Source organism: Perognathus longimembris, chromosome 13, assembly GCF_023159225.1.
Source record: "Perognathus longimembris pacificus isolate PPM17 chromosome 13, ASM2315922v1, whole genome shotgun sequence".
Lineage (NCBI taxonomy): Eukaryota > Metazoa > Chordata > Mammalia > Rodentia > Heteromyidae > Perognathus > Perognathus longimembris.
Genome location: NC_063173.1, coordinates 14102636 through 14172111, shown reverse-complemented (window position 1 = coordinate 14172111; position 69476 = coordinate 14102636). Strand labels below are relative to the sequence as shown.

The following is a 69476-nucleotide window of genomic DNA, read 5'->3' as shown; positions in this document are numbered from 1 at the left end:
CATTTCAAGATAGATTATTTTTGAATTACACAACTATTCCAGAATCTGGTAAAAACAGTGAAGACATTGAATTCAAATTATGAATGACTAGTGTGAATTTCATAGATGGTTCCAGGACAAATCCGATAAAGAAATAGAATGCACACAATGTTTGTCAAAAATTTATTTAAAAAGTATTAAGAAATGAGTTAGCTAATATTGATGTATTAAAATGAGATAATATTCACTAGCAATGTGGCTTAGTGGCGGAGTGACTACACAGCATTCATGAGGCCCTGGGTTCAATTCCTTGATACCACACAGAAAGTCAATCCAAAAATTAAATAAATAAATCAATTGGGATAATAATCAAAGAATATTTATCCAACAGACATCATACCTGACTGTGCAGTTATGTAGCCATCTTTTTAATTTAGAAAGGAATAGTAAACATATAATTGTCTTTTCTTCTTGAATGACCTTATAATGATAATATTTATTGAAGTTACAGAAAACAATTTTACAGAGTTTTATGTGGATTTACAAGGAAAGGGACTTATTAAAATAAAATGTTACGGGCTGGGGTTATGGCCTAGTGGCAAGAGTGCTTGTCTCGCATACATGAGGCCCTGGGTTCAATTCCCCAGCACCACATATATAGAAAACGGCCAGAAGTGGCGCTGTGGCTCAAGTGGCAGAGTGCTAGCCTTGAGCAAAAAGAAGCCAGGGACAGTGCTCAGGCCCTGAGTCCAAGCCCCAGGACTGGCCAAGAAAAGAAAAAAGAAAAAATAAATAAAATAAAATGTTACTTCAGTAAAGAATATAGGTAGATAGATAGGCAGTTGTACAAAAACAACATGCATTACATGTGACCAACACCATTTTGAATCAGTTCCACTCACTTCAAGACCAAAGTAAAGATATCCAAAGCTACCTTATAACACTGGTATTTATAATGAGTCTTCATGATAGGATAAAAATATTAAATGATTATTAGTTTTGAAATAAAAATCTGTTTTATGGCAATAGGCATAAACGAAAGACATTTAATATTTCTGGGAAGAACTACCACGTGATAATAAAGAATTACAAATTAAATTTAACATGTATTTCGCAAAAAAAAAAACCACAACAACTAGAAAAGCAATTCAAGGTAATGGGAGGGTAAAACAAACTTCAGAAAGAGTGGTTTGATGAGGAGGAAGTGATGACTGACAATGTATTGTCCAATTTTCCTTTACATCGAATAGAGAAAAGTGTAATTCATGGGGCAAAGATAGTTTGAGGAAGGAGGTAGAGTTTTCTTAGGATTTTAAGCTGAGAACAGCAGGAAAAGGCTACAAAGAAATAGGAATTTATGAGTACACATGTAATGATTCAGAGGATGAGATGTGTAATCTTATTAGTTGGATAGTGAAGGATGTGTTCCTAGTTCATTAGCATTGTTTCTGTGATGTGATTATCCAATCACTATTTCCTCCATCTCTTCTCTAATAATTTGCCTTAAAAGACTTCTTTTTAAGGTGATTCATTTCTTGAGTTTTACTCTCACATTCAAAGAAGTCAAGATTAAGTACTTTATCTTTTATCTTATCCTGTATTCAGAGAATAATAGTTATTTTTACTTTTCTATAGTTGGATAAAGTATTTCTCCAGACTGTATCTCTTCAGACTTTTTGTTTTGGAAGGCCCTCTTGAAAAGAACTGTGTAATTCATGAGTCTATAAAAAAGCAATTTGTCTGGATCAGGCTAGGAGAGATGTGGTTGTTAAGTACTTTGTTTCCAAATTAAAAAGCGCTAACACATGTCATAGCAGAAGATCACAATAGCCAATAGCTATGCCCTTATGAACACATAAGATGATGCTAAGTGAAATGAACTCCACATTATGGCAACAAGTGTTATATCATTGTTGTAATTATTTTCAACGTGCCATGTGAAACCATAGCTTTTTTGTTGTTTCTCTCATTTTCCCTTACGGTGGTTGTACCCCTGCTATCACTGTATCACATCTGAGTACCCTGGATACTGTATATACGTGTGTTAGAACTAGGGAAGGGAAAGGGAATATCAAAATCGAGAGAGAAAGGATAAAAAGACAAATGACTCCAAAATCAATACTTAGAAAACCATTTGGTGAAAACCACTGTACAACTCATAGGAGGAGAGGGAAAGGGGGAGAGGGAGGGGGGAAATGAGGGAGGAGGTAACAAGTTGAACAAGAAATGCACTCACTGTCTTACATATGAAACTGTAACCCCTCTGTACTTCATTTTGACAATAAAGGGGAAATTCTTTTTTAATTTAAAAAACCCAAACTTGAATTTCACATACATGTATCATAGACATAGACAGCATAATGAAATCTGAATAATGTGGATAGTAACAACACATATTTCGAAAAACATCAACTAGTTTTGAAACCAGACCTCCTAGATGCTGTGTGAAAACAGTAAAAGAGCATATGAGCGCATGGTCCCCCCCCCCCCATTGAAATCATTGCTTTGGAGAAGTGACTTCAATTCTCCGTTTGCACATTCATGGATCTTTAGAGTCACAATTAAACTATTTCCTTCACTGTGGTCTCATGAAGACACTTCACGAAAATGAATCTACCAACATCATTTCCTCTGTGGAGCTTTTAGACGTCAAATGACTCTGAGTAAAGAGCTTACAAAAATATCTCCCCTGTGATCCCTTCCTGTGAATCCTTCTTGCTCTTCTTCACTTCCCTCCACTACCCTATTCGTCCCCTCTCCTGACAAATGTGCCTTTCAGACACTGTGGGACTTGGTGTTTTTAATACCTGAAAGGATCCTTAGGACACAGTCTCTTATTTGCTTGGTTTTTACCCCATAGACAATTGGGTTCATAGTGGGAGGTAAGAGCAGGTAAAGATTAGCCACAATAATATGACAAGATGGAGGGATTACATGGCTTCCAAAGCGGTTAAAAAAGAAACAGAAGAAGGCTGGACTGTAGGAAAAGACAATGGCACTGATGTGGGCAGTGCAGGTGCTGAAGGCCTTCTGCCGGGCGTCTGCTGAGGACAGGTTGATCACTGCTCGGAGGATCATGGTGTAGGAGATGGCAATGCACAAGATGTCAAAACCCCCAATCAAGAAAGCTGCTATCAGACCATAAATAATATTAGCCTTGATATTTCCACAGGATAGTTTAGCCACAGAGAGCTGGTCACAGTATGTATGGTGTATGATATTGCCTCTGCAGTAGGGTAGCCTTTTGGTGAGGAAAACCAAGGGAATAATGAGAAACACTGCTCTCAGGAAAGTAGCAAGTCCAGCTTTCACGATGACTGGGTTGGTGAGGATGGTCGCGTAGCGCAGAGGGTAGCAGATGGCCACATAGCGGTCCAGCGCCATCAGCATGAGCACCCCCGACTCCATGGCTGTGAATGTATGGATGAAAAACAGCTGGACCAGGCATTCCTTAAAGCTAATTTCCTTAAGCTGGAACCAGAAGATGCAGAGAGTTTTAGGGATTGTGGAAGTGCACATGACAAGATCAGTAAGAGAAAGCATGGCCAGGAAGTAATACATAGACCTGTGCAGCGAGTCCTCAAAGCAGATGAGGTAGAGGAGCCCGCAGTTCCCAGCCACAGCTACCACGTACATGGAGCAGAATGGGATGGAAATCCAGATGTGCATGTCTTCCAGCCCCGGGATCCCATTCAGAATGAAAGAGGCTGGTGTCACCTGCGTCTGATTCAGCAGCGCCATGATTAGGTCGGTCAAGATTTTTATTGGTGAGAGGTTTTCGTTTTTGTTTTTTGTTTGTTTGTTTGTTTGTTTACTTGTTTGGGGTTTTGAGGTTCCCAAACTAGGAAAACAGAAAAAGAAGAAAAAATTTATTTGTGGTCTGTTTCTCTGTCTCTCTGTCTCTCTGTCTCTGTCTCTCTTTCTGTCTCTCTCTCTCTCTCTCTCTCTCTCTCTCTCTCTCTGTCTATCTGTCTCTCTCCTTTCTCTCTTGGTTTAGTAGACCTCAGTATTAAAGTATACTTCAAATACCATGTAATGTTTATTTAAGAATGGTTCAATGTAATGTATTGAGTATTAATTTATTAGTTTGCAATTCATTTAACATATATCTGTTATAAGATCCATCACTATTATTTTGAAACCAAAAGTATGGAGATACGGCCTTCATAAAATGGATAGTAACATGTAATTGGGTTATGAAACGTTTTGTTCTATTTTGTAGATGTTCATAACTTGAAGAGGAGAAGTGAGGGAGAATCTAGTCAAGAATTCAATGTATGTCTTACAAAATTCAGAAAAGTGGAGGAAAGAGTGGGTTGGGAAGAATGTGTGAGGAGGTTGAAAGGGGTGAACTGATCAAGATGCACTGTGTTAATAAACTGCTTTGTTAAATGGCAGTTCCTTTGTGTAACTACTAAAAGATAATAATAAAATTGTTCACAACATTACATTAACAGTTGAGTATTTTCTTAAAAGATCACCTCCACAATGACCAAAATGTTTGGGATGCAACTATTAATATTCTAACTTTTTACATCTATATGTTAAAAGGATTTAAAAAAATTAACAGTTACCATTTCTTGTGAATCTAATAACTATTCATGTATAATACAGTTACTATATTTATGATTTATTGACATTATTTCCATAAGTCACATATTTTAATGACTTCTTTTTATGACTTTTTGGCTGGCTTAGTTGAAGTGCATTTTTCAGAACTCTCACATAAACAAGCAATCTAGAATTTGAATGGTTTACCCAGGCTTTTGGTTTTGATACTTTGCTTTCTGTTGTCAACCAGGCTGGCCTTAACATGGCAATTCTTCTATTTCTGTGTCTCAAATAGGCTGACGAGTGACCACACCAGACCTAATGTTTTCTGCATTTTATTTTTAATTGTTTTCAAAGGTTTTTGAAATGTCTGCTCACTTTTATGATCAATTCATATCTGAGAGGCTTAGAAAGCTGATTAGAAATTTTAGATAAGATTATGCTGCTGGTTGGGCCCAATGGCACAATTTTATGAAGCCAGCGTAACACCACTGTCATCTACTAACTCCAAAGAGTGTCTCCCAGATGAATATTAGAGCCAATCTATCTATATGGTGTGAATGCTCACTAATAGCATACCCAGAGAGGCGAGTGGTACACATCTTACTGATTTGTTTACTTCAACAGAAGCAGTGTCTATGGAGAGAGGCCAATTTGGGGCAGAATTCTTGAGGCCAGGCAGCACACAGACTAACTCTGATATAGTTATTCAAAGTCAGGGGCTTCTCATTCTGACCTCACTCTCTCTCATAGTCACAGTCAGGCAAAGTAAACGTGCCCAGCGAGAGTGCCCCAGGCCACATACCAGCATTTCTTTTCTTGTTGCTTTTTTAAAGTAGTGGTAAAGGATTGCAATTCAACAAGTCAGTTTAGGAGGATAATGCGTCTTTTCAAATTACATTTTCATTTTCTTTAAGTAGGTGTATGAAGGCATTACCATTCAACAAGTCAGCTTATGAATACTATGCATCTTCATTGATGTCACTCACCCCTTTTGTCGTTTCTCCCTATCCATCCTAGCTCTACCCCTCCCCTCAATTTTCTTAATTTTGTAGGACACACACACATTGAATTTTCTGACTGTCTTTCCCCTTTTTCCTCTTTATTTGTATATAATGTATCTTGATCAATGTCATCATTCTTCCCTCATCTTTCCTAATCGCCTGCTTACCTTCAAGTCACATGGTTCCATGTTGACATATGTACATTGAATATAATGAATATATTTTTCTGCTCTTGTCTCTCTGGTTATACTCCTTCCCCTTGATCCCCCTTTAACAAAATATGTTTCAGCTTCCTGATATTCATTTTGTTAACTGTTTGTTGGTTTCTTAGAGGAATTACATGCTTGGAATCTTCCGAGTCATTCTTTAGTCAATTTGGTTGCAACTATATTCATATAACCCTGAGTATGTTTTCATGCATGTTTATAATTTAGATCTAACTTCCACATATGAGGAAAAATGTGTCATTTGTCTCTCTCACTTAGCACATTTTTTCTATGTCCATCCATTTCCTTGGAAATATAAAATTTCAAATTATTATATTCCTTCCATTATCCCATCATTTTGGAGAATATTGGGTGCCTCAATAAACATCTCAAGTAATTACTTTTAAGAAATAAACTTTGGGTGAAAAATAAATGATGATATCTCAGTAAGGTGAGAGGCTTCACATCAATAGAGACCTGTTAGTTTTAATGTTCATAGATCTTTTCTCAGGCACATTCAATTATCCAAGGAGAAATCATTATCCTGGATAGAAAACCCCTGGATTCTGGTGTACCTGCACATGAGTAATTAAAAAAAAAATCTGTGGGGGCTGGGAATATAGCCTAGTGGCAAGAGTGCTTGCCTCATATACATGAAGCCCTGGGTTCGATTCCCCAGCACCACATATATAGAAAACGGCCAGAAGTGGTGCTGTGGCTCAAGTGGCAGAGTGCTAGCCTTGAGCAAAAAGAAGCCAGGGACAGTGCTCAGGCCCTGAGTTCAAGGCCCAGGACTAGCAAAAAAAAAAAAAAATGTGTGGACAACACGTTTGGATTTAACTCTGCATTTTTTAGGATGACTCACATTTGGCCTTGGTCACACCTGACCCAAACACACTCATAACATTTGTTGAAGTGATTTCTCTCACTTAGTCTAAGTGGTTAGCTATCATTGTTCAGACTGTGAGATGAATCAAAGATACTAGGTTGTTCCTTAGGTAGATACTCTACCAACATCTCTGTTTTACCTTTATATGTTTTCACTGGAGTCTAGCAGACTTACTAATGGAAACCTTAGATGTTTTTCATCTACATTTTCATAACAGTGCTCTTCAAAATACATTCCTGGGTAGTTGCAATTAGAGCTTATGAGAAACAGTTTCTCGGGAGGCTAGACAATTGCTCTTAGAACAGAAGCATGGTTGTGGACTTGCTGAATAAGCACAGGCAGGTGGTGAATTTCTTCCTGCTGCTCTTTTATTATCTATTCATATCACAACAGTGTTTGGGTATGTATTACCAGTACAATGATATTACAGTCACATCTCTCCTTGTGTCCAGTTTCCTTCAACAAACAGTCTTAAACTTCATCTACTTCAGGAAGAATTACCTTTTCTTGGCCACTATTGTGGTTATCTATGTACTAAGTTTATGAAGTAAATTTATTTATGCAGTCTACCTTGCCTTGCATCTTAATATTAACATATTATAACTCATGATAGTCTGAGAATGCTTGTAAATCTTTAAAAGATAATTTAGAGTCAGATGTTTTTTCTATTTGTATTGTTGAAATATAATAAGTCCCTTTGTTAAGTGAAAACAGAATAAATACTTTCAGATAGATGGTCAGATTCAAGAATGAATGTATCATAGGTTATGCTTGATTTTAAGAATTGTTAATCTATTTTATAATACTCTTACTTGAAAAGCATAAACAGAGTCACCAGAAGAGACAAAAATATATCTATTATATAAATCATCAGAAAACTTCTTTCCAAAGCCATCATGAAATTGAAAAAAAAAATAAGAGAATGAATAAGGAAATCACTTTTCAAGTAAACAGATTTTTAGGAATTGAATAAATACTATGTCATAAATCAGAGATATAAGATTAATTTTTTGCACTACAGAAATAAAAGAGAGAAAATGCTCTGTTAAGGTCACTTTGGGGAAAAAATTTAAAAGATTAATATAGTGCTATTTAAGTTAATATGTCTGGTTGTTTCATGTCTGGATAGAGAAGTTTCTCCACAAAACATATCATTAAACTGAGGAAATTAACTCCTATTATTTGGTAAGGAAAGAAAGATGTGTTAAATTAGTAATATTAGTGCAGAAATAGTATTGCTTGTGAAGTATATCTAAGATATTGTCTTGGGTCTACTCTCCACTGATAAACAGAGTTTTCTCATTTGGTCATCATTAAGGTTAATTTTCTACCCTTAACATGAAAGTAAGGTCCTTAGAGCAGGTATTGCTATAAAAGTGAAACACAACCACAATTAAGTATTTGTAGAAATGAGCTGAGAACAGCTGTTCTCTTCTGAGAATCAAGGGTAGGACCAGTGAGCAGTAAGAGGCAGCAACATTCTGACGTGAGTGAGAGTGTTCTAAGGCCATTTTTCTAGTTCTTGTCTTTCATCATGACAGAATCAGTTATGTCTATTTTGTTTGGGAAATCACATGACTATCCACAATCCTCATGAAAAATTAAACTGAATGATATAGTCTAAAAATCAGTTTTAAAAATGTTTTCCAAGGAAACCCAATTTTTTTAAAAAAAAATTGTGGGGCTGGGAGTGTGGCTTAGCAGTAGAGTGCTTGCCGAGCATGCATGAAGCCCTGGGTTCGATTCCTCAACACCACATACACAGAAAAAGCCCAAAGTGGCACTGTGACTCAAGTGGTAGAGTGATAGCTTTGAGCAAAAAGAAGCCAGGGACAGTGCTCAGGTCCTGAGTTCAAGCCCCAGGACTGGTACACAGAAAAATAAAATAGTGTCTTCAGGCATGCTGAGTGGAGTCACATCTGTATTTCTGGGAATAACTCCGTCAATTCGCATGTAATCAAAACCCTATGTCTGCTAGGTCTTACTACCTTAGGAAAGATTGTGCCACTACTCACCCACATCTTTGTATTCCTATCAATAGCTGGTTCTTGGCAGAAAAACGCAGAGATGAAAGCAATCTGGTCCAGGTATTCAGATTGTCCTCTTGGAAACTATCACAATCTTACAACTTATGTGCACACATGCCTGTCCACTCTTAAAGAAAGAGCTTCATAACCATTATTGAGCTGAGCCTTTAAAGGATATTCTGAGCTTTATGTCCCAAGGGTGTATTTCAGGTTACAAACCCAGGTGCTGCTGTGGGTGAAGAACGCCATGGGAGTGGGGCATACGTAAACAAGGCTACCACTGCGTATGTGCGCTCCTCTCAGGCTGAGGGGCTTGCACGCCTTCTGTGCACATGGGCATCAAAATGAGCACAATCATCTTTAATGAACATTAGGGATCTTGACATGCATTGCAGAGTTGTATTTCCTTTAGCAGAAGGTTGTATGACAAGTAAGTTAAAAGCTCTTAAGTACAGAATATATTTCCAGACTCACAAACACACATTTGCATGCCCTTTTAGATATTCTTCATACATGTCTACTTAAATTGCATCAGTGAATTCTTAGTACTCACCAGCAACCAAGTGAAAAGCATCAGATAGCAACCAAGTGAAAAGCATCAGATAACACAGCATTTGATTCTGATGCTATTTTCTTTCTTTTTTTTTTTTGGCCAGTCCTGGGCCTTGGACTCAGGGCCTGAGCACTGTCCCTGGCTTCTTCCCGCTCAAGGCTAGCACTCTGCCACTTGAGCCACAGCGCCGCTTCTGGCCGTTTTCTGTATATGTGGTGCTGGGGAATCGAACCTAGGGCCTCGTGTATCCAAGGCAGGCACTCTTGCCACTAGGCTATATCCTCAGCCCCTCTGATGCTATTTTCAAGTGCGTTTAATGATAAGTATTATAATGTTGTAGGAATCCACCTATAGTTTGTATTTATTATGTAGGTATAGAAAATCCTAAATAATGGCATATCAATACTTGTGACAATAATGATGGTGGTCAGTGTAATGTGAAGATAGTTATTGATCTAGATGTGGTGCCCATGTTTGAAATCATATGTACTCCAGAGACAGGAATTGGTAAGATTTAGATTTTAAGACAAGCAGGACAAAATTTTGTCAAGACTCTATTTCAACCAATGAGATTTGAGGAGAATGGTACCCAATTTGCAGGCTAGCTGCTCAGGAAGAACGAATGGGAGGATCGTAACCATTACCAATCTGGACCCAAAAGAGAGACATTATTTGAAAACTAACCAAGTAAAAATATGTTTGGTATATGAGTCATAGTTAGACCACGTGCCTGACAGGTACAAGATCCTGAGTTCTAACTCAGCACCACAAATATTATTGATCTTATTTTGTTTTTTGCCAGTCCTGGGGCTTGAACTCAGGGCCTGGTCACTGTCCCAGGCTTCTTTTTTCTCAAGTCTAACACTCTACCACTTGAGCCTCAGAGCTACTTCTGGCTTCTTCTGTTTATGTGGTGCTGAGGAATTGAACCCAGGACAGGGTTTCATGCATGCAAGGCAAGCACTCTACCACTAAGATATATTCCCAGCCCCTTAACTTCATATTTTTTTCCTTAGATAATATAAGAATGCTTATTTTTAAAATTAATTTGGGAAAAATAAAGTTCAAAAAACAATTAATGATCTGTGTTAATAAACAAAATTTTACCAATGTTTATTCAAGTCCTTTGTCTATTTAATGAGAGATGGCGTATTAAAAATCAAGTAGGAAGGGAAAGAATAAAATTCAGTTTACTTCATACTCCATACATAATTGGCTTAGTTGATGAAACATTAATACAAAACAACTATAACTATTTTCTCCATTATTACTTCACAAAAGTATTACAATATTAGATACGATGATTTATTTATTTTTTATTACACTCACAATGGGAGATGGGCAAAACAGAGTGGTATTGATCACTTTTGCTACATTCTTTGAGAACATACTATTTTTCTTATATCTTTTTCTTGACCATGTGCTTTGTAGGGCCCTCTTGAAGAAAACAGAGTATTTGATTACTCTGTTGCAAAACAGTTATGTGAGACAAACCTGGTAGGAGAAAACTTTGCCTCCTAATAATTCGTTGTAAAATGCTAAAGACTTAGAGCTCTGGCTACGCATGAGTGCAAAGGATTCAGTATGTACATTTCTTCAGGAGAAAGTCTTAGTTGAAAATGGCTGCTTTGTTGATTGTTTTTACTAATGATGAAAATATACAACATGTATTTCCAGGAGAGACTAACATCTGGCTAATAACTTGTAAACTGCCACCTCTGTCTAGGAACAGGACATAAGTCATGAACTTTCACTTTCTTTTTCATTAGGTTTTGTTAAAGGAAACATGGAGTGCTTACGAGACCAGCTCTTCCCAGGAGGCAGAGTGTGAGAAATTCATGGATCTATTACTTTACTTCTCTTCCTTGGGAGTGTTCGTTCATATGCTGTGGGTTTTGCCATCCTTGGAGCCTGAAAGGATCCTCACGACACAGTCTCGTATTTGCTTGGTTTTCACTCCATAGACAACAGGGTTCATGGTGGGAGGCAGAAGCACGTAAATATTGGCCATTATGATGTGGCAAGAAGGAGGGATTGTGTGGCCACCAAAGCGATGAGAAAAGAACGAAAAGAAAGCTGGACTGTAGGAAAAAACAATGGCACAGATGTGGGCAGTGCAGGTGCTGAAGGCCTTCTGCCGGGCGTCTGCTGAGGACAGGTTGATCACTGCCCGCAGGATCATTGTGTAGGAGACAGTGATGCACAGAATGTCAAAGCCTCCGATAAGGAGGGCCACCATCAAACCATAGATAGCATTGACTTTGACATTGCCACAGGATAATTTGGCTACAGACATATGATCACAATAAGTATGAAGAATAATATTGCCTCTACAATAGGGCAGGCGCTTGGTGAGGAAAGTGAATGGAATAATGAGTAACACACCTCTCAGAAAGGTGACAAACCCAACCTTTGCAATGACAGGATTGGTGAGGATGGTAGAGTAGCGCAGAGGGTAGCAGATGGCCACATAGCGGTCCAGCGCCATCAGCATGAGCACCCCGGATTCCATCCCTGTGAAAGTATGAACGAAGAACATCTGGACCAGGCATTCATTCAATCTAATTTCCTTTAGATGAAACCAGAAGATGCAGAGGGCTTTGGGAATTGTACTAGAGCACATGACAATGTCAGTTAAAGAAAGCATAGCTAAGAAGTAGTACATGGGCCTGTGCAGGACGTCCTCATAGCGGATGAGGTAGAGGAGTCCACAATTTCCTACCATAGCCACCACGTACATGGAGCAGAATGGGAAGGAAATCCAGATGTGCATGTCTTCCAGCCCTGGAATCCCATTCAGAATAAATGAAGTGGGAGTCAGATCTGTTTTATTCTGTATTAGCATGATCAGAGTAGAATGGTCATGAAATGGTTTCAAGGTCATATGTAGGTCATAAGCAGGATGAAGCTAATATGGCCATGCAAGGAATGGCTTGTCATGGATGTAAATTTCCTAAAAATAAAAGACAAGAGAAAATATAAATTACAGTTACTGTCACTGTTCATTCCCACTTTTTTTTTTCTGGACCTGGGGCTTGAACTCAGGGCCCAGGTGCTGTCCCTGACTATCTTTTGCTCAAGGCTTAGCATGCAACCACTTGAGCCACAGCACCACTTCCAGTTTTTCTTTCTTTCTTTTCTTTTTATCAGAGATAAGGGTCTCATGGACTTTTCTACCTAGATTGACTTTGAACCACGATCCTCAGATCTCAGCCTCCTGAGTAGCTGGGATTACAGACGTGAGCCACCAGAATCTGGCTCACTCCAACTTTTTAAAAATCTGACCTTCACAATTGAGTAAATCTATACATTATATAGATGAGGCTTCCTTATATATGGGTGGTGAAACTTTATGCCTCTCTTTCTTTTTCTTTTTTTCTTTTTTTTTTTTTTTGGCCAGTCCTGGGCCTTGGACTCAGGGCCTGAGCACTGTCCCTGGCTTCTTTCCGCTCAAGGCTAGCACTCTGCCACTTGAGCCACAGCGCCGCTTCTGGCCGTTTTCTGTATATGTGGTGCTGGGGAATCGAACCTAGGGCCTCGTGTATCCGAGGCAGGCACTCTTGCCACTAGGCTATATCCCCAGCCCTCTTTATTTTTCTTGTGATTCTGACAATATAAGTGTATGACAAATATAAGTGTATGGCATAGAATGTGTTTCTGCTTCATTGATATTATTCTACTAATAATTTTCACATTTCATATGTTTTTGGAATACTTTTGTGAGAACCAGGGTATCACATGTGGTAAGTAGACATTGAATTATGCAACCATATTTTGGGTTTATTTTCTTTTGAGACAATATCTTACTATCTATTTAGGTTGGCCGTACTATTACAATCTTCCTGCTTCTGCCTCCTAAGGAGCTAAAATTACAAGTGGATGCTAACAGACATGGGAATTTCTGTATTTTATATTGAAACAAAAAGTATCTCCGAAGTACTTTAACATGAGTAATAATCTCAGATGACTAATTCATACCTTCGAATCCTAGAAAGCTAATTGGAAATGTTGCGTGATGAATGAATCATGACCATGATAGTGTTTGTTTAGGGTTCATAGATTTCCGCTCACCCTCCCTCAGGAGTCTTCTAGTTTTCAGAAAGAAATCATTGTCCCAGAGCACTGTGTGATTCTCTGGTTTTCTGTTTTCTTGGTGTGATAGGAAGGTAATTAACTTCTGCAATTTCTAGGATGGTTCACATTTCACTTTGGTCACACCTGACACATACACCCTGGCTGTCTTTGTTGAAGCTTCTTCTCTTACTCATCCTAAGTGGTTCGTGGTCATTGTTCACCTGTGGGGTGAGATGAAGGCATCCGGTTGTTCGTTAGGCAGATACTTGGCCACCATCTTTGTTTTGTCTTTACCTGATTTCATTGGAAGATGGCAGACATGGTACTGAAAATAACAGCTGTTTTTCAATTTGCATACTCCTAATAGTGCTCCTCAAAAAGACCTTCCTGGGTCATTACAGAATTCTAACTCAACTTTTGGGGGCCTGTGAGAAAAAGTTTCTCAGGAGGATAGACAATTGCTCTGACAACAAAACCAGGGTTGTAGCTTGCTGGATGGAAAAAACTGACAAAAATCTCTTCTTTCTGCTACCTTATGAACTATTCACATCAGAATGGTACCTTAGAGCAGGGATTTTGTAGGCCTACCTAGTACCCTATATTCAGCCTCTACCAATAAAATAGTTTTAAACTTCACCACTTCAGGAAGAATTAACTTTCTTGGTGTCATGCAGACTACAAATGATGTTACTATTGTAGGTACCAATGTAAATAAATTTATGTAAATAAACTTAAATGTTTAAATAAATTAAAATTTTCAAATAGAAATAATTAATAAACATTAATTTAATAAAATAAAATTTAAAATAAATATATAAAATAAAAAATTAAATAAAAATGTAAACAAATTTATGTAAATAAGTGCATTGATAGAATCAATCTTTTCTTGCATTTTAACATTAGGGTGGTATATAATTCTTATGATATTCTGGGATCTCTCATACATTTTCAAAATTGAGTTTGGAGCACATTTTCTTTTCTGTTTATAATGATATGTAAGTCAAAGTTAAATGGAAAGAAATACTTTGGATGGATAGTCAGATTAATGAATGACTGAATCACATTTTATGCTTGACTTTAGACATTGTTAATGTATAAGATAGTACTCTTGCCTGTAAAGCAAAAATGGAACCACAAGAAAAACAAAACTGTAGTACCTAATTCATAAATTACCAGAAAAACATAAATATTTCCAAAGCTTATCTTTAATTGCATGAAACAGAAAAATCCAAAAAAGCTGAAAAAATATGTACTAGGAAGATCATAAATGTTGACTTTAGAAATAAACTATTTGAACAACACTATGTATTGAACATAATTCAGTGATTTAAAAAAAACAATGAATGGCAAAGCAATTAAAAAGGGGGAATAAGAAGGAAAATCATCTCCCAAGTAGACAGTGTTCAAGTGAAGAACAGCATGTAACAACATATCAAGCATGCCATAAATTACTACAGAAATAAGAGGAAGAACATGCTGTATCAAGACTGCCTTTGAGAAGCAATTTTATAAAGGCTTAATATAACATTTTAAGCCAATGTACCTAATTTTTTCCCTCTGTATTTGGTGAGTTTTCTTCACAATATCTATCAGAAAACTGAAATAATTTTGTTCCTTCCTTTGTAGATGCACAGATTTTTGCAATAGAACAATGGCATCAATACCCAATGTTTCTTTGTGTCAGATTGGGAAATATGTATTTCATTTTTATACATTGCTATAGATATTTTAAATTACTTTCACAAATATTTTAAAGAGAAACAAAAGTTATAATAACTTATATATGTATGTGACTATATATGCATGTATATATTTGTATATGCCAATACAAAGTTTCATAATTGATTTTTAGGAAATATAATGAAGTACAAAATTAATTTATTATAAACATTAGTTTAGATAGATGAACTTTTCATAGTTGATAAGAAAGGGCTAACAGTATTTTTCCTTAATAGACCTAAATAATCAACCATCAATAATCAATCTTAAATCCATTGTCCTACAATCAAAGCAAATTAGGAAATCAAGAAACACATAGTTATCCATAAGTCAAAACTAGAACATGTATTTCTGAGAAAACCTGTGCTGTATTCTGAAGACTAGCTTTACTCTGTATAAGATAAAAATGCTACTTTAGGTGCCTTGTGATTCTTGTAGGTACCACTGTAGTCACTAAAACTGATTTAAATTTTACACCAGTTTTTGATGTTCTGTACATGCACAAATCTGTCAATAAGAGAGCCACGTTGATATCAAAGCAATACAATATTTAACACAAAACAGTTTGATTTTTTTCCTACCAAAATGAATTTCAAATTATTTCAATGCTGCATAATGTATTTCTTCTTGGAAGGAAATGAATCCTTGTGAGTCAGTGGCGATGGACAGATGTGTTAAAATAGTAACTTCAGTGCAGAAATATCATTGCTTAGGTACAACTCAAATATCAACTGATGCCTATTCTCCCTTATTAATATCATAGATAGCAGGTTTATTTTTCTCACTAATCATCTTTAAGATCAATTTCTGCTTGTCACATGAAATTGGAGGTTTCCAATTAAGTGTTGCTTATCTAAATGGGTGAAACACATCCACAATTAAGAACAACGGCATGCAGTTACCTTTTGTTTCTTTTGTCCCGCCCCCCCCTTTGGTTTGCCTCCTGTTGTCACTGTTTTTTATTTCAGTACTCTATGCTTTTTGTATTGTGTATAAGTTTAACTGATTTGGAGATGGGAAGGGGAATCACAGAAATGGTGAGACAAAGGACCAAAGGTGAACCAATGCAACAGTGATACTCACAAGATATTATGTTGGAAATGAACTTTACAACTTGGGGGGAAAGGACAGCAGGAAGGGGGTTACAATGTTCAACAAGAATTGTACTCATTTCCTTACATAACTGAAATCCCTCTGTACATCCTCTTTACAATAAAAATAAAAAAGAACTACTGCCTCTTCTGAGAGTCAAGGGAAGGACCAGGGAGAGGCAACAGTGTTCTGATGAATGACAGACTGTTCTAAGGCCATTCTCCTACTTCATATTGTCAGGGGTGACTTATATCTGCTTTACATCATGGCAGACTCTGTTATGTCCTTTTGGTTTGGAGAACGATATGTTCATTGTTCTTAGGAAACATCAAATCAAATCATAGTCTGAAAATTTGTCTTAAAAATATGTTCCAAGGAATCCCTGTTTTTTAGAACATTTCCACTTTCAACCCTGCTGAATGAATACAAGTCTTTATTTCTGAGAATAACTGTCAAGTCACATGTAATCAAAAAGCACTCCCCAGTATCTCTTACTGCCTTAGAAACCTTCATGTCTCTACCCCTCTGCACCTTTGTATTCCCACGAATACCTGGTTTCCTGGCAAAGAAACAAAGATGAAAGCAATCTGGTCCAGATGTACAAATCTTCTTCCTGAAGAATCTCACCATCTTGCTACTTAGGCACAGGCATGCCAATGAACTCTTAAGGACCTTCATAACCGTTATTAAAGCTGAGCCTTTAAAGGATATGCTGAGCTCTATGCCCCAAGGGAATGTTTCGGTAGGTTGGAAATGCAGGTGCTGCTCTGGGGATGAACACCATGGGAGGGAGAAAATGGGTGAGACATAGTATGTGTTCATCTTTCTCTGAGTGCTTGCATGCCAGTGCCCATGGATATTAGAAGGAACACTAACATTTTAATTTAAAAATTCATAATCTTGACATTCATTGCAGAATTGTGTCTCTTTCTGTGTAAGTTCCAGTGGCATGCAAGTTGAACGCACTTAAAAACAGTATGCCCATCACTCACAAACACACTCCTGTTTCCTTTTCTGTATTCACTTCACCTGTTGATATTTAAATTTCACTACTACTAAATCTTTATTACTCACTGAGTCAGACTAGGAACTATGTGGAAAGCACCAGGTAACATGAACTCTGATTCTGATGTTATTTTCCAGTGAGATTACTGAGGAGTATTATCCCAGTGTAAAAATTCACTCATAGTTCAGACTTATTATGTACACATGTCAAATTATAAATAATTAAGCCAGCTGCTGGTGGCTTATGACTATAATAATCCTAGATACTCACAGGACCGAGATCAGAGAACCACAGTTCAAGTCCATCCGGGACAGACAGAACTTGGAGCATCTTTTGTCCAATTAACTCACCAAATGCCAGATGTGGAGGTGTGGCTCAAGCGGTAAGCCTCTAGCTATGAGAGGAAAAGGTGAGGAAGAGAACAAGGCCCTGAGTATAATTAGAAGCAAATGATAATGACAAGCATGGTAGGAGTGCACTGTTGAGATAGTATGCTGATCCATGATGCTTGCTGTCCTTAGTCATATCTACTCATAAGACAGGGGTCAGTAGTTCGAGACCAGCTAGGACAAAACTTTCATAAAAACCCTGTCTTATGAGGCTGGTAATGTGGCTTAGTGGTAGAGTGGTGCTTGCCTAGCATGCATGAAGCCCTGAGTTCCATTCCTCAGTACCACACAAACAGAAAAAACCAGAAGTGGCACTGTGGCTCAAGTGGAAGAGTGCTAGCCTTGAGCAAAAGGAGCTCAGGGACAGCGCCAAGGCTGAGTTCAAGCCCCAAGACTGGAAAACAACAACAACGACAGCAAAACCTGTCTTACCTCAGTGTATATTGCTCATGCCTAAATTTCAGCTATTCAGGTGGCTGAGATCTGAGGATCATGGTTCAAAGCCAGCCGAGGCTGGAAAGTTTCCGTGAGACTTTTATCTCCAATAAACCACCAAAGAGTCAGAAGTGGAGCTGTGGCTCATGTCATAGAGTACATGCAGGGAGAGTGCATAGGCCTGAAGTTCAAGTTTCACGACTGGTACGTACACACACACACACACACACACACACACACACACACACACACACACTCCTATCTTTTTTTTTTTTTTTTTTTTTTTTTGGCCAGTCCTGGGCCTTGGACTCAGGGCCTGAGCACTGTCCCTGGCTTCTTTTTGCTCAAGGCTAGCACTCTGCCACTTGAGCCACAGCGCCACTTCTGGCCGTTTTCTGTATATGTGGTGCTGGGGAATCGAACCCAGGGCCTCATGTATACAAGGCAAGCACTCTTGCCACTAGGCCATATCCCCAGCCCCTACACTCCTATCTTAATCAATAAAAACTAGGAGTGGTGGCATGGCTTTACCTCCTATTGAAAAGATAGTATATTCGTATATTTGTTATTAGTATATTCGTATATTAGTATATTCGTTAGTACGCCAATAATTAAAAGAGTTACAGAATTGAAGTGAAATCATGAGGATCACAGTCCATCAGGCTGGCCTGGGCATAACTGTGAGATCCTATTTGAAAAAACAACGAAATGCAAAAGAGTAAGGGAGCAAGGCTCTGAGTTCAAATTCAGAACTGCAAAATGCCAACAACATAAATGATTTTAACATTATATTTCTTTAATTAGATTATATAAACAATGCTTATATTTCTGCTAATAGGGTGAAATTAACACGGAAAAATGATGAGTTTGTAAAAAGAATTTTTTTTGTCGGTCCTGGAGCCTGAACTCAGGGCCTGGGTGCTGTCTCTGAGCTCTTTTGCTCAAGGCTAGTGCTCTACCACTTCAAGCCATAGCACCACTTCTAGTTTTCTGGTGGTTAGTTTGAGATCAGAGTCTTACTGACTTTCCTGCCTGAGCAGGCTTTAAAGCACTATCCTCAGATCTAAGCCTCCTGAGTACCTAGCATTATACACATGAGCTACCAGCGCCTGGCTGGAAAAAAAATTTTTTTGATATCATCTTTAAATTCTATGATGTGGAAATAAATTCTTTCCTAGCATCTATTTACTTATCGACCTGTTAAGTATCACAATATGTATCAGTTGTATATGCTTTAACAACAAGCCTGGGATGTACCCTGTTACAACATGAATACTTTTGGCTTTGCATTTTTTATTTTACTTTTGCAAAAAAAAATTATACAGGGCTAAATCTTAGCTTAATATTTCAAGTTTTAATTTTGGTTGAAATAATCTTACATAAAATCACATTAACTAATTTAATAAATTTGACACAAACAAATGTCTGGTTTTTGTAACAACCATCAGTACACATTCTAAAATACTTCCATGATCTCCCATGGAAAAATCTTTGTCCATGAAGCCATAGTTTCCTTTCTATACAAGGCAAACATCATTTGTAAATATTTCATGACTATCTCTTCTGGACATTCAGACAAACAAAATCATACAAATCAATGGTTTTCTGTCTGGCTTCTAGTTTAGTATAATGTTCCAAGATTCATCCATGTGATTGCATTACTAATCTTTCATTTCTTTTCCTGGCTGAGTAGTAATCCATTTTAAGGATGTTCCTCATTTTGTTTAATCCTCAAGCAGGTGATGAGCATTTGACTTGTTTCTACTTATTAATAATGCTGCCATCAGCATCTGTTTCTCAGGTTTCGTGGACCTGTTTTCAATGCAATTCTGTTTGGAAACAGTAATTCTTTGCTGTACCACATGATTATTTTGAATTTACTTTTATTTTATTTTTCTGTGCCAGTCCTGGGGCTTGAATTCAGGGCCTGGGTGCAGTCCCTAGAGGGGGTTTGTCTGTTTGTTTTTGCTCAAGGCTAGCACTCTGCCACTTGAGCCACAGCTTCACTTCAGGATTTTTCTGAGTAAGTTTTGGAGATGAGTCTTGGCCTTTGCTGGCTGGGTTAGCTTCAGATGTCAGGCCCCTGAGTAATTAGGATTACAGATGTGAGTCACCAGTGCTTGGCTGCATTTACCTTTGTGGGTTTCTGTCAAACTGTGTTCAGTTTCTACATCATTTTACATTCCTACCACCAAATGCAAGTATTCCTGGGTCTCCTCATCCTTGCCAATGCTTGCTGTTTTCTGGATTTATTTCTCCCTTTGCCATTCCTGGTGGATGCCAGATGCTATCTTCTTGTGATCTTCAGGAAAACAAAGAGTTTGTTTTTTTCCTTTTAGTATTGATGAGAAACTCACAACACACATTTGCAGGGCAGAAAAACAACTGTTAAGTAACTTGGAAACTGCTATCTATCTGCCTGTCTGTCTATATCTATGTATCTATCTATCTATCTAAGTAGGTGTTCAGGAAAAGAGATGGGTGCTGAGCACTGAGACTAGTTCCCATAATCCTTTGTCACTGCCTTTGCTCTTGCCTGAAGAGACAGGGAGGGTAGTGTCACTGAATAGATTTACATAAATACTGCAGCTGAAGCAGTGAAGCTACCTGGCCAGAAAGAAATATAGCCAATCAAAACTCGATATCAAAGAAGGTTGGGAATGGAATAGTAAATAGCCAAATTCACTCTGTTGTCACATCAAAGTCTCCTGCCATTGGTTCAAGCTAACTAAATGTCCAAAGACTAGATAGATAGACACACAGATAGATAGATTTGGGGTTCTACTTGTTAAAGCTAGGACACCTCCTCACGCATTAAAACTTCATTGTATTTGGATTGGCTTTGCTGTCTGAAGCATGTAATATTCCTGTCCCTGAAGCACATGTTATTGGATTCATTCACCATTCTTACTCAGGTAAACTGACTTTGCTCCCAAAGTATGGGTGACAATACGCAAGCCTAACCCGTAATTCATGTCCCATTTACTTATTTCTTACATTAAATAGGTGTGCATATGTGTGTATAAACGCATATATATATACAAACACATATATCTATATGCTTGTATTTGTCTTTGTATGAATGTTTCTGAGTATAAGTGCTTTAATTTCAGAAAATTGATATGAATGATGGATTCAGCATTTTACCCATTTTATTGGTTTGATAAACAATCCTTGCATGTATTTACATTTTGCCTTATCTAATTTTGAAAGTCTTGTGAGGTTTCTTTTCCTCTTTTTTTTTCTTTCAGATGCTTTCACAATGGATTATATAACAATGAGAAAGGGAAGCCCCCAAAGCCTTGGCTACTCCTTTCTCCTTGGAAACCAGGATAGCTTGGAAGTAGCTGACGTTCTCATGCATCATGGAGGCTTCTTGTGTGTCATTTCTTTTGTGAGACCCGACGTAACACCTCTCTGAAGCCTTCCCGAAGCTCTTTGGTTCTCAGTGCATACACCATAGGGTTAAGGGAAGGAGGGATGATGTTGTGTAGCACATTGAGTAGGACTGGAATCAAAGTAGCCCTGGTCTCTGCCAGATGAGTCACTGAAACCACTACCACGACAGTGTAGAAGAAGAGGAGGAGGATGAGAGGGGAGCTACAAGTGCTCAGCGCCTTGGAGACAGCTTCAGCTGAGTTGAGTCTAAGTACAGCACGCAGAATCAAGGCATAAGACACCATAATCAGACTGAGGTCACCCCCCATTCCAACCCATGCCAAGACCAATTGGCAAATACTATCTGGCCTTCTGTCATCACAAGCCAAGCTGGTGACTCCAAGGTTAGAGCAGAGGCAATGGTCAATTTCATTCTGGGAACAAGAATTACGCTGAGATGCAAGCACAGGCACTGGAATGACAAGCAGGCCATTTCTAAGCACCATAAACAAGGTTGCTTTGACGATTAAAGAATTGGTGACAATTGATGAATAACGGAGAGGGTGACATATAGCCACATATCTATCAAATGCCATACAGAGGAAGATCCCAGACTCCATGCCAACAAAGCAATGAATGGCATAAATCTGAGCAAAGCATTCTGGCAGACTAATGATTTTAGCATCAAGCCAGAAGATGGCCAGGATCTTGGGCATGATGGTGGTGGCCAGTCCCATGTCCACCACAGAGAGAATCCCCAGGAAGAGGTACATAGGCTGCTTCAGAGACGGGTCATGGAGATGGTTATGAGGATGAGAAGGTTTGCAGCTATTGCTGAAAGGTAGAGCAGAGCCAGGGGCAGGGAGAGCCAGTGTTGCCAACTGTGAATGCCTGGGAACCCCAGCAGAATGAACTCAGACACCTGCAACTTGGAGATATTGAAGTCCTTGAGTGAGGAAGACACATTCTCCTAAGTGGCAAAAAAGAAAAAAAGACACAATGTGTTTCTCAATGGTTCTTTCTCTGAGCATAAACATAATTAAGCATTATTTTTAAACTGTCGTCATAAAACATCATTTTGTGTTATAACAAGATTTGGTTATAAAGAACTTTGTAGGCCATTCCTTTTTTTTTTTTTTTTTTGGCCAGTCCTGGGCCTTGGACTCAGGGCCTGAGCACTGTCCCTGGCTTCTTTTTGCTCAAGGCTAGCACTCTGCCACTTGAGCCACAGCGCCACTTCTGGCCATTTTCTGTATATGTGGTGCTGGGGAATTGAACCCAGGGCTTCATGTATACGAGGCGAACACTCTTGCCACTAGGCCATATCCCCAGCTGTAGGCCATTTCTTATAGCTAAGATCATTATAGGCTTAAGTTTTATAAACCTTTGGGGTTTGGGGTTTGTTTTTGTGTCCATCATGGGGCTTTAATTCAGGGCCTGGGGCTGACCCTGGACTCCTTTATGCTCTAAACCAGCACTTTATCAGATATTTAATGGGGACATACCTTTGCATTGTTTTCTAGTTGAGTCCTAGAGAACCTATAAACACAATATAAAGACAGGATTTGGTACAAATTGTAAGATCCTTTATTCATTATTGACGTAAGAATGTTTAATATGTTATAGACACATTTAAAAATCCAAGTTCACAGCCTAATGCTGTTGATAATAGCTACCTTGCTGTAGAGCAGATCTCTAGAACTAAATCTGTAAAACGGAAGCTTTGTAAGCACTCAACAATTGCAGCTTAATTCATACCCAGGAGTTACTTACCCACACTATTGTGGGAATGCCCAAGAGAGCCCCAGAAGAATGTCCACATCAGGCTCATTATTTTTCCTCTGATTCCATTATTGTTCACGTACATTTTATTCTATGTGGTTATGCAACAAGCCAAACCTGGACCTGGCAAACAAGCCTGTTCCTTCCACAGAGGGCAGGGCTATGAGTTTTACAAAGTTGGTTAGAAGCCCCTAAAGACTCTCTTCCTCTACTTTACTCACTTAAACTTTTCCTCAATATGACTACTGCAGCAACCCTCTAGTCGTCTTTGTTTTCATTTCTTCTGCCAACAGTATATTCTGCCAACATCAATAATCCTTTTAAATTTGTTATTCTTTAGCTTAAAATAATGTATGCTTACTTATCACTCAAATAAAGCCCATATTGTAGTTGCTAGGGCCCAATGCCCTCTCAGATATGACTTGAATCCTCTTGGCTTTAACTTCCATATGCCCAGTTGTGCATGGTGCCTGAGGTATTTTGTACTTACAATAGCTTTTATTTTTGCAATACATTTCATTCTCAGCTTTTGCCACAGTGGCAATGATTTTCAGATTTATAAGTCATGTATCAAGGTTTTAAAATGATACCCTTCAGTAGGATGCTGGTAATTTAATTGTATCACAGGTTTATTCTTCATATATAAGGGTTAACCGTAGAACAATCTGAAGGAAAATAAACAAGGTTATCAAGAACCAATTATTAAAAACGACATTTTCCTTTCAGACATGTCCTCCAACTCCCATGTATGAGTAAATATATATGCCCTAGAGATGTGACAAACTTTTATTTATAACAAATAAAATTTGACAAACAGTAAAACCCTGTGAATCTATCCACTAAATAAAATATTTGATGACTAAATGGCACAGACATTGTAAAGAAGCTAGTTTTGCTCTGAGTTTTTAGATGTGAGTTTTCAAAGAAGTTCATCACAATAACTCCATCCTTGCACTATGTAAAAATGTGAGCCACTTGACTATGCAAAACTAAGTGTGTTTGGGATATATTCATTTATTACTTCACAGTGTCACAATCACACAGCCTTTTATAGTTAATATATCCCCAGTTTTTTCTTTTTAAGTTCAACAGTTTATTAATTTATTATTATACAGTGATAAAGCATAATTGTGCATTTTTGTGGGAAACAAAGTGGTGCTATGATTTTTAATACCATATAGGATGAAGTTAATGTATCCATCACTTCAAATATTTAGTCTTTTTGTGATTAGAATATTATAAATTTATTCTCAGCAACATTGAAATATGCAGTGATCAATCATGGGTGCTATTCGATATTCTGTACAAGTGATCTTGAAAAGATGACTTACTCCTCTTACCTAATGAAGTGTCCTTTCTTTTTTTTCCTTCCTTCCTTCCTTCCTTCCTTCCTTCCTTCCTTCCTTCCTTCCTTCCTTCCTCCCTCCCTCCCTCCCTCCCTCTTTCTCTCCCTCCCTTCCTTCCTTCCTTCCTTCCTTCCTTCCTTCCTTCCTCCCTCCCTCCTTCCCTCCCTCCCTCCCTCCTTCTCTCCCTCCCTTCCTTCCTTCCTTCTTTCTTTTATTTCCTTATTTTTTGTTATTGTAAAGATGATGTATAGAGGAGTTACAGTTATGTAAGTCAGGTAATGAGTATATTTCTTTTTGAAAAGTGTCACCTCTTTTCAGACTTTCTTCCAGTTTTTCCCTCCCATTCCCACCCCACCCACAAGTTGTATAGTTCATTTTCAACATTGCTGCTGCATTTGTTCTCCCTTTGTCCCACCATTTCTGTGCTCCTCCCTTACCCTCCCCCCAAAGGATTCTTTAGATTATTAAGACCCTATTTGCAGCCCCTCCTGCAGACTCTGATAAATATGAGCAAATTTTTCTGCTTTTCTGAGCAAACTTACTTTAGATACCACATATGAAAGTGCACATATAGTATTAACTCTCTGCTTGAGTTATTTCAACTAACATACTGTTCTCCTCACCCCTTTTATGTGCTCACAAATGTCTTCATAATTCCTGATGTGTGGCTCTCCGGTGTGCAAATAAACCACATATTCTAATGGGGTGCCAGTGGCTCACTCCTGGAATCCTAGCCACTCACTAGGCAAAGATCTGAAGATCACAGCCCCTAGCCAGCCCAGGCAAAAGAATCCCTGAGACTCTTATTGCTAATAACCAACAATAAGCTAGAAAAGAAACTGTGACTGAAGTGGAAGAATGCTAGCCTTGAGCAAAAGAAAAAAAAATCTCAGGGACAGACAGCGCCCAGGCTCTGAGTTCAAGTTCCAGGACTGACACCAAAAAAAGTGTATATACAAATATTGAAAATGAAGGTAATTTAACAGCTTTTCAGACAGGCAACATCTATTGTGCCATAGGGGCCTATTCTTTTTTCTTTTTCCAAATCCTGTGCTCAGTTCCTTTTATAAAGGAATTACAAGCCTCTGTAGCCTAATGTTTAAAAAAAGGATTGAAAACTTTTGGAAGCTGTTGCCAAAACAATTTTAAGTTGAGAATGGAAGATCAAATGCTCTGAGATTAACCAAGGTGACCTTGACTAGTCTTCAGAACTTACCAAGGTTATGAGACAAGATTCAGAGCCCGAGGTCTTGTCAAAGGAAGGAGCTTCTGGAAAGTCAAACATGACATTTTGGAAAGGAGGTTTTATTTTTTTTTTAATGTGATGATGGTGTGTTCTAAACTGAGATAATAGCACAGATATTATAAGCATCCAGAATTTATGGAAAGTATTACCAGCTCAGTGATCTAAGCATATGTGATCTCCTTTGGAGACACGACCAGAAAGGCCCACAGAGAGAGCTGAATTCCTCAGATGTTAAATCCCCAAAGCATTGCAAAGAGACTAACTCAGAGACATGTTTCCTATTCATATTATATAAGAACTTACATAAATAGATAAACATATTCATTCAGGAAAACAAGATTCCATAATGGATGGGAAATTCTGTACTTTTTAGAAGATTGAAAATTCTGTTTTTAGCAGCTTTCTTTAAGTATTTTTAGATCTAGCGAACATTTCTGAACATTTCTTGTAGGTTTAGAAAACACAGTCGGTGGTTGGTGCAAACTGATGAATAAATTAGTCCTCTTACCTTTTCTCATAGAAATTGGGGGTAAGAAAATACAATACTGAATTTAAAAATCAAACAATAATGATTTCTCCTAAAACCAAATACATGAGAAAGATTTAAATGTATTGCATGTTTGGGGAGCAAAAAGCACTATTCTGGGAACTTAAAAATTCCAAAATGAGAGGGATCTTAGAATATTCCAGATGACAATAAATGTGGCTGATCAACCCTCTAAGATGTAGGGTATAGTGTAAATGATAATTTGTAAATAAAATTATGCCAGAATAATATAGGGCTATCGAGAGGTTTCAAGGAGATTTATTCTTAGGTGATAGGAATGATAATATTTATAAATAAATATTTTCATTGTATGAAATAATATTTATAAATGAGTATTTTCATTTATTTCAGCTAAGAATAATTCTAAGGTCTTGTTCTAGACACTGCAATAGAATGTGTTGTCACACCTAGATTGGTGAAAGGAGGACCAGATTGTAGAAGAGAATAAATGCACTCTAGTAGATTCTTAGTGTATACTGAAAATATTAAAGCTAAACATTGAAAAAAAACTTGAAGACAATAAACTCTCTCTAATATACTGTAATGTGTTCCACTTGTAACTAACTTTCTCCAAGTTTCTGTCATGCTTTTTCGTTTGTGTAACTGTCCTGAATTGAACAAGTGTGTACTAGAAGTCCAAATTTCCATTGTTGTTGGTTAAATTTCTGTGAATGTCCTAAATAATGATATTTTCTCTGTTTTACATTGTTCTGCTACATTAGTTCTGTAGGATTTAGTCTTGTGGGTAATTGCTCCAGGATCCTACTACTTTGTTTGTTTGGTTGGTTGGTTAGTTTTGGTTATTGTTTTGTTCTTAATTTTCTTAGACGTTATCAGTGAGACTTGAATTACAAAGATCACAGTGTGAGAAATGTAGGTGGATGGTGATTGACATGTCAATAATTTTCATGTTTCATAAAAAATGAGTGAAGAAGGATCAACCATCATGCTCACTGGGCAACACTAATCTCTCCCAGAAAGGCTCCATCAGGACTGACAGGAGGATGCGTCCTTCCCTTCCCACCCCTCACCCATACTGCAGGGCTTGTTACAGGATTTGAAACCTGGTATGCTTTCATCTGAAAGAATCCTGAAAGCACAGACTTGGGGCTACTCAGCTTCCATCCTACAGCCAACAGGCGTTGTAGAGAGAAGCAAGAGTGGGCAAACGTTGGCCACACTAATGTGACACACTATGTGACTCACTAAGTGGTAGTGAGGGGAACAGATTAAGGTTTAGACTGTTTGGACTTTTGACCACTGCCCAGAGGAACATAGTATAGGAGACTGTGATAGACAGAATGTCAAAAATCCCAACCAAGACAATAACACCAGGCTATAGATGATATTTCCACAGGATAATGTGGCTACCAAGGTTGGGTCACAGTAGGTATGGGACATTTTATGTCCTCTGCAGTAGGGAGAGTGCTTAGTGAAAACAATGAATGGAATTATAAGTGACACCCGTCAATGGTGAAGAACCCAGCCTTTGCCATGGCGGAATTGGTGAGGATGGTGTATAGTGCAGAAGATCGCAGAAGGCCATATAGTGGACTGGGGCTATGGAAATGAGCACCTCAGACTCCATCCTTAGGATGGAAACTCCTTAAACTTGAAATATTTGGACCAGACATACAACAAAGCCTATTTTATTAAGGCAGAATCAGAATATGTTGAAGTTTTTTAAAGACTTTACTAGACCATATGACAAGATTTGTTAAGAAAGCATTACTAAAAAATAATTCATAGCCCTGTAGAGTAAGTCCTCAGGGGATGAAAGGGAGGAGTGCACCATTCTCAATCACAGCCACCTATTGGAGCAGAATAGAAAGGAAAGCCAGACGTTCCTGTCTGTTATCCACCCCTGGGATTCCACGGAGAAGGGACAAGGCTGATGTCAGTTTTGTTTGATTCCTCTAGTCAGGGGATGCTTGGAAATTCTCCTCCTGACATAAATGTACAGGAGATACATTAATATGAATATTAAAAAAATTATTGTAGAGGTGATGTACAGAGGGATTGCAGTTACATAAGCCAGATAATGAGTACATTTCTTTATGAACAATGTCACCCTCTCCCTCATGAATATTTTTTAATTGGTAAATCTTGTGAAATGTCCAGTCCTCAGTTTAATGTTAGTGACTGAGTTTTAAATGACATTTCAGCTTTACAATATCAACATACTCATTTCCATTTTAGAAAAATCAAAGCTCAGCACTCTCAATTTTAGAACATTATTTCCTGCAGTACAATTCTGAGTTTGTTAGAATTTTAATTTAGTTGGGTACCAGTGGCACATGCATATAATCCTAACTGCACAAGAGCAAGAGATCTAAGGATCTTGGTCTGTAGTCAACCTAGAAAGAAAAATCCATGAGCCTCTAACTCCAATTATCAGGGGAAAAAAGGCAGGCTCAAATGTTAGAGTTGCAGTTATGAGCAAAAACTACCTAAACAAATGAACCACACCAGAGTTCAAGCCCTAGTACCTGCACAAAAAGTATATAAGTATGTATATCCTTTTTATTTCTCTCTCTATATATATTACTTTCATTATATATGTATATATGCATATATTACATGCATCATATATATGTTACATATATAATATAGAGAGAAATTCATTTATTAGGAAGATATACTATATAGATGATGTTTTAATATATCTGACAATTTTATTCTCACTACTTCTGTTTTTTAAAAATGCAGTTAGTCTATAAGCTTTTGACTATTTTGTTCACGTATTTGACTCAGTTGGTACTTTTTTGCCTCTTTAAATAGTTTCTAATTTTGCAGCTTTATTTTTAAGTCCATTTTAACAGTCTGAAGATGCTTATAGCAAGTCTGTGATAATAGAATGTTTCCTTCATAATAAAGGAATGCAAGAGAATTTATTTTATATCCAAGCATTTGTCTTTAATTCTATTTTAACCACATGGCCCATACAACATAGTCACCTAGAAATTTTAGTTACTCATCAAGTCTCCCAAAATATCAACAGATAACAAACTGACAAAGGTATTTCCAATATGAGAGATTAATACATACTAAAATTATTCTGTTTTCTTTTTATAAAGGTAGTATTAGTTGTTCAGAACTAGTTTTATTCATACATTTAAAAGTTTCAGGTCCCATGTAGGTTCAATACACTGGCTAAATGATACATTGGCTAAACTTAATCCATAGTGACAGTGATAATCATAAATTTAAATTTGCAACATGGTTTGGCAAATTCTGAAGTTACAATGGCTTAGTAACTAAAAATACTGGTATTTTATTTCTATATTTGGAAATACTGTTTTTATTTTTTCTTTATGGGCCTCATTCAAAATTTTTTGTCCTTGTGTAATTCCTTTAAGATTGGAATTTATAAATTTTGTAGCCAACACTCTGGATGCTGAGAGAAAAGATTTGCACCTTCAAGGACTTGTAATCCTACCTACTCAGGAGGCTGAGATCTGAGGATCACTGTTTAAAGCCAGCTAGGGCAGGCAAGCCTGAGAGACTCTTATCTCCAGCTAACCAGCAAAAAGCTGGATGGGCCCACCCTGTAATTCCAGCTACTCCGGAGGCCAAGATCTAAGAATCACAGTTCAAGACCACCCTGAGTAGGAAAGTCTGTGAGACTCTTCTTTTTTTTTTCTTTTCAAATTGTGAGACTCTTATCTCTAGTTAACCACCCAAAAATCCAGAAGTGAAGCAGTGGCTCAAGTGGTAGCATGCCAGTCTTGACTATGAAAGCTTCAGGCCTTGAGTTCAAACCCCAGTATCAGAACAAAAAAAATGGAAGCCAGAAAAACAGGTATGGTAGAGTGTCACTTGTATATAAAAAAGCATTGTGAGAGCTTGAGGTTCTGAGTTCAAAGCCCAGTATCTACACACATAAAAAAAAGTATGTAGATAGTTGTGTAATGAGATAGTTGTGTTTTGTTGTTGTTGTTGTTGTTTGTTTGTTGTCTTGCTTGTGTGTGGATTGTAGGGCTTGAACTCAGGGCCTGGGCACTGTTCCTGAGCTTCTGTGCTCAAGGCTAGCACCCTACCACTTTGAGCTACAGGTCCATGTGTAGTTTAGTTTTCTGGTAGTTAATTGGAGATAAGAATCTCATGGCTGTTCCTACCTAGGCTGGCTTTGAACCACGATCCTCAGAACTCAACCTCCTGAGTAGCTAGGATTACAGCAATGCTCGGACAGATAGTTTACTTCTAGTGTATGTTTATGGGACATAAATTGATAGAACATTTTAGAGGAGAGGTTGTATATGGGAGCTGAGTGTGAGGAAACTGTTATAGACCATAGACAGGTAAAAGCATGGACATGTGACACTGAGATCTCAGTTAAAGTGAGAATTTATGAGCAGGCAGTGCTTCAGATATGTGTACGACTTTTCTCAGATATGCTCCACACTCTGTGTATAAGAACCTGTGACCCCCCAATATAAGATTGTTCCAGAATTGGGGCTGTAGGTTTTTGAGCTGGCAAGACTGTCAGTTTGAAAATAATTTAAAATTAGTCTAATTAAGGAAATATAGTATTTAGAATGCTATATACTGTTATATAAAACGGTCTTGCTGCATAGTTCTGGCTGATTATGATCTTATGAGCTTATCTCAATTTCCAGAGTGCCAAGGTTATATGAACATCATACCATGCATGCTAGAATTTTGAGTCAGTTTAAAAAAGATATTAAGACTATCTACCCTTGGGAAGTAAAATGAAATATTAGAACCAGTGTCATCCCCTGCACTGACTGAATTCTATAGCGACATAATGTTTAACTTTTATTATTATTATTACCCAATATGGTTTATTACCAATATACTTTATTAAATTACAACATATACAGTTTCTCCCACCTATATAAAGTATTCCAATCAGAACATTTATTTTCCCAAAACTCAGAGCTTTCAAAATATAAATTTTATTTTTCTAATTTAAAGATTGATATTTCTCAAGGATGGGAAGTTTTGTGAATATTGTGAATGTTGGGGGAGTGGTGGGAAATTGCATTCCATACATCTAAAAATGGGGTGGCTTATTGAGAGGTTGACAAGAAGAAAATAGGTCGTAGGAAAAAAGTCAAAGTGAAAGAAATGGATGAGAATGTTGAAAGGGGTTACATTGATCAAGATATATTGTATTCATAAACTGCTTTGTTGCATGGCAATTCCTTTGTAAACTACGTAAAGTTAATTAAAAATTAAAAAATGATCATTGTTACTGGAATGTAATAGAGCAATTTCTAAAGCTACTTGTCTTGGAGCTCAGAAGGCATAGCACTTATAATAACCAGTTTCCAGTCATAATGTCATGGATACAGTTTAAAGCTTTTACCACTTATGATTAAGTAAGATTAATCAGCATTTTTCTTCCTTTCATAAATAAACAGATCAATTAATAAATCATGAGTGAATAGCTAAAACTTTCTACTCTGATTTGAATAAGTGGCTGTCATTTGCACATTCAAAAAAAATAAGAAGCAGTGATTTCTGAAAGTCCATCTCAATGATATTAATGTGTAAAAATATTTGAAAATTATGCATTGAAGGTTAAATCCAAGGTCATTTGGGTTTGCTTAGATTTGCTTTCTAAGAGCTGGAGACAGATATTCATGAAGTGGATAGTCCAAGTTTAGAAATAAAGACCTATTCCCAACCTCTCCTGTACCCTCAACCAGAGAAGTTCTAATGTTCCAAACAAAAAAAAATTCCATTTCAATTCCTCATTCTGCTGCTAAGGCGTATTGTGGGTAATAGTGGATCTTTTTCCTCTTCCTAGTTTGAAGTTCTGATGGAGAATAAAGGATTTGTGCAAAAGCATCCTAAATCCCATGTGATTCGAATTTCTTTAAGTGGAGCTTTATTGCCCAATCTCCAAATCCTTACCCACGGTAAGATATCAGTGTCAGACTAAAATAGGACACCAGGAATTCCTGCTGTAAGTAATGGGAGAGGACCAGGACATGAGGAAACCTTGTGGCTATGCAGAGTCTGGTCTGAACTTGAATGGAGAGCCTTTCTCCAAGGCAGAACTAGCTGTTCCCAATACCTAGGTACCATCCGGGAAGTTGGAAGAATCTTTCTATGTTCACATTTGCCTAGATCAAAAGGAAGCATGCAAAAGCTCCTGGCTCTCCCTGTGATTATCATTTTTAGACATGAGCAGAAGTTTCTACGAAGCATATTACCCCTCTACTGAAAGGTCTTTCTAGTTTCAAATACTGAGGACTTAACCTTGGAAAGCTGTGCTTTGCCTCTTGCTTTTCCCACATCCCTTCTATATTCTAGGGTTATTTGGATGCCTTGGACCGTGTTGCTTGTCCCCTTTGAAATGCCCTGGTAACCCTTGCACGGATCTCCTTAGTCTTCACTCCATAGACTACAGGGTTAAGAGCAGGCGGGAAGAGCAGATACACATTGGCCAGGAGAATGTGAATGTGGTGTGGAACGTGGTGGCCAAAGCGATGTGTAAAAAAAGAAAAGAGGGCTGGCGTGTAAGAGATAAGGATGACACAGACGTGGGAGCCACAGGTCCCTAAGGCCTTGGATCGAGCTTCACGGGATGAGAGGCGAAGGACAGCTTGCGCGATGAGGGCGTAGGAGAGGCCAATGCAGAACAAGTCAACCCCAATGACCAGCAGGGCGGCTGTCAGCCCATAGACACGGTTAGGCCTGGTGTCTCCGCAGGCCAGCTTCACCACAGCCATGTGCTCGCAGTATGTGTGGGGGATCACATGACTTTGGCAGAAGCTCAAACGCCCAATGAGGAAGGGACATGGGAGCATGAGTAAGGAGCCTCGAGCCATGGCTACCACCCCGATGCGGGCAATGATGGTATCGGTCAGTACAGTAGCGTAGCGGAGTGGGTGGCAGATAGCCACGTAGCGGTCAAAGGCCATGGCCAGCAGCACAGTGGACTCCATCATGCAGAAGGCATGAATGAAGAACATCTGGGCCAGGCACGCAGAGGCAGAGATGTGCCCAGCTCCACACCAGAGGATAGCCAGTAGTTTGGGGACAGTGGAGAAGGAGGCAGCTAAGTCGATGGTGGAAAGCATACACAGGAAAAGGTAGACAGGCTTGTGCAAGGTTGGTTCAGTGGCAACAACCACAAGGATGGTGATATTGCCCACAATGGTGGCTGTGCCCAAGCAGCACACGGGGAGGGAGAGCCACAGGTGGAATTGTTCCAGACCTGGGATGCCCAGCAGAAAGAAGATGGAAGGATCCTGGTGAGTGTGATTAGGAGATTCCGTGACCTGGCCAATCGTGCTGGACATCTTCTGTGGTCAGAGGCCCCCCTACAGTATCACATGACCTGGAGAGACAACACCCAACAGGAATGTGATGGCTCCTAACTTTACAATCTTTGCAAAACTTCAGCATCCACAGAATGGCAACTAGAACAGTCACTATACTTTGGAGTTATGGGAGTCATATGGCTTAATATTTGTAAAATGTTTTGCATGGTACTTAACATATAATACTTGTTGAATAACATAAATAATTATGACAAAAGGCTCAAGTACACATTTAGACAAATCCTGATTATCTCTTGGCTGAAGGTTATCCTCTTAAATAAAAGGAGAGGGAAGGGACACACTGCATGATTTTAGGAATATACCAAATACCCAACATGATATTATGAAGTATGGGAAGCGATTAGATGAGACCATCAGTCTAAAATACATGCCCATCACTGAGTAATGTTGAACATTCAGTCTTCATGTCCCCTGAGATGGAATAGGTTTGGACTTAGTGTTTGGTTCTCAGACATTAATTTTTTGTTTTAATATTACCCTAGTAGTTTCCATCCACTTTGATATTTTTATATTTTAATATGTATTTTACATTTTTATATTTTGTATTTTTATATGCCTGCTCTACCACTGAAACTGTGTAAGGCTCTTTGCTTGCCTTTATATATCTACTCTTTCTTTCCCCACAGGTTGAAATTAACTGATTTGAACTTCATTCTATGTCTAAAACAGAAAATGTCAACCTTTACCTACTCTCTTCTCTACCAATTCTTTACTATATTCTGTCTGCAGTATTTGGTGAGTTTAAAGAAAGTCTTCTCTTTCTCAGCCTTTCACAAAAATGAGCAGTGATTCTGTAAGCTCACATTCACTTGTACCTTGATAGTAATGACCCGTCACTGTTTGCAGGAAAGTCGTATTCTATTCCCTCACTTATCCTTCTTTTCCTACATAGCTAGTCCCAAAATGGACTCATACACAGAGGTAGTTGAATAGAAGGAAATTTTCAGGACAGGGTGCAATGGAAAGGGAAGCAAGGAGAAATAGTAGTGGTTGTTAGGATGTAAGCTGAGAAATCATTTTAGCTGTGAGTTTGAAAAATGGAAATGAGAAATTCACTACTCAGAATTCATTTGCACTTACTCATCCACAATTATTGAAGGCACATGCTGTATATAACCAACCTGATTCTAGAAATCAGGTCATGCACAGGTCTGTACAAAACCCAGGGCACGTTGGGAGCTGAAGAATATTCCAGGGGAACCAAGGGTTTGCCACAGCTCTCTTACTCTGCATGTTCATGTAGACAGGGAGGAGGGGCAAACTCTCCTACTCCTTCACGGACCAACCGCACAGTGTACATAGTCACTGGAAAAAATAAATTCAGAGAAGATACTCCATTTTTGAACCACACAGTGTTCCTTTGTTATAACGCAATGACATCTTTTTATTTATTTATTTATTTTTTTGGCCAGTCCTAGGCCATGAACTCAGGGCCTGAGCACTGTCCCTGGCTTCTTTTTTGCTCAAGGCTAGCACTCTGCCACTTGAGCCACAGCGCCCCTTCTGGCCATTTTCTGTTTATGTGGTGCTAAGGAATCGAACCCAGGGCCTCATATATATGAGGCAAGCACTCTTGCCACTAGGCCACATCCCCAGCCCAACGCAAAGGCATCTTAAGAGACTAAACACTATCAGAAAGCCCAACCATGTTGGTAAACAAGATTAATTACCCACACTTTACTGTTGTTCTCACAGAGATGGGGACAAACTGAAGGAGTGGAGGTTGATGAAACTCAGAGCCAATCGACCACATGACCTTCAGTGAAGAGAAGGATAGTTGTGATTTATAACAGGGAAAGAGGAGCGTCTGGAACACACTGCTGTGTGAGATTATGCCCTGGAGGTCAGTGTCACCAAATATCTAGGTTTCCAATCATTTCAAGGAAGGTAATTTTCTTCCCGAAGAAGAAACATATTAGAGAAAAAAATATGGACTTGACCAAATACATGACCATTATTTGTAGTTATCAGCAACCTGGGACAGCTCAGCAGGATGTCGGTGCAGAATAAATGAGGAAAGAGAGAGAGAGAGAGAGAGAGAGAGAGAGAGAGAGAGAGAGAGTATTAAGCAACTGTGGAACCAGAGGATTCAGTGCTCACTGGCTTCTGAACCCCATGTCTCTGTTAGCAAGCCTATCTATTAAGTTTAGTACAGGAATGGTTCCCATGGGTATACATAGAAAACAAGGCTGTTTATTGTGTGGCTCCCTTATTGTTTTGGGAGAGAAGTCTGTAGCCCAAGCATAATTCAAACATGTTTTCCACCCTATCTGTCTTTCAAGGTCCTGCTCTTAGCCCTTCTAGCACTATCTGTGGAGGCAACTTTCTAACCGCTTAACTCATCCCAGGTCTCACGGCTCAGCTTCAGAGTTCTCTACAATTATCAATTTACATTTTGTAAACCTCCTCTTAATAGTCAGGCAAGTATGCCCACCACATCTCATGCTTGTCTGCTTATATCCCTTGAAGAGAAAGGACATCTCCAGATACAGGCATCTGGAGGTCTTAAAGCACAGTTAGCTGTGGTTAAAAATCAGTTCTACTTTGGAATATACCAATCTGGGCATAATTTCCCTCTGATTAATAGTGCTGGCTTGAATAAGTCAATTTTCAGTAGAATCCTGTAGTTTCCTCTGTAACATGGGATCACAACTCTTTGCATGATGGTGAGAATTTAACAAAATGTGACTATGGAATTGTGTGGCCCAAAGGAAGTGGTCAGCAGATGTCATTTACCATTGAAGTAGTCTTCTTTTTAGATTTTTTTTTTTTTTGTCAGTTGTGGGGCTTGAACTCTGGGCCTAGGGCATTGTCCCTGAGCTCTTCAGCTCTCAGCTAGTGATCTACCACTTTGAGCCACAGCGCCACTTCTAGTAGTCTTTTTAATGGAACAATAATTTCATAGCCAAAACAGATATCTCCCTGCAGTTTCTTAACCAACTAGAATTTTGTCTTAGCTTAATATATATATATATACATATATAATAACTGCTTTGCACTCAATGTAGTTTGTCTCTTTATAAGACCAACTTATTGATAAACAAATAACCTTTGTAAATTTTTGTCTGTATATCCTTTAGTGTCTCATTAGGAGACTGGAAAATAATTAGTTTCAATGATTGCCCTCTGCCAAAATGGGTACAGCCAGCTATGATTTAGGAGTACTCCTTGAGTTAAGGTGAGTCTCTACATAGCACAAAATGGACAGGAAGTCAGACTGAAGAGGCAGAAAAGCCTCAATCACCACATTCCTTCCAACTACTTAGTTTATGCCGCACATGTCCTCAGCTTTCAGTTCAATCACTCACCCACATAATGGCATCTTAATTTGATAATTCCTTGCAAGGCCTTCCTGTTATTGAGATTTCTGATTCTAAGTTCAGTGATTTTTTTTTCCTCGGTATAAGCTAGAATTAGCATGGATTTCCACATACTCCTTGACTAGATTGGGTCCTAATTCAATTAATATAACTAAGCAATTCCCATAGTCTTTTTCTTTCTAAGAACGCCAACCTACACACACACACACACACGCACACACACACATACCCTTCATAGGGCCACACACTCCTCCTCTTACTCCTTTCCACACACATTATTATTCCACCTAACTCCCAGGTCCCTACTTTCACATGTTCCTTGTACAAAATATTTTGTCATATTGATCAACATGTGTGGCCCTTCTCGTGTGCACTCCACTTTGAAGCTGTCCCTCTGACCCCATCACTAATCTAAACATTTATCATGGCTTTAAAGACATTGCTTTCAGTAAGCCAGAAGTTCTCGCATCCCAAGTAAGAGTACAAGTGAAAGACTTCCTATGCCTTGAAGCCAGGCCCCTAAGTCTACCGGAAGAAGAGCTCAACTAAACCCAGGCTGCCTCTGTCCATTGTGAGAACAGTTGGGGAAGGAGGAGCTCAAGGTTGGTCATTGTTTAGGTTCTGCTGACTTCTTTTCCCAGCTTCTTGCCATGAATCTTTACTGTGCCTCAGACAATGCTTTAGCACTTTCTGAGGAATTATGGATTCGTAATTGCAAGACTAGCATAGTAAATACCTTAGGTTGTACCTCCCATTGCCTTGGTTGTCTGGTTAAGCATATCAGTTGTTTCTTCGTTCATTGGCAATTCTCCATGATGCCCCACTTTACAAGGACTCAGCCTAATGCCAACCAATAACTCCCATTTCAGGAAGCTGCTGTGGCTGTTCCTGCTGTTGCTGCTGCTGAAAACTCCAAGTCAAACTACACAGACATAGTTTTCAGAAGAATTGGTTTCGCTGGTCTGTAAATCTCATTATCCCTTCTTTGAAACAAAGTTCCCACAACCAATTGCACATACAAAGGTCTCTTGAAAACTAAGGAATGCTTTTCCAGAGTTTTCTTAGTCCAGACTCACAGGACTCTGAAAGAGAAGAAGTGAGAAGGCACCGCATTGTGGAAGCATCCTTTGATGACCACAAGAATAATTAGCAGTCTCTATCCATCCTCAACTATCTGAAGACAGGGCCCAGAGGTTGTTATACTGATGAAATGCATCACAGCCCATTGGGAATTGGGTGAATTGCAGTGGATTTCAAACTAGCACTATCTAGGGAGATGATTTCTATGTTTCTAAGAAAATTGAGCATCCAAGTGTTTCTCTTTTGGTTGACCAGGTCAAAATGCAAAAGTGGAGCTAGACACTTTTGCTAAAGAGGCAGGGAATGGTCACTGTAGTCTGTTCCCTAGGAACTCGTTCCCTTTCTTTTTTCTTGTTCCTTATATTGCACTACTGACATGTCTGACCTAAACACATTAACATTTGGAGTCCACAGAGCTGTCACTGTGCTGTGATCACATGATCTGGGTCCCACCTCATTTCTATTGCAGTGCCAAGGATCCTAGAATGTGCCTGCCCTTTCTTTCTTCTCTGTACTTGCTCCTGGCCATTCTGCTGTGTTCTCTCCTTCCTGCGACTTGATTGTTATGAAGAGCTTACTGCACGTGTGTTCTTACTGGCCATGGGTGCACAGTTATATTATGACTGGCTTTGTAGGATGCATTGCCACTAATTTATGAGACTTGTGAAAGATACCTATGGTAATCCAACTCATCGGAAATTGTACTCCTATGTGAAATGGAGGTAGAATGCCTTATCTAGGTAGAATACTTACCTAGGAAGTGAGAAAGGCAAAGGTGACTTGAATATTTGACTACCAAATCTGCATTTCCGGGTATCTTTTGCTGGGAATTTACTCATTATGCTCATCTCCATAAGCTGTGCTATCTAAGAGATCATTTCCTTAAGCCTACAGCCCCATTTCCTATGGACTCAGTCACTCTTGATACCAGTACTTCCATAGACAGTGCTCATTTGGCATGGCCTTAATGTAATTAATCCACTATACATCTCAGGCAAGTCATTAAACTATTAGTTCCAGAAAAATAGTTCCTATATCACTTAGGATCTGACATTATGCAAAGAGACCATCAGGAATTGTCATTGCAGATGTGGAGTTTCCTTCCCCAATGTGCTGCAGTTCACTTCACCCCCAACTCCTTCACCTATTGAAATGCTCCTCTGATTATTTTCTCCTCCAACTATATCTTATCTAAGGCAATCTATACTTGTTTTAAACATTGCCTGCATTGATATGAGCTAGATATGAGTTCTGGCCAACTGCATTTGCTTAACCTTAACTCCCAGGAGACTCTCTAAACCAGTACTGTACACTTTTTTACTCACATTATGAAATTCCATGTAGCATTTGCAAATATATAGAATGCTTATCTACAGACCCATGGTTTATGACTCAGAAGTTAAGAATCAGACCTTGATCCTATGCTTAGGTTTGTAATATGTACTTCCTGTTATCTGTCCAATGGACTTATTTCTCTTCTTCCTTCCTTCCCTTTCTCCCTCCTCTCCCTCCCTCCCATTGCCCCACTCTCCCTCCTTCCATCCTTCCTCCCCATCTTCCCTACCTCCCTGCCTTCCTTCCTTTTTCCTTCCTTCCCTTTCATGATCTCTTCTTTCTCTCTTTGTCTCTCTCTTTTTCCCCGGCCCCATCTCATCATTGGTGTATTTGGTAAGGAATTCAGGATGTTTAAAAGAAGGAAAACTAGGGCTGGGGATATGGCCTAGTGGCAAGAGTGCTTGCCTTGTATACATGAAACCCTGGGTTCAATTCCCCAGCACCACATATACAGAAAATGGCCAGAGGTGGCACTGTGGCTCAAGTGGCAGAGTGCTAGCCTTGAGCAAAAAGAAGCCAGGGACAGTGCTCAGGCCCTGAGTCCAAGGCCCAGGACTGGCCAAAAAAAAAAAAAAAAAGAAGGAAAACTACATATAAAATGATTATTATAGGAAGTAGTATTAGAGTGGGACATGTCTACAGTTCCAGAAATTATGAAGTGGAGGTAAAAGAGTAGAAATTTAATATTGAACTGGGTTACACAACAAGAATCTGTCTCCAAAATCCAAAGGAGAAAAAAAAGGCTAGAAGTGTAGCTCAAGTAGCAGAATACCTGCCTAGCCAGTTCAAGATCCTGACTTCAAACTCCAATATTATCATGAGAAAGAGAGAGAGGACATAAGACAGATACAGAAAATAAGGGAGTAAAAAATTACATGATGTCATAAAACCCTAATGAAAATAGGTATCATAGGTCTATAAAAATATTAGACTATGAAAATCATAGATACAATGACCAATATGGTGAGAAGCAAGTAGTGACAGATTCTGGCGACTCCGAGTTGGAAATGTGAAGCAAATGGCGAAGATATGCTCCCAAATGTTTCTGAGGTAATAATACCGAGGCATCTACTCTGAGCCCCTTCTCTGAGCACTGGAAGGTCATGTCCATGCCATAAGTGGAAGACTACTGATAAAGGGAATAAGGAGCATGACAGGACTGCTTAACAACATGAATACGAGGAAGCAGAAACCTGTTTGGAGGGGAAGGAAAGGAAGGGAGAAATGAATAGCAATGGAAGAAGGAAGGGTGAGCAATGCAGTCATTAGATTCAATGTATATTATGAAAAAAAATTTATGTGACTTGAGGGTGGGAATGAGACTGGGAAAGAAAGGGTGACATTGCTTAAGATGCATGGTACTCATACTCTGAGTTTCAGAATTGTAACCTCTGTGCAAAACTACTTAATACATTTTTTAAAAATAAAGAAGCATAACTGTTTATACAGAAAGTATGAGAGGTTCTACACAGAATTTGGCAGCATGCTAAAAGTGTTCGATAGGATTATTGACAGACAATATAAGCATAAATGGGAGGAAAAATCATGAAAATTTATAGTCAATGCTTTTCTTGAACAGAATGTCTGTGATTAAAGAGAACAGCACTATGCACCTGGAAAACGAACTCAGTGCTACAAAGTCATCCAATCTCCCCTGTAAACCCATGGAGTAGATACAACTCCAAGTAAAATCCCAAGAGGAATTCCATATAAGTGGATGAGTAATGAAATTTATATGAAAATAAAAGAATCTAAGATTAGTCGAGTTTATGAGAGCAACTTGAAAAGACTTGCTTTGTTAAACCAATGTTTTAATTAAAAGCTCTAGAAGTTAGTGTCAAATTATGACTAGAATATCACCTGGGTGAAAGAATACAAGCATTCAGAAGTAGGCTCACACATTCAGGTTACCTATATGGCATTGTTAATAAAAGAATGTACTAATCAATGAACACAAAAGAGCAAAATTTTCTCAATATCGTTGGTATTTCCACCAAGTATCACATCTATTTACCTAACATCTCTACATGATGTATGAAATTACTTAGACTTTATCAAAAGGAGAGGGGGGAGTTTAACTGTAAAATCCAGATTATGGAAAGAACCTACGGACTTCACGGGTAAAGATAGCACCACAAAGCTGCTCCTATTTTTGCAAAAGTGAAAAGAAACACAACAACAACCATGTAAAGACTTATGACCACAGGTGAGCTAGGAACAGGTAAAAATCACTCCCTGTCCGCTGGGAACTAGTTTCCAAGTCATATTGCCCTTAAAATAAAAGGTCTAGTGGGACTCCTAATGAAGTTCTTCTTGTTCTCCCCCCTTTTCCCCCTGGTCTTCGAATTTCCCCCTGGTCTCTAGAGTTTTTGAAAGATGAAATAACAGAGCTCAAAATTCTCTTTATATACACTAAGAGCCTCTCCCCATTGTAATAAGAAAGCATATGTGTTATATTGCAGGAGAGAAATATAGGAGAGCTGAGATGGGCACAAAGCTCATCCTGTGGGCTTTTCCTTCCCAGTGAGTGGGAGAGAGCACAAGAGAGAGGGAGGAGAGTAGCCCTGGAGACTCAGACAGGCAGATCCAAGCTGTGACTTTCAAATGGCAATACTCTGGTTATCAGAAACAAAGCAGTTGGTAGGAAGAATATGGTAGACCATTTCCAGGTAAGTTCTTATTTACATAATTAAAACAACTACCCTGCCTCCCCTTCTTCCTATCAGATTGATTTCCCTGAATGTCTATATGTAGACACCATGAATTCTATGTCACTGATACTTAACTCTTAGCTTTCCAAGAATCTTTACCCCAGACAGCTTGAAAGTTCTGTCTCCCTTCTGAAAGTTGAGAAAGTTTGCAGAAGACTTATGGGGTGGGAAAGCAAAAACCTAAGAATGAAGGACTTTAAAATAATGGAGAAATCTTATGAGATATGACAATTGGTTTACAGATCTTGGTTCACTGTGAGCACCTATGTAAACACAAATAAGTTATGTGAAATGCTTTAAAGGAAAGTCAGCCTGAGTAACACACACACACACACACACACACACACACACATACACACACGGGCGTGAGGGGGGAGAGAGAGAGAGAGAGAGAGAGAGAGAGAGAGAAGCAGAGTAATGGTGTGGGCTATGGGCAAGAGACAAAAAATGGAGATAGGATTCACTGAGTATGGGCTGATTGAATAAAGAACAAAGGGACAAGGAAAGCACTCTAGATAAAACCAGCTCCTAGTCAAGTGTGCATTCTTGACTTGTCCCCAGGACTCTGTATTCTTAACAGAAAGTTTACATTAGCTTCTCACTATTCCTAAATAGACATACATTTTTGATATTATATCTTCTGTTCCCACCCCCTCTCTCCACAACGTTTTTCACTACTTTTGCATTTGAATCAATCTTAATGGGAAATTTGACTTCTTCATCATTTTCTATGCCTTGTATGAAGAAGAGTCACCATGAGCTGCATAGACTTTTTCAAATCTATTATAAAATTTATTGAACTTTGGTGTGGCTATCTATAAAGTATGCCTACTGAAGAAAGAAAAACAAAGGAGAATGGGGGATAGGAGGCAAAAAGAAGAGAAGAAACTAAGAGGAGGAAGAGGGACTACTTCACATATTCTTATAACTAGTTTCAGACTCAACTCGGGCTGAGTCATTCTCAATATGTCTGCTCAGGGAAGTTCCTGCTTTAAAGAACATAAGCTTTAAAGAACCAAATCTGTACCTCCAGATTCAATGGCTGGAATCTAGGTGTCAGAATTGTGAAAGTCCTCAGAGTCTCTATCTAACCTGCAGTCATCTGTGAATCACTTTCTTTTCCATGAAGTATGAAGATGTTTAGAAACGAAGGTTATTTTAAAATACACTATGTGGTTTTGTATCACATAGAACAGAAGTTCAAGATGCAATAAAACTTGCATAGATTCATGTACGAATAAGGAGTAAGTGATATGAAAGTCTGCAGGGATAGAAGAACAAGAGCAAGCACAGTGGGGCAGGAAAAGCTTATCAGACTGAAAAATAAACCAGGTGCTGGTGGCCAACCACTGTAATCATAAATATCATGCATGGCCTCTGTGGTGGGCTTCTAACTCATTTTTTCTATTCAGATCTAAATTATATCTCTTATGGCACCTTCTATAGATAGGCTCTCCAAGGTGCACTTCTAACATTATGAAGAAGCTCCATGCCACACGATTGGTTTAATATCCATTTTCCTTTTTTAATTGTTATTGTAAAAGAGATGTAAAGAGGAGTTACAGTTACATAAGTCAGGTGATGAGTACATTTCTTTTTGAACAGTGCCACCTCTTCCTTCATTTTCTTCCAGTTTTTTCTTCCCAACCCCCTTTCCCCACAAATTGTATAGTTCATTTTCAGTATAGTGTCCAGTGAGTATCATAGCAGCATTTGTTCACTTTTGTCCCACCATTTCTGTGCTCCCCCTTCACCATAACAAGGCAAAAGGTACAGAAATCAAAAACAGCAACAAAGGGAAAAAAACGAAAAGCAAAATAACCAAAACACCTCTTGTTTCCATTTCTTGGAGTTCATTTCTATAGGCATCATTTTATATGGTCATATGCACATAGCTATTGAGCCTTTGTTATCCTCTGCTAAGAATACCTTCCATTGATCTCCTTGTATGCGTGTCTAGAGTCCTGTATAATTTACCATATCCAAGTGTGTAATACCTACTTTCATCTTAAATGCTTCTTGTGTTACACAGAATATGTGGAGTCTCTTCACCAGTCCCTGAGTTGCTTCCTGCTTGTGTCAGTACTAACATATCTCTATCTGCTTAGCTCCTTCTAAGAGTGCCCCAAACCACTTTCATAAATCAGATGACTTTGCTAATATGGTGCTAAGAATATTGGAGACAGTGTTACTTCCTTATACAGGCAAAGATTTTCCTTTGTGTTGCTGATCCTTTTCTCCCCTACTGAACACTATACTATGAAGACTGAATTCTTGCTAGTACAATGGTAATGTAGAATTTCCTTATTGTGCAGGCAGACATAGCAATACCAATGATTTCCATAAAAACAGTTAAGTATCTTCATGGTCACAACAGGTCAGAAGATTTTTTAAGTGTCATGTTACATTATAATATTCAGTTGTGTAATGGATAAAACCATGTGCACAGTCCATAGGCTTGAACTGAATGCCCCTGGCATATGGAATTCTATGCCTCTATCAGAAGGAATGATACTGCTCCATTCCTAAGAAAATTGAAGGACTTGGAAAAAATCATACTAAGTGAAGTGACCCAGACCCAAAGAAATCTAAACCCCATGATGTCCCTCTTATGGAATAGCTAGTACATGATTAGTCATAGCAGAAAATCAAAATAGCTCAATAGCTACACCCATATGAACATATAAGATGATGTTAAGTGAAATGAACTCCACATTATGGAAACAAGTGTTACATCATTGTTGTAATTATTTTCAACATGCCATGTGAAAATGTACCTTTTGTTTTTTTCTTGTCTGTTTGTTTGTTTGATTGTTTTATTTCTCTTGTATTCCCTTCCTGTGGTTGTACCCCAGCTATCACAGTATCTCATCTGAGTACCCTGGATACTGTATATACTGGTATTAGAACTAGGGAAGGGACAGGGAATATTGAAATCGAGAGACAAAGGATAAAAAGACAAACCATTCCAAAAGCAATACTTACAAAACCATATGGTGTAAACCAACTGTAGAACTCATGGGGGAGGAGGGGGAGGGGAGGAAGAGATAGGGGAAAATGAGGGAGGAGGTAACAAGTTGAACAAGAAATGTACTCACTGCCTTACATATGAATCTGTAACCTCTCTGTACTTCACTTTGAAAATAAAGAAAAAAGTTAAATTTTTAAAAAATCAGATGGAATGGACAAAGGATGGAAGACGAAGACAGTAAGTTCCATAGAGATGGATACTAGCAGAAAGTGTTTTTTATTGAATACTGCTTAGAGTGACTGTAAATTTCTGAGAGAAATTCTGCTTAATTCATCTTAGGAATTGAATACATAAAAGTCTGTAGGTATTTGGTAGACTAGTTTGACAAATACTTTAGAATTAAGAATAAACCCAACCTACACATGAAGACCAGTTAAAAAGAGAAAAAAGATGCACAAATTGGTTCAGAAAATCTTAAAAGACTGTCTAACAGCACATATATACATAACTTTCGGAGATGACCAACTGATAGTGTTCTTATTTGGACACTGTATCTCCATAGGTTGTTACCCCCTCAAAAAAAAAATACAGCTGCAGGAAGAAAAATAGTTATCACCATGAGAGGACAAATCCTGGAAAGGAAGAGAGCACATGAAGGTATAAATGTCATTCCTTCAACCACTCAGGGAGCAAGGGGTAATGAAGTTTATTTCCTCTTGTTGTATACATTGAAATCTTCCCAATGAAGTATAACCATTCTTTTAGCAGGTGTCCCCAACATTCCCTCTTATTATCGCTCAGACCTTCAAAAACATTTTTTAAGTGTAGAGTTGCTCAAATGTGAGGGGTGAAAATAAAGGTTCACTACAACATTCTGATGCAGAAAAGAAGACAAAGCCCCAAAGAAAGTAGATGGCAAAACCAATAATGGTGGTTAGAGAATGACCTAAAATCAGATGTAGACTTCACCATCTACACATTCTATTACACATCTATATACACATCTATTACATTCTGTAATCTCTCCCTAATCCCCAGCTCAGTATATATCACTAGATCTCAGATCAAGACAAGGAACTCACCAAACACTTCTCATTGGCAGGTGTATAAACGTCCTTTTGCCAGCACCAACAGTTTCTGCCATGCTGCCCCTCAACCATTCCGGCTTCATTCTGCTGGGCATACCTGGCTTAGAGTCACAGCATTTGTGGCTATCTGTTCCCTTTTCTTCCATGTTTTTGGCTATCCTCATTGGTAATGGTGCTATCCTCTTCCTGGTGACCACACAGCCCACCCTTCACTCACCAATGTACCTACTCCTGGCCCTGCTGATGACGGCGGACATTATATCCACTCTCGCTTTTGTGCCCAAGCTCCTGTGCATCTTCTGGCTCAATGATGGAGACATAGCTGCCAATGTCTGTTTCACCCAGATGTTTTTCATCCATGGAACATCTGTGGTCAGATCAGCTCTACTTGTTGCAATGGCTTTTGACCGTTTCGTGGCTGTGTGCGAGCCATTACGCTACAATACAATTCTGAGTCATTCTCTAGTTGCACGTCTTGGATTAATGGCTCTTGCCAAGGGTGTAATTCTCATCCTACCTATGCCTCTTCTACTTCAAAGACTGACTTTCTGCCAAAGGGTCATTCCTCACACGTACTGTGACCACATGGCTGTGGTGAAAATGGCTTGCAGCCACACTAGACCCAATCGGATCTACGGGCTCTTTGTGATCTTGCTTGTGGTAGGACTTGATCTGCTACTCATTGGCTTTTCCTATACTCTCATCCTTCAGGCTGTGGTGCGCCTCAACTCTCGAGATGCCACCTTCAAAGCCCTCAACACCTGCTCCACCCACCTCTTTGTCATCCTTGTCACTTACGTGCCTGCCCTCTTTTCCTCCATCACCCATCGCATTGGTCGCAACATTCCACCTCATGCCCATATTCTTCTTGCCAATCTCTACCTTCTCTTGCCTTCACTGCTCAACCCCATCATCTATGGTATAAAGATGAAAGAAATAAGGGAGACGGTAGCCAAATGCCTGTGCAGAAGAACTTCATAGGCTGATAACTGACAATGCTTTTCTTCAACTATCTAAGACTTAGTTGTATCTCTATATGAACTGTGCAAAGAATGAACTAGAGAGGAATGATTTTCTTCACTCCTTCCTTCCTTCCTACCTTCCTTCCTTCCTTCCTTCACTCCCTCCCTCCTTCTTTCCCTCCCTCCATTCTTCCCATCATCCTTCTCCTTCCTTTCCTCCTCTCCCTCCCTCTACTCCCCCTTTTCTTCTCTTTCCTCTTTTATTCACAAAGGGTTAATATATTTGCACTTTTATTGAGCTATGATCTCCAAAAGTGAGATTGATACAGATCTCTATGTGTATTTAACAAGGACAAGGGCAGAACAGGTTCTCTTACGACTCCCACATCTGTATTCATGTACATCAACTAGACACAAGGTTTCTCTGTAAATGAAAAAAAGATTGTCTTTTGTTGTCTTGCTGGAGAGTTTATGTAGGCGCCATTTTGGTATTTCCTATTGCTTAATTTGTGTGTGTGTGTGTGTGTGTGTGTGTGTGCATTTCTAACTAGGACCTTCTTGCTAAAGAAACCTGGCACACTTGTCTTTGTATTGCACCTTAACATGTAAAAACTCTTTAGATATTTGATTTTTTTCATGACTTTTTAATTGGATAGAGATCTGGTATTTTTCCAAAGTGGACAATGATTATGAGGATGCTTGTAGTAAAAGTGGAGGAAAAAATGATGATGTATATTGGTGAGATCCAGGGACGGTTGAAAGAGAAAGTGTGATGAGAAAGAATAATAGAAGGGATAGATTTGATTAAAGTACCATTGTACACATGTATGAAAATATCCGTATGAGATACCTTTGTATTAATTATATACTAATAATGCTTTTGTAAACAGTGATGACTGTAGCTTTTTGTTTTTCTTGAAAATTAATGGGATGCTTATCAGAATAAATGATGAGAGTTTTCCTTCAAGGCAACAAGCCCTATTTGTTATAGGGTTCCATATCATGACAGCAAAATTGCTAATACTATGTGACTCACTGTCCTATTCTCAAAATGTGATGAAATAGCCTAGTATTTGCCAATAAAGGAAGAAGAATCCATTTCTAACTCTCGCTCTCTCTTTCTCTCTCTCCTGTATTCCTTAAAGGCACAGATCAGTACAGTTTTCCTATCAAGTTTCAGATAGTGAACATGTTTGGCTTTTCAGGTGATGTTGTCCAGGTCACAACTAATCAACTCTGTCACTGTATGCAATGAGAGACACAAATGATGAACAAACAAATTTCCCTCTTTCCCCCCCAAAAAAACAAAAACTTTATTGACACCAATAGACAGCAGATCAAATTTAGTGCAGAGGCTATAATTTTCTAGCCTGTGTTCTAAAACCACAGCATCATTCATAAAAAGTGAATAAGTGGAATCAACCTGAATGTCTATTAATACAAGGTTGGTTAAATAATAGTACAAGAGATGTTTTTAAAAGTGAGATAAATTTATGTATGTTATCATGGCTTGATAATCAAATAGTATTTATTTAAAGAATACATTGTAACATAGTACTTATAAACTTGATTTTTTGTAGTAATAATACTTGCAGAATTTTTGTTTGCATAAAAAGTATGTCTGAGCAGACATGTTTTACTGTGTTGAATAGTTTACCCTCCAAAATTCATGGCCACTCAGAACTTCAGAATGTGACCTTATTTAGAAATAAAATAAGTAGTTGTAGGTGTAACCAAGTTAAAATGAGCTAATGCCGGATGAGAGGGCACCTAACCTAAATGGCCTGCCTCCTTGTAGAAAGAGGAATCTTTGATACAAAAGGAAGATGGTGTGAAGACAAACCCAGGAAGGATCCCAAGACATGACAGAAGCAGAGGTTATTGATACACTTTCAAGGTCAAGCATGCCAACAATTGTAAGCAGCCATTAGAAGCTAGGAGAGAGGCAAGGAAAGGGTCTCCCCCAGAGCTATCAAGGAGAACGTGGCCAGCTTAACAACTTGATTTGGTATGTAGTCTTCAGAGCCATAAGAGGAAACCGTCAACGATGACAGCTACTATTTTATGCTACGTAGCTTTTGGCTATATGTTATATCAGCTCTAAGGAGCTCAGAAATAGCTTAAAATCCCTCCAAGCATCATCTGATGGGATGTGGGGGAGGGTTGTTCACATCCTACAAAATGTATTTTAATATTCACAGTTTCTTCTGTGTATATTGATAGCCAATCAAACATTGCTATAATAAAAAGCAAAAGGTGCGTCATCCTTTTTTTTTTTCGAATTATCTACCTGTTTTTAGTGATTCTTATTTTGTCAAAAAATGAACGAATCATCAGTACAGCAGGATACTCCCATAGTCTTTTTCATTTGGGGCTTTTGTTTTGTTTTTAAGACAGAGTCTCCCTAGGTAGCGTAGACTACCTTGAATTCATGATCCTCCTACCTGAGCCCCCAGACTACTGAGGATATAGGTGTATGACACCACACATAGCTCCTCGTGTAAGCTTTTTAAATAGCAAAGGTCTAGAACAATGATCTATCCATCAACAAGCAACTGCTTCAATGTATGTTAGCAATGTATACGGAATGCTATAAAGCTTTGAAAACCATATGTAAAATACATCTATTTGTGTTGATATGGGATAGTCACTAAGATATTGTTAAGTAAATAGGTACAAACTTTAACTGCTATATTCTCATTTGTGTAAATTGAAAGTTAAATTCAATTTTGCCAGCAGATAATATTTATTTACTTTGTTTGGATTTTCTACTCATGCTAATGCTTTACCGCTTGAGCCACATCTTTACTTCTGGCTTTTGCTAGTTTGCTAGTTATCAGTCTCTCAAATTTGTCTGCCCAGGCTGGCTTTGAACTGTTCTCCTCAGATCTCAGCATCCTTACCAGCTAGGATTCTAGGTATGAGCCACCAACAGCCAGCTTAAACCACTTCTTTAAAGATATCCCTCCTACTTTGCATCTGATCTTAACTGTCAGTTTATACAACAGTCTTGGAAACACTGACAAGGTTTTATTCTATTAAAGTGATTGGTGCCTTGTGAGAGCACCTCTGGCTGGACTACCCTCCCCCTTGTTTCTGATATCAACTATTTGATTTAACTATATAATATTCTATTTCTATCCTCTGTCCTACTCATACTTCAGGAAGAATAAAATTTATAATTTTTTCTATAGAATTATAACATATAGCTGCATAGAGACTGGCTTATTACTTTGAATATCCTACTATCTTTGATGACTTTACTAACCACATTTTCCCTCAAAATGAATAAAAAATGGAGAGTAAAATTTGAATGATAATACATTTTTATTTAGTTCTGCCCCAAAATGAAGACTCGGAAAGAAGTAAATATACAGCCAAGCTCTGACAGCTCAACCCTGTATTACTTGTTTTTGAGGAGATTGAGAAATGAGAATGAAACCTAAAGCCAGCTTTGGGCAGACAGAGTTTCAAGACTCTTATTTTCAATGAACAAGAATAAAGCTAGAGGGGCTGGGGATATGGCCTAGTGGCAAGAGTGCTTGCCTCGTATACATGAGGCCCTGGGTTCAATTCCCCAGCACCACATATACAGAAAACGGCCAGAAGCGGCACTGTGGCTCAAGTGGCAGAGTGCTAGCCTTGAGCAAAAAGAAGCCAGGGACAGTGCTCAGGCCCTGAGTCCAAGGCCCAGGACTGGCAAAAAAAAAAAAAAAAGAATAAAGCTAGAGTTGTGACTCAAGTAAAAAAGCATCATCCAGGATCAAAAAAGCAAAGTGAGAGCACAATAACCTAAATTTGAGTCCCAATACTAGTACAAAAGTCATAAATTAATGAAGTCAAAGTATATATTGAAAACTATGAATATCTTTTTCTTGAAGCTCTTTTCTTTTTTATAGTGTTTTTTCTTTTTTTTTTTGAAGCTCTTTTCTTTAAAGTCATATTTATATGCTTTTTGAAAGACAATATTCTAAGGTTACCTAAAGTAGGTGTGATTGTTTTGTTTTACTAAAGATATATTCTTTGAAGTTCTAAAGGCTGGAAATTTTTTTAACCTATAGAGAGAACTTATGTGGTAATTCCTGAATTATTATCAAAGGAGTCTTAAATCTGTATTCAATCAAATAGATTTTTCTATTAAACAATTCTCACCCCAAATTCCATAATAATTTTAAAATTAACTCTTGTAATTATGACACTTAAAAATATTCTTTGTTGTCTTGTCTCAGGAGAGCCTTCGCAGATGCTAGAATTAGTTGCAACAAGCAGATGTGCTGACTCTAGGAGGTTTTACTAGCATGAAATCAGTTAAAATGCTTATCAGCCTTATAACCCTAGGAGCCTTTCATTTTTTTTCCTTCTCCTTGAATGTTTCTCTGGAAGTTGGAGATTATATTTCCTCTACCTAATTTTTCTAGGCTCATAAGGAAGCAGCAAGACTTGTTGCCCAAATGTAAGGCTTCCATGTTGAGAATAATTAAACAATGACTCTCATTCCCCATTCGCCTTTGAACACACAAATACAAATACATACCCATACCCACATTTAACTTGACCGTGCCTTGGTGGACCAAGTGGTGGTATTCTAGCACTCATTGGTGGTGGGCCAGTTATTGTTTGCTCTTATGTTATTCTCCACATGAAAGCACACCACCCCATCCTGCATGAAGCAGACGAATGTTAGTGTCCAAAGTGCTTATACACAAACAAGCCAGATACAGGACATTGAAATTGGAAAGGAAGATGCTACATTTAGAGAACCTTAAAGATTCCACAAGCGCTCAGCAACATGTATGGTACAGAATGAACACAAATCAGTTGTATTTCCGTAACTAACAATGAGTTGGCCAGAATTTAAGATTACATTTAACAGTTGGATCAGTAATAATACAATGTTTAGAAATAAACTGAAGGCAACAGATTTGAAAACTGCAAATTAAACCTTGTTGAGGAAAGAAAGAAGTGGGAAGATAAGCCTTTTATTTAATGTCAAAGAGTTCATTTTACTTATGAACTAGCATTACATTTCTAGAAGCATTGTTGATATTAAACATATCAATAGAAAAATCAATGATGAACTGGGATGTACAGCACCCCCCCTCATACACACACACACACACACACACACACACAAGCACACACACACATACACACAAAAATGTCTAGCTGGGAACAAGAAAAAAGAATATAATGATCCTGGAAAGATGCATATCTCACAGGTCAACCAGAAATACTTCTTACAAATGCTTACAGGAAAAAATGTTTACATTAGAATTCAAAATAGAATTTAAACAGAGTTTACATGTAAAGGAGGAGACATCAAAGTTGGTAAAAGACGTCTGGATTTTTTTAAAGCCTGTCAGCCACTGTAATTCCCCAACTGATAGAAGATAAAGTATTTTTTCCAAGAAAATAAACCAATTTACAATTTTAAAAAATATTTTTACATACTGTATCACAACATAATTTAAACCAATTTACAATTTTTTAAAATATTTTTACATACTGTATCACAACATAATTTACCCAATTACTCTGTTGGTGATTTTATTCACAGGGGATAATTACCTTTCTCCTGAGTTCCTGAAACCAAGGTTTCTCATAAACATCTTAGTAGCTAACCAAACAGTTTGGCATATTTCTACCGCTTGCCAATTCCCTTCAACCTTCACACACTTACTATTCCTTCCTCAGACCTGTAATTGCTGGATTATCAAATGATTTTCTGACCGTGAACAGTGGCCATGGGCTCCTTCCTCAGGCACAGATACTTTGTCACTTTGTCCCGAAATTCCTTCGTTTTCACTCCATAAATGATAGGATTGAGCATTGGGGGGACAAGGAAATAGAGATTGCCAAGGATAGTGTGGATATGGGGTGGAATGCCTTTGCCGAAGCGATGAGTGAGAAAGGAGAAAAGCGAAGGCGTGTAAGAGATGAGCATGACACAGATATGTGTGGTGCACGTGTTCACTGCCTTGTGGTGGGCTTCCTTGGAAGACAGACGCATGATAGCCCGGATGATCAGCACATACGAGGACGCAATGGCTGAGATGTCTAGCCCAACCACCAGCAGGGCTATCACCAGACCATAGACACGGTTGAGTGTGGTATCCACACACACCAGCTTCACCACAGCCATGTGCTCGCAGTAGGTGGTGGGGATGACACGGTTGGCATGGAAGGGCATATGCTGAAGGAAGATGGGCATGGGGAGAATGAAGAGGATGGCTCTCACCAAGCTCACAAGGCCGATGATCCCTATGCGACTGTTAGAAAGAATGGTGGCATAATGCAAGGGCTTGCAGATGGCCACATAGCGGTCAAAAGCCATGGTCGTCAGGACAGCCGACTGTAAGGCGGAGATGGAGTGGATGAAGAACAGCTGGGCCAGGCAGCCTTCATAGCTGATCTTACTCTGGCCAAACCAGAAGATGCACAACACCTTAGGAATGGTGGTTGTAGACATGCCCAGGTCAGTGAGGGCCAAGAAGCAGAGAAGCAGGAACATGGGCTTGTGGAGCGAACGCTCTGTGGAGATGGTGAAGAGGATGGTGCTGTTCCCAATCACAGTGACAAAATACATGGAGGAGAAGGGGATAGACATCCAGCGGTGTTTGTCTTCCATCCCGGGAATGCCCTGGAGAATGAAGAAAGGAGGGTGGCCTGTGGCGTTGCACGCAGTCATGGCGGCACCCTGGAGGCGTACCTGAGGAGAACCAGAATGAAATGACCTGAGTTCTAATTCTTAAAAAAATAAATAAATACAGGGTTTCAAAATGGACAAACAAAAACTGGGGTATGAAAATGCACAGAAATGATTCTGCAATTGCAATAGTGCACATCACATTGTACAGCGGCATATGATAACCTTGAAGGATTAACATCGTTCTATAATAGCATCGATGGTGGGGAGAACATATTTTGTCACGTTTTCATTAATAACATGCCAATATAGCTATATCTACATCTCTCTGTATATACATGTTTATCTACCTATTTATGTATTTTATGTAAAAAATGGAAGTAGATACTTTGAGGATATGGGTCTGTTTGTAGAGACTGGAGAGAGTGATTAAAGGGGTGACATTTATCAATAGGAATTGTACTCACCAAGTGACATGTTGAATTAAAATCCTTTGTACAACTGCTTAAGGATAATTTTTAAAATAAAAACCAAGCAAACAGGGCTGGGAATATGGCCTTGTGGCAAGAGTGCTTGCCTCCTATACATGAAGCCCTGGGTTCGATTCCTCAACACCACATATACAGAAAATGGCCAGAAGTGGCAGAGTGCTAACCTTGAGCAAAAAGAAGTCAGGGACAGTGCTCAGGCCCTGAGTTCAAGCCCCAGGACTGACAAAAATAAATAAATAAATAAAAATAAAGTGCCTTCAGGCATCAAAATCTTTAAAAAAGAAAACCAAGCCAACAAATCCTAATTTATTATTCAGTAAGAAAAGCGCTATTAATTATAGGATTGTACTAAATGAAGTGAGCCAGACCGAAGGAAACATGGACTGTATGGTTTCCCTCATAAGGAATAATTAGTATATGTCTAGGATAGTCAGAGCAGAAGATTACAATAGCCCAATAGCTATGCCCTTTTGAACACATAAGTTGATGCTAAGAGAAATGAACTCCAAGTTATGGAAACAAGTGGAATATCACTGCTGTAATTATGTTCAACATGCCATGTGCAACTGTACCCTTTTTCCCTCTTGTATTCCCTTCCTGTGGTTTTATCCCCCACTATCACTGTATCTTATCTCAGTACCCTGGATACTGTATATACAGCTATTAGAACTAGGCAAGGGGAAGGAAATACCAAAATCAAGAGACAAAGGATAAAAAGACAAACCATTGCAACAGCAATACTTACAAAACCACTTGATGTAAACCAACTGCACAACTCATGGGATGGAGAAGGAATGGGGAGGGGAGAGACAAGGTAAAAATGAGGGAGGAGGTAACAAGATGGATAAGTAATATACTCATTGCCTTACATATGAAACTGTAACCCCTCTGTACTTCACTTTGACAATAAAGAAGAAAAAAGATTGTATTATGAAATGAACATTTCCACTAAAAATCTTGCACTGAAATGTATAAAACTATGGACAAAACTACAAAAAAATATACATCTTGAATGAAGAAGACGGATGTTATTGTCCAAAATGCTTTTACACAAACCAACTGTAGTTACATATACCAACTACAGTTTTTCTTTAATAAAAAAAATTGAGATAACTTCAAAGCTCAAAATGATTTCTGCCCTCAAAAATTAAAGAATAGCTTTGGCAGTTGTGGGACCTGAGTGAGTGGAAAGCGTTTTTAATAACTTTGCCATAATGGTAAAGAACTCAGTGAGCCATTGGGTGAGTAAAGCTCAGATAACCACTGGAATGTGAAAAGGAGGCCCAGCTCCACCTAGAACCACTTACCTGACTGTGAGGCAGCAAGCGAGGCGGGGACTGTTCTCAGACACCTGCAGCTGTGTTTGGGTGAGACAGTACATAGGGATGCAGGTGGTTTTTAGCAAACATTCGCATGGATAAATGTACTCATGGCCCCACATCTCTCCACACCTCACTTTGGGGCACCTAAACCCCATGATGTGGCTTTTTAAGTAACGTAAATAAAGGATTCCTAGGGGCTTTAGAATTAGCTGGTCATTACACTTCCATATGCACAGGGCACCATTACTATTAAACTGGAAAAAAAAAATAGCCCCTTGTTGTTGCTTGAGCTCCCAGGAGATGTGGCTGATTGATCTTAAAGATTCTGGGAATGTTCAGTCTTAGCTCTAATGGGAGGAACTTGAGGAGAGCATAAAGCTAAAGATGATCAATGAATGAACAGATAAATTGCGATATGTGTGTGTGTGTGTGCTTGCATGCCCTTGTGCATATATGCGTATAGGTATCTTCAGCCTCAAGATAGGAGATTCTGACATTTGTCACAGCACTGATGCACTGATGTTATTTGTTGGACAATATGCTAAGTGAAATAAGTCAGACAGAAAGAAAACTATTACGTGACCTTACTCATATGCAGAGTTTTTTGGGGGGGATTCAAGTTATAGATACAAGAAATAAAGTAGTCTTTACTAGCAGGCAAGTTGTAAAGAGAAAATGGGGAAATATAGCTCAAAGGACACAAAACAGGAAATGTGTTAGGTGAACAAGTTCAAAGATATAATGTACAAGTGAAGTTTCTACGTGGTAATAGCATATTGTATCAAGACTTGTTGAAGGGGTAAATAATAGATTCTCTTAATATGATGGAGAAAAAATGAGTCTTTAGAAGATGATTAACATATTTTACTATGCTAACCATTTTAATCTAGTATGTATATTATAAAAGCATATTATAGCTCTTAAGTATACACAGTAGCACTTTTTTAAAACATAACCTAGAACTAACTGTGGACACATTGGTTAAAACTCTGAAGGCTCTTACCCTCAAGGCATGAGACAACGTGAGAGCTAGAAGAGACTGTATGCCTGGCTGCAATAATCATTTCCATGAAACCATTAGAGGGGCAACCTCTGCTGATGAATATCCTAGCATTGCTCCCCTCACACTCCCATCTGCTTTCTGTCATCTGTTTTTTTTCCCCCAGGCCAAGAGTTTCACATTAGACATCCATCTGTACATCTTCCGCAATCCATGTTGCCTTGACCCGCACAGCCTCTTTGGCCACAATGTCTTTCCTTCTAGGTCCTGATGAGGTCGGATACATGTTTACATTAATGTCATTTACTGAAGTTTGTTAAAAAAAAAAAAAAAAGTAGCTGTAGCTTGCTGCTGGTGGTGTCAGTGGCTCACGCCTGTAATCCTAGCTGCTCAGGGGGCTGAGATCTGAGGATCATGGTTCAAACCCAGCCCAGGCAGAAAAGTCTGTGAGATTCTTTTCCCCAGTAAACTACTGAGATAAAGCCAGAGATGACACTGTGGCTCCAGTGGTAGAACGCTAGCTTTGATTGAGCACAAAGAGGCTTAAGGACAGTGGCCAGGACCAGGGTAGGGGTGGAAGGAAGGAATTGCTTGCTTGCTATGAGGAAGCAAACCTATGTTTTGGGAGGGAAAGCAGAGGAGGAGGGGCATAAATGGTGGAAGAGTGAACAAATGCATTCATTCTAGTTAATGGACAGTATATAAAAATTGAACAACATAACATGAGGGTAAGAATAGGAGGGGGAATGAGGGATAAATATGGGAGAAGTGATATTGTTCAAATGGATTGTAATCATAACCTGACTCATGGAATTGTAACTTCTTTGTACAACTACTTAATAATAGAATATTTTTAATTAAAGAGGTAGCTTATCAGGAATACTGTAAAATTCACACATAGGGAAAACAAAGCAATCACAAAATCATTGAAAGAATGGGTCCCACTCCTGTACATTTACCAAAGGAATCTAAGTCAGCCTACAGTAGAAATGCCTGGACATCTTTGATCACTATGGCACTATTGATTATAGTCAAGCTATGGAATCAGCCTCGATGCCTATCAAACAACGAATGGATACAGAAATTATTAAATATTTACACAGATGAGTGTTACTGAGAATAGTTAAAGCAAAAACAAAAAGGCTAGGACTGTGGTTCAGGTGGTAGAGCACCTTCCTACTAAGAGTAAAGCCATGTGTATAACATACTTCGATCATAATTTCCCCGTGTTGTCTTCTCTTGCTCTCCTAACAACTGGTACTTTTCCTTTTCCATATAGTACCCTCCCCCTTAGTCGCATGTATTTTTAAAAATCTTGATCTTGCATATGTGATATTTGTTTTCTTGGTCTGTCTTATTTGTCTTAACATGATGTTCTTCCACTTCCTTCCCTTTGCTTGCAAACACCATGATCTTGTTCTTCCCTGTGGCAAAATACTACATCATGAGTCTACATACCACATTTTCTTCATCCGTTCATGGGTAGCTAGGCTGAGTAGAGGGGCTCTGAGGGAAGGTAAGTGGAGAAGGAGAGGAGGAGTAGAGAGTGGGTAATAGAGGGCAGTGGAAGGAATACATTTGATCAAACCATGATGTATATACATGTGAAAATGTCACAGTGAAGTTTATTAATATGTGTAGTTAATAAACGCATTATATATATTAAATTAGCATGTGTTAATAATTAAAATACTAAAAAAATCCTACCAAAAGTGAAATAAAATACTAAACCAAACAGTAAGTTCCTCTTCAGTGGCTCACCTATGTGGCTATTGTTTCCCCTTTTCCTTTAGATATTAATTGTATCATTATCATTCCCAAACATTTTACATTTTTATACCTTCCCCCTTCATATATATTTATATTATTTTGATACTATATTTCTATTATATGTGTATATTACATATTTATAATATCTATCATATATATTTATAACATTCATATATTCTAAAATAATTGATGGTGTTGTAGAGCACATTTTTATGCTTTCTGTAAATGATGTTGTCATGTCATTCTTCTGCATCTTGAATTTTGTCCAGCATTACATCTCTGGAACGCATCTCTGTTCACATATATAGATCTAATCACATATTACTTCTACAAAGTGTATTTATTACACTTGTTATGTTTATTATGTGATAATTTGTTAAGATTATACATTAAAAGCAATATAGACATTGTTTTACTTAATATATTGATAGCTTAAGCTAAAGTTGCTAGCTCTAAATTTATAATTTTATCATATGTTTGTATAGTTGTACGTGTCTGTTTTTCTAAATATATATATTTCTACTTGTATAAATGTATATTAAAATTCTTTTAGGTCAATTAATGAAGAAAATAGTCTGATGATTAGAAAGTATAGACCTTTAATGATAGAGCTAGTTATATGTAGTCATGTATATATCTACTTATCAATAGATTGATTGATTGACTGATTAATTGATAGTGATAGCCAGCTATATCTAAGTATGTATGTTTCTCTATCTATCTGTCTGTATGTCTGTTGGTCTTTCTAGAGAAAGAGAAAGAGACAGAGAGAGATACATTTTTTAGTGGTACTAGAAAGTTTGAAATCAGGACTTTGTGCTTGCTACATGCTCTAATACTTGAGCCATGGTCCCAGTACTTATAGTAGTACTAGAATTTTAATTCAAGACCTCCTATTCATTTGGCTTTCTTGTTTGGTCAGCTGGTTTCAAACCATGATCCTTCAGAACTCAGCCTTTTGAGTAGTTAGGGTCACAGGTGTGAGCTACCAGCACCTGACTTATTTCCTTTTTTTAGACTCCATCCCCTTAGGGTTGGTTTCTGGTCTCACAGTCCTCTTGCCTCAATCTTCTAATGCTGGATTTAGACACATATCACCATGCCAGCCTTTTTTTCTCTATTTAAATTTTGCTTGACCTAGGAAACTAACCAGAGCCTTTTAGATTTTCACCAACAGGTCAGGATCAGCTTTTTTCCCCCACTACCCATTTGTCTACCAAATAGCCTTAAAAGGGGGGCTTGAATAGCTTACAAATCCATAAGAATATCCAGTTTAAGCTTCCATTGGCTGTGGATTTATTAATAATTTCCATTGGAAAAGGGATAATGACATTGTCAGCTAAAAATATGTACAAGAATAAGTGTCTTGGAGCCCAGCTTGTTATTGCAATATCAAAGAAATCTTCTCTACTGAGGACCAAGAACAAACTTAGTTTTGAAGTCAGAAGCCACAAACAATGACTTTTGAAGTAACTGCTTGAGAAACTTGCGGTGTGGTTTTCCCTTGCAATTATATCCTTTTAGATGTCTCTGAACAGACCACTCAGTGGTCAGCCTCATCTATTTCAAACCCAATTCCAGGTCCAGGAGGCCTGGGGCTTGCTGGGCTATGGCTGACACTGTTAGTGAAGACATATTTTGTGCAAGAAAATGTTGGTATGAATGAGTGATTAGATGAATGCATGAACGTGTATTTATTCTCAATTCCTTGAGGTCAGAAGTTAATAGTTGTTTTCTTCCCATGTATCCCCTACTCTGAACACAGGGGATTTCTGCACATGGAAAGAATGAATCTCCATGGTTTTCACTTTCAAATGCATCACATTGCCTCTGGACTTTTCCCTTTCAAGATTTGCAGGTCCCTTAATATGACAGGAAAGTGGAATTCTGTAGACTTAGCAGGTTTGAATGCATTACTCTAAATACTTAAAAATCTCACATAATACATGATCCTGGCTTGCTGGCATTAGCTGTAGTCCAAGGACAAGAGGAGCTGAAGAAGGTAAAAGCCAAATCATAACCTTTTCCTCTTGTTTCTTGAGTATGAACAGAGTAAGGTTACCTCCTCCTTGTAAGAAAGCCCAATATTCTCAGGCGGATCTGTTTGGTATTGATGCCATAGACCATGGGGTTGAGAACAGGGGGTACAAGGAGATAAAGATTCGCAAGTATAATGTGGACCTGAGGAGGTACGTGGTGGCCAAAACGGTGGGTGAAAAAGGAAAAAAAGGCAGGTATATAGAAGACAAGAATCACACAAATGTGTGCTCCGCATGTGCTAAAGGCTCGGAACTGGGCTTCCTTGGAGGGCAGTCGCAACACTGCCTGCAAGATTAGGATGTAGGAGGTGGCAATGAGAACCACATCCATACCAGTGACAGAAAGTGCGACAGTAAGACCATAAATGGTGTTGGGCTTGATGTTGGCACAGGCCAGTTTGGCTATGCCCATGTGCTCACAGTAGGTATGGGGGATGACTCGATGCCCACAGAAAGGCAAGCGTTCAATGAGAATGACAAAGGGAAAAACAAAGATAAGGCCACGAATCACACATGCCAGGCCAATCTTCCCAATCATGGTGGCATTGAGGATGGATGTGTAATGGAGTGGACGGCAGATAGCCACATAGCGGTCAAAAGCCATGGCCAACAGGACAGCTGACTCGGTGGCAAAGACTGCATGAACAAAAAACATCTGGGTGAGGCAGCCATGGTAGGAAATGACATGGGATTTAAGCCAGAATATTGTTAGCATTTTGGGCAACGTTGTTGAACAGAGTACCAGGTCAGTAATGGAGAGCAGACACAGGAAGAGGTACATAGGCTCATGCAGAGATCTGTCTGTTATGATAATGTACAGGATGGTGCCATTGCCAACCAGAGCAAGGATATACATGGAGCAGAAGGGAATGGCGACCCACACATGCTGGTCTTGCATCCCTGGGATTCCAAGCAAAATGAACGTGGAGGGATGGAAGGCCGTGTGATTGGGGAGGGATGCAGAGAACATGCTGAATGCAGAAGACTGGTCTTTGACTTCCTGAAAGTGGATAGAAAATGAAATTGTATCATTCTAAAAGCCACTTCTTTCCCCTAACTAGCTGTCCAATTTCTTGTCTACCCTCTGCAACCATCAGTTCTACTGAGGTTCATGATGTCTTCCTCACTTGTGAAATACTTTGTAACTGACAATATTTATCTATATATGCCTTCTGGTGGAGCTTGTGCATTGCTGACCAAATATTCTAACTGTATATAGTCAACTGTAATATATAAGTATGATTTTTATCATATGCTTTATAGAATAGTTTGCACTTAAATCCTGTGGTCCACACTCTACCACTTCATATTATGTTTTGGACTCCAGAACACTGACCTCTGTTGATCCCACATCAACAAACCTCTCATCCTATCACTGACAATGGATTTGACAATAGGAACCACCAATGAGAGGTTAAAGGGGGGGCAGAAGAGTGAAGTCCAGTGTTTATTCCTCCAGGTCCAGGTCCTTTTTTTTTTTTTTTTTTTTTTTTTTGGCCAGTCCTGGGCCTTGGACTCAGGGCCTGAGCACTGCCCCTGGCTTCTTCCCGCTCAAGGCTAGCACTCTGCCACTTGAGCCACAGCGCCACTTCTGGCCGTTTTCTGTATATGTGGTGCTGGGGAATCGAACCTAGGGCCTCGTGTATCCGAGGCAGGCACTCTTGCCACTAGGCTATATCCCCAGCCCCCTCCAGGTCCTTTTGAGCAAAGTTGTTGGAAGCTTCTTGCAATCCCGTCTAAAGTGGGTTTCAGGCTCTATTTTCTTGTCATAACTTTATCTTCCCCTATCCCTTTAGTCCATGTACTTCAGAAGTGCCTGCTTCACCTAGGGAACTTCACAAGCACTGTGATTTCTCTACACATGCCCAATCTTTTTGCAACTTATTTCCACAGTGCATTCTTAACAGATTATCTAAATTAAATCTGTTGCCTTACAAATGGCACCATATCATTTTTGTAATGAAAGCATAGACTCCCGTCGTGTATATATACCATATTTTCTTGATCCCTTCTTCAAGCCCCAGGATGGGCACAAAAGAAAAAACAAACTGCAACATCAAATTCAAGTCGAAGTAACAGCACCAAAAATAAAAGGAAATTTTCTCCTAGGAACCTTTCTTATAGGTTAGACAATATCTTACCTTGTGAGGGCATGTTCTTTTCATTATATTAAATACTCCAAGAGGTAAAATGGTGTAATATGCTTAATATTAATAGAAACTAGATTGAAAGCGGGGGGAGTATTGGGAAGATGGTGGATGAATGAAAAAGAGAATAGGGGATAGACTACTCAGTGTGTCTATGTGATAAAGGAAGTGGGAAAAGGCAAGTGAGTCTGGGGAAGGAAACAGGTGTGATGGGGAAGAATGATGGAAGGAGGAACTTTGACCAAGAAGGACTAGATACTGAGATGGATATTGTAACCCCTGGTATAACCTCTTGAAATTAAGAAAATCTAATAATAATAATACTCTTAAATTTGTCTACATAATGCATTTTTCTTTAGTTTGGTCATAAAACATCTCTGCCTATTCTGCTTTTCTGGGTTTAGAGTTTGATACTTTACAACAGTCAGTCCAGAACCACAAAGGTATTGCTCCAGGAAATTTACCAAAAGACAGAAAAATGTTATGGACAATGACTGGGCCGGGGGTGGGGGGGGCGGGGGGCTCTCAGGTATGCATTACATTAGAGATGCCTGTGGCTTGAGGTATGCCCATAGGAAAGGAAAAAGACTCTTGAGAGACTCCTGTGTGTAAAATTCGAACCATCATTCTTACCTTGCCTCAGTCCAGTTTTTAAGTGTCAAAATTTCTCATTATTTAGAATCAATAACCGCATTAAGTTCTCCCAGTCATTCTTTCCTGCAAAGAATTTTAGAATGTGGAACCACAGATGGGATCAAATACCTCTATGATAAAAGATCAAAGAGTGTTATTTTCCTTTAGTCTTTTGCTTATCTAAGACTTCATTTTAGAAGAGCAATTAATAGTGCACTATGGATCTTCCTGGCTTATAAATTCTACAAACATTTGTCATTTGCTAACTCAACTTTATTCAGTCATTGTCAATTAGATCAGTAATAATGTTATTCCAAGCTTTATGTACTAAAGAAATCATTATTTCATTTGTATTTTAAAACCATGACAATAGTTTTAATGCACATTTTATTGAAGTAATGTGTAGCCTTAAAATTCAAAGGTTCGGTTACAATGAAAAAGTAAACAGTTGTAAACACATTAATGCCAATCTTGGAAAAGTATAGATGTTTGTTCTTTTATCCTGGTAATACAAACAGATGTTTAAATCAACATGAATAATCTTGTCATCAAGTTAGGAATGTAACTTACAAAGTGTTTATGGTTCAAGAAGGATATGATTCCTGACACAAAAATGTCATAACCTGAAAGCAATCACAGGTAATTCCCTCTAATAAGAGGGAACTTGTTTTCTGGAGGCAATCATTATTAACTTCAGACACTCTATATTTGGGAATGCTTACTTTTTCACTGAGGTAGTGTCTATAATCACAACCCGTATAAACACAGTTATTTGTCTTCAATGTTTTATGTCCAATTTTATAAACATGCATATATTCTTTTTCAGATTGCTCTTTTAGTTCATTTTTATCAAAAATATTTTTACTGACAATCTACTATTTACCATTTATAGAAGAGAAGAACATATTTGATGGCATATTAAGCTACTAAGAGAACATAATTAATTGAGGGGTCTCTAATATATGCCAAACTGCTATATGGATGAAAGCTGCGAAGAAAAGACATGTAAGCCAGTCTCTACTCACAGAAGGCTTCCCAGAGGAAATGATATTTAGTCTCCAGATCCAAGTTTTTCTCAAATGCTTCAAACATTACTTTACAAGTAGACTCCCAGTATTAGTACTCTGCTGAAGTTCTCCTTCTGGGGGAATGGTCTAAAAAAATGAAAGATAGTGACCTAAGATTTAGGCTGTCTGAGTTCAAAATATGGCTCTATTCCAATTCTTCCCAACTACATCACCTTGAATAGTTTTGCTAGTTCTCTCCCTCCTCAGTTTTCTAACAAATTCAGATGACCATACTTTCTAGGATGCATTGTGAATTTAGAAAAAGCATGGAAAGCATACAGTGAATAATACTCTCAAGATTTTGATGTCTGAATCTATCCATCTACATGTACACTGGTAAAAAAAAAAAAAGGAGGAAACCTTTAAGTTGAAAGACACATTGGCCTTTCTTGAGTCTATAATCTGAAGGTGAGAACACTGGGATTTCACCTTTTCTTGAGTACAGTCTTCAAAGGTATCCTAGACTGGTTATCAATTAAATATGTCTACGCAAAGATAGGTATGAGAAAGAAGTTAACTTGTAGGTATCTGTCAGCTGTGATGAGACACTTTGGAGACAGGAAGTCAGCTAATTTCCTATATTTCTGGGAGGCACTGAGAGAGGGGTAGATATTCAGGAACAATATTACTCACTTATCAGTATATTGAACTTCAGTCAAGCCTGGTGTACCTGACTGATAAAATAAAATAATGCAACTATTGTGTTTACTCTTGGATATTTGACTATCAGTATCTTCATACCATTGTGTTCATACCTTAAATACTACACTATGAAACTTATTTTTTAAACTTTTCCTTTATTTGTATTTTAGTGATGTCACTCCGTCATAATCTATATTAGAGATGTTCACAACACAGTTTACAATATTTATTCAGATTAGAGTAGAAGTAGAGAGAGAGAGATATAACTCTTGAGAAAGACAATACTGATCAGCATTATACATATAAAATTATTATAAATAAATATGCTAATATTTTTAATTTTTATTGTTAGTATAAAGGTGATATACAGTAGGGTTACAGTTACATAAGTTAGGCTTCCCCTCCCAAAGACAAACAAACAAGACAAAGAGAAAAGAAAAGAAAAAACAGCAACAAAGAAATAAAAAAACCCTCTTACTTTGATTTCTTGGAGTTCATTTTGATAAATAGTATTTTATATGATCAGATGAAACAATAATTTTTATTTTTAATTCTATAAGAGAGTTTATGGTAGTACTTACGTACATGCACATAATATATTTTGATCATATTTACCATCACTGTTACTTTTTTACCATCTTCCTTTTTTTCTACAAATTTTGATGTCTCACTACTCTATTTCCCAAGAAATGCTAACTTCTTTATTTTGAGAAAGGCTGCTTCTAGAAATCTATCTGGATTATCTCAAACCCATAAGGAAAATAGCAAGAGACTAAGACCCCAAACTGCAACAGGCAGGATTCTGCTATGAGCAAAATAGATTTTACTGGTGATAAGTTCTGACATGCATTAAGGCTACCCAAATACCTGAGAGATCTGAGGAAAATATTTTCTCAGCAGACTGGGATGATCTCCACGATAGTCAAAAACATCAGTATCTGTTTGGTTTTCATCTCTGTCTTCCCCTACATATCTCTGTGGCTTTACAGAGCTGTCCTCAATCTTATTTATTTTTTAACCTCTGATCCATTTGACACTCACCCTAGTCTCAGTGGCCAGAGGCACTGGAAAAGACTTGACCCAGTACAAGTAGAACAGTCCCTGGATGGTGAAGTAAGCTCCCATTTATCTCTACCATGTGATTGAGCTTTTGTCCAGAGATACAGTGGTTGGTTCAGAGCACCAGTGGGTTCAGCTGCTAAATATAGAGGTGAATCTTTTCATATGATCTCTGGGGAAACACACCAGTCCTGCCAGGACCTTCTATTAAAGGTTGATCATATTTTCAATACAGGGGAAAGAGTCACCAGGGCCCTGCTCTAAGAGATTATTAGTGCCCAGATTTTTTTCCGGGCGGGGGGGGGGGGGGGGAGTGAGGGGAAGAAACCAAGTTTCTTAGATTTGTTGGGGAAAGCAATTAAGGAAGAAAAGAAGAGATACATAATAAAACATATCTTGAGTTAAATTTGTACACCTTTCTTTTTGTTTTTTAATTCAGTCCCACACTTGTGATGTGCATACTTTTATCATAATCCACTAAGGAATTAACATATTGACAGTTGCTAATCCACAAGTCGAGGCCAGAGAAATGATCCATACTGAAGATGTACTGAAGATGAATAATCGTCATAGTGGCTGTCATTTGAATCTATGAGGTTAAATAGGCAAAAAAGAATCAATGTGCATAAAGAACATCAGAGATCATTTTACATGACAAGTGATGAGGAAGAAGCAGGCAAGGTCTAACCACTTTCTAAAATAAGCAGAGCATAATTAAGAAGGAGGAAGTATACATCAAATAATATAAAAAGAATATAAAATGTTGCTAACAGATTTATAAAAATAAGTGAATTATTATTGCTTTTTCATAGGTATGTTCTAATTGTTACAAATGAGGTAAACCGTGCCACCTATGTTTCATTGGGTCTGGTTTACTTTGCATAATATACTTTTTTCAAAGTCTTTCCATTTCCTTATGAATGGGATGATGTCATTCTTTCTGATGGAAGCATAGAATTCCGTTGTGTATATGTACCACATTTTCTTGATCCATTCACCCACTGAGGGGCATCTGGGATGATTCTGTATTTTAGCTATGGTAAGCAATGCTGCAACAAACATGGTTGTGCTGCTGGCTTTCATGTTGCCTGGTTTGTGGTCATTTGGATAAATGCCCAGGAGTGAGATTGCTGGGTCATAGTGAAGCTCTATGTTTCCTCTTTTGAGGAACACCCATACTGCTTTTTAGAGTGGTTGAACAAGTTTAGATTCCCACCAACAGTATATTAGCATTCCCTTTGGCCACATTACTGCCAGCTTCAAATAAAACCAATGGATAGTAAAAGACAAAAATTATAATTGAAAATGATGAAGCAGGACTCTAAACATTCATACAGTGAGATCAAAGGAGGATATACTTAAGATCACAAAGATCACAAGGGCTCAATAGTTATATGAATATGATCATATAAAATAATGCTTATTGAAATGACTCCAAGAAATGGAAACAAGAAGATTTTATTTTTTGTACTGTTTGTGGTTCTGTTCTTTGTTTCCTGCTTTTTCCCCTCTGTTGTAGGTTTTTCATTTTGTACCATTTGTTTTGTATGTAAGTTTATCTGTTTTGGGGAAGGGAAAGAGAAACACAGGAATGGTGGGACAAAAGGCAAACTAATTCAGCAATGATACTCACTAGACACTATGCTGAAAATGAACTCATTGGGGGTCAGGAGGGAAAAAGCTGGGAGAAATGAGGGAGGGGGTGACACTGTTCAAAAAGAAATGTACTCCTTTCCTGACTTCCATAACTGTAACCTCTCCATACATCGCTTTACAATAAAAAAATAAAATGACAGAAAAACTAAAATAAAATATTAATTATTTTTCATAAAGATAAAATTACTGCTTTCAGCAACTGTTATGAACATTGCTTATGATTTAAAAAGAGTTGGCCAGTAAATGTATAACATTTGCATCAGAGTGAGCTAAAGAGAAAAATTGCAAAAGTGAATACAGACAACTCAAGGAGTTAGCCTGCCAAGGAAGGTATAAAATTGGAGAAATAGAAGGAAGGCCACTCTTTGTGCAGTATTCTTTGCCCTTAGGTAATTGATAAGACCTCTCTAGAACTGATGGTCTTAAAGTCTACTTTCAGGGAAGATAGATAAGAGTGTGTTCTCTTGATTTCATGGCTTATACATGAAAGTTCTTGTTCCCATCACTTTCCTTGAAGCATTTTGGTTTCTGTGAAATGTCAAAAAGCCAGACTTTAGAGTATTATGCTCTGAGTACCAGGTGTGGCATACCTGAAAGTCCTTGAGTGTCCCAAGAAAGTTCTTGATCAGGGGTTGGGTGTGTTTCAAGTGGTAGAATGCCTGCCTGACAGATGCAAGGACTTGAATTCAAACCTCAGCACTGCAGGAAAAAAAGAAAGGAAAGGAGGAAGGGAAGTTTCAAAGGAGGGAGGGAGAATTAAAATAAATTAGAGCTACCATGTTTGCTAGTCCAGTCTAGAACTCTTAAGCCTTGTGCAGGGGATGTGTCATCTTGTGAACTCTTAACAGAATTGCTTTGTAATGGATGGTTCATAAATGCTTGTAGAGCTGAAATTTCCTTACAACCTCATAATACAAAAATCACTGCATTTCCTGCTTTCCTGCCTGCTTGCCTGCTTGCCCGCGGGCCTGCCTACATGCCTGCCTGCCAGACTGCCCGGGCGCGCCTTAGGGCATCCCTGGGGGCATGCCTGGAGGATTGCCTGGGGGCGTGACTAGGGGCATCCTTGGGGGCATGCGTGACGGCGTGCTGGGGGCATCCCTAGGTGCCTCCCTGGGGATGTGGCGGGGGCATCCCTAGGGGCATGCCTGGGGCAATCCTTGGGGCGTGCCTAGAGGCATCCCTAGGGGCATCCCTAGGCACGTGCCTGGGGCGTGCCTGGGGGCATCCCTGGGGGAGTGCCTGGGGCATATCCCTGTGGGCATGCCTTGGGCGTGCCTCGGGGCATCCCTTTGGGCATCCCCAGGGGCGTGCCTGGGGGCTCATCCCTGTGGGTATGCTTAAGGGCGTGCTGGGGGCATCCCTTGGGCGTGCTTGGGGTCATCCCTGGGGGCGTGCCTGGGGTCCTGCCTTAGGGTGTCCCTGGAGGCGTGCCTGGGGCATTCCTGGTCCATTTCATGGCATTGGATACAAATGGCACAACAGATATTGTGGTTCAAACACAGGAATTATTTTAATGCTTTTAAATGCTTTTCAATAAGAAATATGGTGGCTCAGTTAGGCCCAACATTTGAGACAGGTAAATGGTTAGTGCTAAGTAATTGAAACTAATGAACGGGCAGTGCAATGGCATCCAATAGTTATACAAATGAGCCACACATATTCTGCTTGAGGAAAATCAATTTAATTCCAAACATAATTTGCGTTGAAAGGAAATGTCATTCGTACATTGTCCATATTGGCATAAATTAAACTCATCAATTAAAAAAATCTCTGGAGATGTGTCACTGTGGCTGTTTTCTTTTCATACCCGATCTTCAGTGGCCTATCTTTCTGGGCAGCTCTTTCCATCTTCCCTAGTAATGAATCACCACCAATTTTTGTGAGAGCCTTTTAGTCACTATAGAAGCTGATCATATATTTGTGTGTGGTAAATATCTAGCAGAAATTATATGCACATCTGAAAATTATAGATACCTAGCCAGAGTATTTAAA

The 69476-nt window shown here is 38.6% G+C and overlaps 7 protein-coding genes across 7 annotated transcripts; 1 reads left to right on the top strand and 6 right to left on the bottom strand.

Annotated features, from left to right (window-relative positions):
* Positions 1–2754: 2754 nt before the first annotated feature.
* On the bottom strand, positions 2755–3720 carry LOC125361772 (olfactory receptor 52N4-like). Its single transcript, XM_048360374.1, has one exon. It carries the CDS (start codon positions 3718–3720, stop codon positions 2755–2757), a length of 966 nt encoding a protein of 321 aa, XP_048216331.1.
* A 7368-nt stretch (positions 3721–11088) lies between these two features.
* On the bottom strand, positions 11089–12054 carry LOC125361775 (olfactory receptor 52N4). Its single transcript, XM_048360378.1, has one exon. The coding sequence runs from the start codon at positions 12052–12054 to the stop codon at positions 11089–11091; it is 966 nt and encodes a 321-aa protein (XP_048216335.1).
* Positions 12055–21307: 9253 nt separating this feature from the next.
* Positions 21308–22897, bottom strand: LOC125362396 (olfactory receptor 56B1-like). The gene is given in 3 exon segments (XM_048361248.1): positions 21308–22098; positions 22101–22272; positions 22808–22897. Coding segments are annotated over 3 exon segments (1053 nt in total).
* Positions 22898–32510: 9613 nt separating this feature from the next.
* Positions 32511–33500, bottom strand: LOC125362122 (putative olfactory receptor 52P1). The gene has a single exon (XM_048360786.1). It carries the CDS (start codon positions 33498–33500, stop codon positions 32511–32513), a length of 990 nt encoding a protein of 329 aa, XP_048216743.1.
* A 12601-nt stretch (positions 33501–46101) lies between these two features.
* Positions 46102–47028, top strand: LOC125362395 (putative olfactory receptor 52P1). The gene has a single exon (XM_048361247.1). The coding sequence runs from the start codon at positions 46102–46104 to the stop codon at positions 47026–47028; it is 927 nt and encodes a 308-aa protein (XP_048217204.1).
* Positions 47029–52722: 5694 nt separating this feature from the next.
* Positions 52723–55587, bottom strand: LOC125362394 (putative olfactory receptor 52P1). Its single transcript, XM_048361246.1, is given in 3 exon segments — positions 52723–53706; positions 53708–53756; positions 55454–55587. Coding segments are annotated over 3 exon segments (1167 nt in total).
* A 4699-nt stretch (positions 55588–60286) lies between these two features.
* LOC125361770 (olfactory receptor 52D1-like) lies at positions 60287–61272 on the bottom strand. The gene has a single exon (XM_048360372.1). It carries the CDS (start codon positions 61245–61247, stop codon positions 60297–60299), a length of 951 nt encoding a protein of 316 aa, XP_048216329.1. The 5' UTR covers positions 61248–61272; the 3' UTR covers positions 60287–60296.
* Between the last annotated feature and the right edge of the window lie 8204 nt (positions 61273–69476).

What these genes read in the sequence shown, in the direction of transcription:
- LOC125361772 (XM_048360374.1), bottom strand. Translation starts at nt 3,720, where the DNA reads ATGGCGCTGCTGAATCAGACGCAGGTGACACCAGCCTCTTTCATTCTG.
- LOC125361775 (XM_048360378.1), bottom strand. Translation starts at nt 12,054, where the DNA reads ATGCTAATACAGAATAAAACAGATCTGACTCCCACTTCATTTATTCTG.
- LOC125362122 (XM_048360786.1), bottom strand. Translation starts at nt 33,500, where the DNA reads ATGTCCAGCACGATTGGCCAGGTCACGGAATCTCCTAATCACACTCAC.
- LOC125362395 (XM_048361247.1), top strand. Translation starts at nt 46,102, where the DNA reads ATGCTGCCCCTCAACCATTCCGGCTTCATTCTGCTGGGCATACCTGGC.
- LOC125361770 (XM_048360372.1), bottom strand. Translation starts at nt 61,247, where the DNA reads ATGTTCTCTGCATCCCTCCCCAATCACACGGCCTTCCATCCCTCCACG.